Genomic DNA, 72,089 nt, shown 5'->3' with positions numbered 1-72,089 from the left:
TTCATTGATAAACATTTTGCTCCAGGGCTACGCTTGAATAAAGTTTTGTGCAATAAATAAAGCGGGCGTTTTGTATTATTAATTACTGTAGCTGCAGAAACACGGCCTTGGTATGATCTATTCATGGCAAAATTAACTCTTTTTCCACCAATTAATTTAGCGACAATACCGTTCAACGATTCGACGACATTTGTCAACATTGTGCATTAGACTGCGGCTGTGTCTGGCCAAATAACGAATAGGTTGCATTAAATTATAATAAAATAGTGAATCTGTAGCTTTAATTTTTTCTAAATAATTTATGGTATTTTCTTTGTTGCAAAAATAAGACGGGTATTTGTTATGTTGTCCAAAAATGTGATCAATTGAGTTCAAAATATAATTTCGTAAATCGTTATCGTTATCTTTATTTTTTCTTCTATATTGTATCGCGGAGACTATTCCTTTACGCAATCTTAAAATATTATTTTGTAGTAATTTTCTGTTTTCCAATTTCCCTGCTTGTTTTTTTGTAGCGATTTCTCTCATTTTCTTACAAAAATTCCTTAATAAATGATTTTTACATTCAATTTTTTCAACTGTACGATTTTTGTAAGGTCGTGCTTCTAAAATTTGTTTATAAACACTTTTATCGCCGTCAGCAATTAACTTGTGGTATCTAATCCCATACATACGTTCACTTTCTCTAAATCCGTTAACAATAACTGCAGCCTCCATTGCTGAGGATCCATCAGACGATTTCCAATTTTTATAGCACTCATGAATTTTAACTTTATCTCCAATTTTCATTCTAGCACAAGTTGCGTGAAATTTATTTTTTACACCCATATACAATACTTTTTTTGTACGATATCCAACGATTGCAGCCTAAAAATATACATGACGGAAAAATGTTATAATTGTTAATTATAATATTATAATATTCATATATATTATTATAATTATTTTATTTTTATTTTTATTTTTATTATCTGATATTATTAGGCATATTTTACTAAATTTCAATTAATATTAAATTATTAATTTTTAACATTTTAAATTCTGAGCAGAGCGATAAAGTGCAGGTATTAATTTTAAAATAAAGTGTATTTATTTTTTATTTTTTGTGTATGTAATATGTATACACGATACATTTCTACGTTTTTAATTTCATTAAATAAATGTAATATAGGTATTTACTATTCTCCTACCAGTTACATTAATTTCCATCGAATCATTTTTTTCTGTCCTAGTATAAACTTCATTGACAACTTTGATTGGTGATAAACTAGTTACTAATGATGAACTTGACGGTGTTTGGCCAATATTAGGGGATGACGTAACTAACATTTTTTTATTACTGCCTGTGTATGAATTGTCATCGATTACGCAAGTTAGTGGTAAAGCTAAATCCATATCACTCGAGGAAAGAGGATAAGGAATGTTCTCATGTGACCTACTGTCTTCGGTACTTTGAGTAATCAATGACTCAGAATGGATTCTATTTTTGTAAATAATAATAAAAAATAATTATAATAATTTAAATATTTATTTTTATATTTTAAAAACTTACTGTATTGCATCATTTGCATCTCTATTATTTTGTTGGTTCGTGTTAGTATAGCCTCTTACAGCGTTAATGAAACCTTTATGTTTTTTTCTTTTAGATAAAGGAATTTTAGTTTTTGCTTTATACTTGGAAATCATTTTTCTAATTACAATAAATATTTAAGCCTAAATATTTAGTCTTTACAGAAAGAAAGCTGAATAGTGACTAAATAATAAATTCAAAGCGATCCTAAATTATCAATTTATAAAATAAGTATTATAATTCAAGAAAATATAATAATAATATCTAATGTATATATATATTATTATCAGGGCACTGATTATATAGTTTTTGCTAATATTGTATTATACGTATCTAATTATTATATTACATTGTATATTATTATCATTATTAGATGTATGCTATAGTATGACAAACCTGTTAACATTTGATTTACAATAACAATTGCTGTGAATATGGAATATTATATTTTGAACTATAGGTACCTACTTCAAAATTCAAATACTCTGCAGGTAAATATATAATTATTGTGAATAATAAGAAAAACAACAACAATGGGTTCAATTTATAAGAACAAGAATTAAAGAATAGATATAATATATTATAATTTACATTACTCAAGTAATGACCAATTTTGTAGATTTTTTCTTTTTCAAATTTATTTATTTTTGATTTTTATTTTCTATATTTGCAAATTTTCTATTGCTGATATAATATTGTGAAAATGTTCATTTGGGTGAATCAGTTTTCCTCTAGATTTTAAATTAGTAAAAGCTGCTTCAGATTTACTTGAGTAAACTTTTCCTAAAAGTATAAACTTGTTATAATATTTAATTAAAAATTAATACCTTGTTGGGTAGAATATGAATTACCTTTTAATGCATTTATACATACATCACAATTTGTATGTTTTAATATATGCCGATTGCCGACACACAAAACCACTAATATAATAAATTACACAATCTGTAACTTCTGCCTTGTAAGGAGTACAATAATTATGAATATCGCTTTCAAATACGTCTTCTGTTTCCCATTTACCTTCTTTTACAATAAAATCCAACCTTTCTTGTAATTTTAAAAGTTTATTCTCTTTGTCTATTTTATCAATCACAAATATGTTCTTTAAATCGTTAATTATTATTTTTGGGGTATTTTTTTCAAGAATTTTGCAATTGCCTGTTTTTGGAGGCTTTAATATCGAGTAGACAGATAACATTTTATATATTTGTAAGAATGTTGGGGTGGTTGGAAGATCATTTGGACCAGTGGCTTGCCGTGCTGGATTAATGCAGCGGTTTAGTACCGATGCCCTTGCGATGGATATTGTGGATGATGGAAAATCAGTAATGAGCAAACCATACCGGGCCAGCGCAACAGAACGATAAACAATCAGCCAGATAGTACAAGAATGGAAGGAGGCGGGCATTGTCACTGAAACAAAATCAGCTTATGCATCACCTGTACTGTTAGTTACGAAAAAGGATGGTGACGCAAGACTTGTAGTTGATTATAGAAAACTAAATGCTCAAACGGTGAGAAAAGTGTTCCCTACTCCCAACCTGGATGAGCACCTGAAAACACTGCATGGAGCAACGTTGTTTACAACACTTGACCTTGCTTCCGGTTACCTACAGGTGCCTCTGACCGAAACGGCTAAAGAAAAAAACTGCGTTTGTCACACCTAGTGAGTCGGGGCAATTCGAGCGAATGGTTTTTGGTCTCATCAACACACCCTATGAATTTTCGAGATTAATGCAGCGAATATTACAACCACTGAAGAATAGAGTTGCTATGTGGTACTTAGACGACATTTTGGTACCATCAACGTCGTTCGGGGACATGATCAATCGGCTGAGCCAAGTATTCAATGCACTTAAAGAAGCAAAATTGACTCTTAAGTTGAATAAATGTAATTTTGGATACCCTGAGGTAGCATAACTAGGATTTATGCTGTTGGCAGATGGAGTGAGACCTGGTGATCAAAAGGCCATAGCCATACAACAATATTCAAAACCTAAAAACAAATACTAGGTGAGACGTTTTCTTGGTCTATGTGGGTTCTTCAGGAGGTTCATTCCACGTTATGCGGAGATAGCTCGACCAATCAGTGACCTACTTCGGGATAATGTGCAATTTGAGTGGACAGTGTCTCAGGAGGAAGCGTACAACAATCTGAAGGACAGGCTGGTCAGTAAACCAGTGCTCCAAGTCTTCAACCCTAATGCGGATACTGAACTACACTGTGACGCTAGTAGTGTGGGTCTGAGTGGCATGTTACTTCAACGAGATGAAGACAAGAGGCTACATCTGGTGCATGCTGTATCAAAAAAGACTACCTCAGCTGAAGGTCATTACCACTCGAGCAAACAGGAGCTCATGGCAGTGGTCTAGAGTATAAGTAGATTGCGACCATATTTAATCGGGATTAAGTTTATAGTTATTACAGATTGTCAAGCGATTGTACACCTTAATACCCAAAAGACTTTGAACCCTCAAGTAGCGCGTTGGGCAACGCTTCTAAGTGAGTACAATTTCGATATAAAACATCGCCCAGGCAGTAAGATGGACCATATCGATGCCCTAAGTCGTGCGCCGGCAAGCATGTCGAGGGACACTGAAACAGAACTACTGACGAACACATAGAAGTGTTTATTGCTATGACCGAGGAGGATCAGGTAATAGCAATGCAGCAAACAGATGTGAAGCTTAAGGCAATCATGGGGATCCTTAGTCAAGAAGAGTCAGGTCGTACAACAACCGAAGTTGAAAATGTGAAGGACTATCAACTTCACCGCGGAATGTTGTATAGGAAGGTGACGGTGGACGACGAAATTAGGTTATTGTGGGCAGTACCTGAATCAATGCGCAAGAGTATAGTGGTAAGGTTCCATGACTTGGCAGGTCATTTAGCAGTGGACAGGACAGTCAGTAAAATAAAAGAAAAGTATTATTTTCCAATGATGCGCAGATATGTGAAGATGCACATTAATTGCTGCCCTGAGTGCAAACTTATCAAAACCCCTCGAGGAAGACAGCTAGGTGAGCTTCATCCTATTACACCAGGTAAACGACCCTTTGAGGTGATCAACATTGATCACATTGGTCCATTCGTTAAATCAACAAAAGGTAACAGTTATATCATGGTGTTGATTGATAACTTAACCAAATATGTAAAGCTATTTCCAGTGAAGAGCTGTGGCACAGAGGGCGTAGTAACTAACTTACAAGCATTTGTTTTGGTATTTGGAACTCCAAAGCGGATTATCAGTGACCGAGGGACAGCTTTCACGTCCAAGGCATTTGAAGCATTCTGTGTCCAATATGGCATTCGACACACTTTGAACTCTGTAAGACACCCACAATCCAACGGACAGGTGGAACGTGTCAACAGCACCCTAGTTTCGATGATGCAGTCGATCATGGAGTCAGATCGGACCTGGAATAAGCATATATCAGACATTGAATGCCATTTGAACAATGCTTACAAGTTACAACAACACCATAGGTGATACCCCTTTTCATGTGTTATTTGGATATTATCCTAGCTTCAGGGACGGAGTACTGCATCATGTGACTAAAAACGAGGTATGGGACTCTGCAGCTCAGATTCTACACAAAATACGAGAACGCATATCTAGAGAACACCAGCAATGGAAGCAACGGTACGATTCCAAGCATGTCAAGCCAATACGTTATGAGGTTGGTGAAGTGGTGTTCATACGTAGACCACCTGAGGCAACAGAGGAGTCAACAAAGCTACAATTTAAATATCGAGGACCGCTGGTAGTGACGGAGGTACTACCTTATGATGTGTATCAAGTGGTTGGGCTACGTGTCGAAGCGGGTAAGCGTTATGTAACTGTTGTACATGTTTCACATATCAAAGGATATCATCTACCAGTGAATGAAGAACCGGTCGAAGGTTCAACAATAACAGAACAAGATGAAGAAGATAAACCAAGAGATCCACCCAACACTGAAAACATAGAATCGAAGCAGCCAGAAGTAAATGACACACAATCCAAGCGTGTAAGGAAAACACCAGCTTGGCATTCATCTTACCAGATGTAAATAAATAAATGTGAATTGTTTTAAAATTTTATTATGTGATATGTGCGAGTAAGCAGTAACTAATACTTGTGATTAAATGTTAACTATTAGATATTATTTAAATTATAGGTAGGATTTTATGTGCAAGTAAGCACTAATTAACACTTGTGATTAAATGTTAACTATTATGTATTATCATGCAGGTATTTATGTAATATTATTATAAGTGAGGACACTTAAATGTCAGGACGCCCGAATGTTATATATATTGTATATGTTATATATCCTGACATGCTGTTATAATGTTATTGTTATATTATATGTTAAGTATTTTATTAATTAAGCAGGGAAGGGTGTCAGCACTGCATTACTTATAAGGGGGTAACCACTGGGGTCGTCAGCGAGTCAGTCAGTAGGGATGGGAATTTCAACTCATTCTGATTTCTGGTGAACTGAATCATTCAACTCAGTTCACTATAATGAGTCGACTCACCGAGTCGACTCTCAACTCACCAACTCCCGATTTGTTAATTCTATTCAACTCGTGAGCATCGATTCCATAGATATGAATTGTTCATTCCGTGGCGAAGTTATGATTTGGTTCTAGGGGGGGATATTTAATTAATTGGATAAACATAAAAATTGTCTAAAAAGTAGAGAAATGTCCTTAAAACAGTAAAAATGTATAAAAATATACACAATAAGAATTATATTAGCTTTGCGCAGTGGTGATATCGTAACCAATTAGGTGCATCTAAGGTGCGATTATTGCTAGTTGAAAAAAACTACATTATAATGACATAGTATCAAAATCCCAGTCCTAATTATAACCGAAATCTTAAGTGGCTTACACACTAAGCAACTAATTGGGAGCCTCGCTATCTTCAGAAACATGGATTAATCGCGCAAATAAAATACGTTAGGTTAAATTTGGCGATGAATTTCATATTGAGTAAGCTACTAGATATCGGTTATTCCAGCTTCCATATATTATATATAATTAAATTTCTTTTATAAGTCATATCTGTATTTCTGATTTACAAAATATTGAACAGTTGCTTTTGAGACTTCTTACTTGTTATATTTTTGTCAACATTATTAATTAAAAATGAGTAAAATCAGTGTGGTTTGGGATTATTTTACATTGACCGGTGACCAAGTGAAATGCGGCTTGTGCCGTGATTCATTGTGTTACAATCGGTCGTCAACATCAAACATGATGAGACATTTACGTACTAAACATATGAGTGTTAATTTATCCAAAAGAAAAAGAATTGACGATGAAGAAGTTGATGATCCTAGAACTGAAACAACTGAACCAACATTGAGTTCAAATGTAGTGAGTATCTGTATGGTAATTACAAATATAAACAAAATAAGTGTAGGTTTACATCTTATAATCATACATTTTATATTTGATAGGTATAATACAATATAAAATTTCAATATTTAATATTAAAATAAAACAATAATTATTCTTAGGCTGTTAATTCACAAATTTGTGTTTCAAATCAAATACCCGGCACGTTAACTTCTTCTGATCCCGTAGCTCCACCAGTTCAAATTCAATCCAACATAACGCGATATATTCCCAAACCTGTAGGTGCAGTAAAAAGAAATATTATAGACCAACAAGTCTTAAAAATGATAGTAAAAGAATACTATCCTTTTAGCATTGTAGAGGATAGAGAATTTATCAAATTATTAAATATTTTAAACCCTGGGTATACTTTACCATCAAGAAAAACTTTAACTAAATCTCGCTTGCCAATTATGTACAGTGAAATATATGATAAAGTTAAAAAAGATATCCATGAAAATGCAAATTTTGTAAGTCTAACCACAGATAGCTGGACCTCTGTAAAAAATGAAAATTACACCGCTATAACTACCCACTTTATAAATCACAACTGTGAACTTAAAAGTTATTTACTTTCATGTTTTAAATATTCAGAGTCACATACTAGTGAAAATTTAAAAAATGAGTTGATACGTGTTGTCACTGAGTGGGGACTAGAAAATAAAGTTGCTGCATGTACCTCTGATAATGCTGCAAATATAGTTGGAGGCATTCTGTTGTGTAATTGGAGGCATATTGGATGTTTTGCACATTCATTAAATTTAGTGGTTCAACACGCCCTAAAAGAAATACAGGAAGTGAGGGATAAAATTAAGGGCATTGTAGGGCATTTTAAAAGGAGTTCTCAAGCCGCAGCTAAATTACAACTGAGACAAGAACAATTACTATTTAAACCAACACTTACTGTAATTCAAGATGTTGTAACACGGTGGAACTCCACATATGATATGTTTGATAGGATTTTATACCTAAAAAATCCACTGATGTCGGCCTTGGTAGATTCAAATTATGATGTTTATTTAAGTCCTTCCGATTGGCAATTGATTACAGACATATGTACTATTTTAAAAAGATTTAAAGAGATTACAAATGACATAAGTAGTGAAAAATCGGTCACTATTTCAAAAGTTGTTGTATTTTCTAAAGTTCTACTTAATTATTGTTCACAACTAAAACAAAAATACACAAACTCCAACACAGCAACGACAGCATTCATTAATGTTTTGATAAACCAAATAGAAAATAGGTTTGGCAATCTAGAAAAAAATATGTTGTATAGTGAGGCGAAAATATTAGATCCACGGTTTAAAAAACATGGTTTTTTTAATATTAATTCATTTACAGAAGCTAAAAGAACATTAATAAATAAAGCTACTAATATGAATGTAGATACTGGGCATCAATATAATACGCAAATTGTAATACCACCAACTTCAAGCAGTGATTCTATATGGGATGATTTTGATAGTGAAGTGCAGAGTCTTGTACAAACGACTAATTCTAAGTCTGCAGCTATCATAGAAATAGACAAATATTTATTAGAACTGTTAATTCCTAGAACGGCCGATGTATTAATGTGGTGGAAAGAAAATAAAAATGTTTACCCCAGACTTTTTACAATAATGAAAAAAAGATTATGTATAATGGCTACATCAGTGCCATGTGAAAGAATATTTTCAAAAGCTGGCCAAACAATCAGTGAAAAACGAAATAGGTTAAGTAGCAACAATTTTGAAAAAATGATATTTTTAAATTTTAATATGTAATATTATGTTGTACCTTTTTACTATTTTAATTAATTTTTATATTTTTGGACAGTTGAATTATTTACTTTATATTATTGCCTTTTTTGACTATTTAATTATTTATTTTATACCATTGCATTTTGACGATTTAATTGTTTAATTAGTTATTTTATATTATTGCCTTTTTTGGACTATTTAATTATTTATTTTATACCATTGCATTTTGACGATTTAATTGACAGTCTGTACATCGCGCTTGTGCCATCGACACCGCGTCAGTGTCGGATGCTGGGCACTTATATTGTTTTAATTAGTATACTCATGCCAGTTTAAAGTGTTTATACTATTGTTTGTTGTAATAAAGTGTTTCTTAAATTATATGAGTCTATGAGTTGCCATCCTTATGAGTACCTTTTAACAATACCAACTATATATTTTTACAATTAGTTTATTTACATTATTTAAATGGTCCTCATTTATTAGGTACACTATGCACCCAGTAAAATATTTAAAAAATTGAATTCAAACATAATGTAATAATAATAATACCTTATTTTATTATATTTTGTATTACCTATAACATTTTAGTGATGTGGATTTTACGTAAAACATTTTTTTGGTAATTGACTAAGTAAATTTACCAAATTTAAGGTAAAGTTGGTAAACTTTTATTAAAATTCAATTTATTTATAGTGTATCTAATGATTTTTTTCCAGAGGTTGAAAACGTTTTTAAAAAACGTTATTAAACATAAAACAATAACGAAATTAAAAATGAAAAAAAATATATTTTAGATAAATGGTGCTTATATAGAGAAGAACGGTTGTTTTTATCAGATGACAATGGTCCAGATGCAAATGTTAGAAAAACGACCAAGTATTTCGAAAGTTCTGAACAATGGTGGATAGTCTGGCTTTTCTTTCCTTGGATGAAGTTAAAAATACCATGGCGGATTTAAAACGAAATATATCACATGGAGTAGAAGATTTTTTTGATATATTTTGAAACAACCTATGTTAATGGTTCTTTTAAACGAATAGGTACTAACGAGTTAAAAATTCGTCTTCGAAGGATTCCTCCTATTTATTATTGTTATACCCATCACCAAGTATCTTTTTATAGTTATTCTATAAAAAAATAAATAAATAGGTAACTCAAATTCTCAAGATATACAATAATATAATATAATAGATTTACATTTTGTATAATTTTTTTTGATTTTGATTATTACAATCCCTTAATAATATATATCGACATATTAATACCTGAATAAATATATGTATTACTGTATTAGGTACTAATATTAAATTTGTGATCATAAATTTATTGCGTAGGATATACCAATAGTAAAATTGACCCTTATTACTACTAGCGCTGTACGTGTGTGGTGTAAATATGAACTACTGAACCGTAACACAAATCTGACCGAGTGATGGGTGGGCCGGCGATAGCTAACCTGTATAGTGTATATCTTAAATCGTGATAAACAGTCACCTCTTAGATAAAGATTTTCAGCCAATTTGTTAGAGACGTTATATTATACGTATGAGATATGGCAGTCGGCTATCTGTTATTTTTATATATCTGGTTTGGCTATTGGTCGGCGCGTTGTCGTGTTATATTATATAGCGCTTTCGATGGAAAGACGTTCAGGAAGCCATGACGTAAAACAAGAAGCACGTTTTTATTATTATTTTGCAATACTTGTTGTTACTGTTGCCGTTTTCTACTTTAAAAATTACCAGTTTGGGTACACATCGACTGCGTGATCAGCTCAGTTAGTTCTTTTGGTTATGACCACAGCGCTGATCCAGCTTTTAATACGACCAGCTACGGTCTCTTTGGTGCGAAACTCCTCCATATTCGATCCCGCTCCGTTATTATGAATCAGTAGATTGGCGAGAAAAGGTCAGTAATTTTCTTCCCCAATTCCTTACGGACTTACGGTGGTACCTTTTATGCATTATTTATTGTATGGTATAACACAGCTGTTATTGAAATTATTTGTTATATTGCATTTGTTGTTTTTTATATTATTTTATAACACTTGTATATTGTCAATTTCTGTGTTATTTTATTATTGTGGTAATCCCTTCTTTCTCATCAGTGCACGAGTCATCGCCACACAAGGTAAGTCCGGCGTTGGCAAAACACACGTGTATATACATGTATATGTTACGCCGAATTCATGAAATCAGCAACGTTGTCGCCGAATACGTGAAATCGGCAACTCAAAGTGCACAAGACCCTTCTTAAAAAATTATAAAACATAATTTTATATAAATAAATGTATAAAACGCCAGAAATATAATAAAACCAAATTGTAATAATAGATATTATATTATGTATATAAAAAATAAAAAAAGGCAAGACTTCTTAAAAAAAATATTAACATAATTTAATTTAAATAAATGTGTAAAACACCGGAAATAAATTAAAATAATAAATTCATTTTAATGTGTAAAAAAGTGAATAAAAAAAAAATTATATTATATTTAAAAATTTTGACAAGTTAGCCCCTCCCCCCACTTTAACCCAGGAACTTCAAACCTCTTAAGAAAAATTGCTATTAGCTTTTTGTTCTTATTAAAATTTTTATTTTTACAATAAAGATTTTTGTCCTCAACTAGACTTTTTTTAACCAAATAAGATTTTCATTTCGTGGTTGTGTTTTATTTCAGTTATTAGATTGTTTTATTTAATATGGAATCATTTTTTTAGATTCTAAACGGAGTGATGAATGTATTAATTTTACAATGATGTGTGTTTTTTTGTGTCTGTCATCACTTTTTGGAGTAGTAATAATACTTTGATTTTTGACTTCAGTCCCTCTTTGAAAAGAAAAATTCATCTAGTTCGTACTTTGGGAGGGGGGGGGGGGTCAAAAGTAATAAATTTTCAATAGTTTTCAAAAGCGTTGGGAAAATCCCTGAAAAATAACGGAAAAGCGTAAATTTTTACGCATAACCACTTTTCGACAAAATCGATTTTTTGATTTTGCTGTAACTCAAGAACGAATTATTGTAAATACTTGAAATTTACATAAAATGTTTATATTATGGTTATCTATTTACGATTAAATTTTCAAAATTTAATAATCGTTAGTCATAATTTTTGTTTATAAGCATTTAAAGTTCAAATATTTACGAAATATATCAAAATCGCGAAAATTTGCAAGGAATTTTGAAGTTGAAAGTTCATAAAATTGTTGTGATTTATACTTAAGGTTCAAAAATCCAATACAAGGTTATCTATAAGTTTTTCTTTAAATAATTGTAAAAAAAAATTCCAGTGTCAATATAGAAAACATTTTATGAGCGTATGAAATTTTATTTTTTACGAAATCGCGTAAAATAGGTAACGATATATTACAATTTAAATATAAGTAATAATAATATAATATATCCAACTAATTATCATTGACTGACAAATCATCTCCGTTCAGAATCATTTTCGTATACAATGATACCCGTCATTGCATTCAAATTTAACACATCCACACGACCAGTGACCTACTCTCCATCTCTACTATACAGCAGAGCGATACCCACTTGCCCACTTTTTATTTATTCATTTAAGATTAATTTATCAAACATTGATTATTATCTAATTGGAATAAAAAAACTGAATAAATCTAGAAAAGTTAAATAAAAAATCCCAAATTTAATAATAATTCTAAATTAATAAAATCTTTAATACATAAAAAAAATAACCTTTATGGATTAAAAAACCAAGGCTGGGGAAGGTAATGATTTTTTTTTAACTCAGTTAAGTTAAGTTAAATATGTTTTGATTCAATAAAATTTAAAGTTAAGTTAATAGACTTGTTAATAGATCAATTAAGTTAAAAGTTAAGTTAACAAATCTTGTTAAGTTAAGTTAATAAGTTAAAATTAACTTAACTTTTAACTTATTAACTCGTTAATGGTCATCCTTGTAATAAACCTAAATTAATAAAACTGAAATAGGTATTTATAAAAAAAACCCTCGCATTATAAAAATGATATAGGTATTTGTACAAAAAACTGAATAAGTAGATCAAAATAAAACATTTAATAAAAATGCTAAATTTAGTAAAAATGCTAAATTAATAAAAAAATCTAATTTATAAATAAATATAATTTTTATGAAATAATTAAAATATTCATTATTTAATAAAAAGTTCAAATTAATAAAAAATGTAATATTAATAGTGTATGAGAATATTCATAAAAAATAATATTCTTTATTGATTGAAAAATTCCAAATAAATAGAAAATACTAATTTCCATAAAAAATATAATATTTTAACCAAAAAATGTTGATATGAATCTCAGGTCGAAAATCGCAATATTTAGGTTCGGGGTGGTGCTGAAGACATGCGCGAATTGCGAAAAAGTTTTTTATCGGCGAAATATTGGTTTAACTAGCTTGGAAAACGTTGCTAATTGGCTGCTAAATGATGGTTCAAGAAAAATTTGAAAATATGATTTCAATGATATGGGTGGGGCTGGGGACATGTGCTCCAGCCCCACCCTAAGTGTTTTATTTTTTCGGATTAAAAAATAGGCTTGCATTAAATGCAAAATTTGCATTATTGTTGCTACATGACTGCAAAATATTGACTTGAAAAAAATGTCAAAATTTTGAATGGGTGAGGTTGGAGACATGTACGTCAAGATTAAATGCTTGTACGTATCATAGCGTCTATCATCATAGGTAATAAAGATTACGGCGTGGTAATGTCGATCAGTACGCGTGCAATTATTGTTTATTTGTAATTATGTTATAATAATATGTTACCGAATTCATGTAATCGGCAGAAAAAAGTCTACCTAATACACGAAATCGGCAATCAAAATTTGCTGATTTCGTGAATTTGGTAGCCAAATTGCCGATTTCATGTATTCGGCAAAAACGTTGTTGATTTCATGAAATCGGCAATTTCATAAATTTGGCGTAACATATACATATTCTTTGTGCCCCTTCCTCGCCAGCGATGGTGCCATAGGTCACTTATTCAGTGTCCAGCTCTCCTATGTCAACGGCGATTTGGGCATTTGGTACAACAGTTCTCCGTGCGACCTTCGTGGAAACACGACTTAGCTTGTTTGTCGCCTTATTTTCGCGTTCGCGATTGTTGTTGTTTAACATAACTAAATCGGTGTGCACCGTAGCCCGTCTTGTATCTATGAGCAGTTCGTGTCTATTTAACGTATATCCGCCACCTTTCAGTACAATACGTCTCAGTGTGACCAAAACACGCGTCACGTAGAATCTATTAAAAAAAAACCCCATAGATACATTATTCGTTTTTATTATGATTTACATAAGAACTCCTCTGGTCCGCCACTCCGGATCCGACCATAGTATTATTGATATGAATAATTTAAAAATACATTTGTATTTTCCAATTTATAAAAGATATATTAAATGAATTGCTAGTTATTAGTTTCCCTTATTAGGGTTTTGTATATTCTGATAATCCGACCTTTTTCGCGTTCAAACTACACCCCCAGTCCTGAAGGTGACGGATTAGAGAGGTTCTATTGTATTATAATACAAATTAACATAAGTTACTTATTATAAAATATACAAGTTTAGCTGAAATCTATATTTAACATTGTCATTTGTACCTACATAATTAAAAAAAAATATAAAATAATTGTCATTTGTATGTAATTAAAACAATTTTAAATAATTTTAAAAATGTACCTATGTGAACAAATTAAAAATAACCGAGTACCATTGCTTTCTAATGTTATGGCTAACTGCCATTTGAAAATCTAATTTACTTATCTCATAATTTTTAATTTGTACACATAAACTTTTTAAGCAGCTTTCAGTTATTGTTTTCAGTTGTTTGTACTTGCATATTAATCTCCTACTTATGTAACACCAATTGTCTTGGTCTGCAGCAACTTCCATTTTAATCTTTTTGATTAAATTCTAAATTGTAGGAGCACAGAACAGTAATAGTTATTGAGAATAGAACTTTGAAAAGCGGTTATTTCAACCCTCTGTGTTATTGTTGGTGCGATGTCCACCTTTTAATGTTAATTCATATACATTCCACGTAAACGATGGAAATATGGGAAGAATTTTACGCAAATGCAAATGCAAGGACGAAGCAGTTCTTACTCGGCACTCGACTATATGTTCCATTTACATAATAAAAATAAAAATGAAACAAAAGGTCTTCCACATGGAGATGGTATATTTTCTTTTAAGCACGTCATTCCATCTAGCACTTTATCCAGAGGCAGAAAAGCTAAACTGCCAATCATACCACAAAATTTTCTTAAGTCACCGTCTTGTTTGTAAATGGTTGCCAAACCAAGTTTTTGTAATTTTCAATGAACCGACTGACATAAATGATAAAAATACCCATTTATTATATTAATATGGTTTCCTAAAATATTTTTAACGGCATTTATTATAGCTAATTCAAAATCTAAATTGGAGCTGGATGGGTTTTACATTAATTTATTATAATATAATAAATTGACCAAATTGGCAAAACAACCAATATGTTAATAATTCATTTCACGTACTGCTGCTGTGATGTTTGGAGCTTTATCGAGAACTATAGCCACAATTTTATAGTTAATGTCCCTATCAACTGTAAATTTTTTAAGATAATTGGCTAGATTTATTGACGTATGGCTTTGGTAAAAATTTCCTCGCATGAGAGACAAATTGAACTAAGAGTACCAATGTAATCTATGAAGTGAGCTGTTACAGCTAAGTAGCTTTTATTGTTTATTTAGGTTAAACTATCAGTTGTCAAAGAAATAGCACGAAGCTCCCGGGTTTGAAATCTTCAGAAAAGCCTTGCGACAAATCGTCCGACTACAACTAGGTGCTAGTCAAGGGCCGTAGAGGCATATGACCGGCACCCGACAAACCTTCCAAAGAAAGTTGCCGGGCATAGACAGACGCACGTCGTCTAAGGACCACGAGCACCGGCGCACACGAAGACTAGCTCCGACGAGCCCGTACCATTCGGCTTGGGCATAACAGGTGCCATTCGCCACCTTGGTGAGGCCGCAATATATCCAAGTTGCTTTCCGTTTTTGGTCACGGACAACCTTCGTTGCATATAGCCCCAACGAAAAGCTGGGTGGGCGCTAAAGAGAGACCGCACTTCCTCGGCTGGCTGTCGCCGTACGAGTCCGCCCGGCTCCGTCACTCGGCAGCCTTCCCCTGATCAAGCGGTGCAATCTTTAACCACATAGTATGCTCCAGCAAACTGCCACTCTGAAACCAAACCGCCGTCGACCGAGGACGGTGTCCGCCACGATCGACGTGTGAGGGCTCGGTGCCAATCTCTCAACACCGAGGGGCCCCCCCACATCCCGAAGCACCATTATTGCCCCGCGTGAGGTGAAGCGCATTAATGGTGGGATGCTCGAACGAAGCTTCGTCGACGACGAGCCTCAGCTTCAAGTTCTCCCGAGATTTGGGCCTTGCGCCCGGGCTCACGGTGGGCCCATCCACGCCTTACAGAGGCATCACCAGGTGGTTAAGCCCAGTGATCGACCCGCTCTTCACGAGGTCGCGGTCAAAACCTCTCAACGCCCTAGTCCCCGAAAGTTTCGGTGCGTCCGCGCCCCGGGCGCCGGCCCCGCAGACCAATTACTTGTAGGTGTCAGGCTGGAATAACAAAAACTCACGTCGCGTTTCAATATAACATATATTTAATACCGGTTAATTACAATAGTATTATGACGTTCGACGACCGTGCATCTCACAAGACTACTTTGTGATCCCACAACTGGATCGGTCGCGGGTCGCGCTCTCGCGAACTTAGATAAGCAGTCACGGTCGTTCACTTCTACCGAACATTTCACCGGACACACCGGACAAATTACCGAAGCTTCGGACATTTCACCGGACACTCCGGACTAGTTACCGGAAGCTCCGGGCAAACTCCGACTTCGCGAGTTTTCTTCGGTCAATCTGCTTCGAATGTTCGCCCATCGGTTCTCAAAACTCACCTCTTGTGTTTTCACCGGACGATTCTGATTTTTGTCCGGGCAATTTTGATTTGCTCCGGATAAATCACTAGAGGATGGTAGGGGGGTGTTACCACCACATGCGCAGCTTGCTTGCGTCACCCGTTCGGTCGACTTATGTTTTTCTTCGGCTAATTCCCGCTCCAAGCGTTCCACGCTTTTGCTGAGAGTAGCGATAGTACAATGCTGCTTGTCAACCGTCACTTCTACTCTCTCCAGTCTATCTAACATCTGTTCCATGAAGTGGCTTATCAAATCTCCGTCGGTTTTGACCTCTTCACCACTGTTCTGGACCTCCGATGTACTATCTTCCGGTACCTGGGCTGACATTACGTCAGTAATGGTTATCATAGGCGTATCTAGGGGGGGGGCTTGGGGGGGGGGGGCTTAGCCCCCCAGTGCGAATATTAGCCCCCCCAGAATTATTTGTATTATTTTTGATTATTTCGTCGTAAATGATCACTCTTGTAATTATTTATCGGCGATAATACTTAACATAATATTTTGTGAGTTTATTGTTATCAAGAGTTATAAAATGATATCATTTTAATCATTTTTATAATATTTATCTTCACTTGTACAACCAGCCGTTTCGTATACAACATCACGTTATTAATTTCCCTCCAAATTGTATTATCAGTTATCACACACTAAAACCGTCGCAAATCGCATTGTCTGAAAAATATGGCTAAAAAAGTGTTCGGTATATTTAATATACCTAAAAAAACAGGACCAATCTTACCATCTCTACCTGATTTAAAGGAACATTTACAAAATGTACAGCTTGTTATTGTTCACAATACCTTGGATTTAGGTGATTTAGACTCTGGACCAGCAAAACCGATATTAGAAGTAAGCATTATATTTTTATTACATCTATAAAATTTAATAATTGTCTTTCGCTTTCTGCTTATTTCTATATAATTTATCTAGGCATATCCTAAAACTAGCTTTGGGTCTCAAAATCGTGCTTTTTCTTCAACATTATATAATCAGTTTGAGTGGCTTGAATACAGCATTCTAAAAGATAGTATATTTTGCTTTGTATGCCGTAATTTTGGTACTGGTACATCAGAAGTTATATTTATAACCAAAGGATTTAATAATTGGAAAAAAGTAAGTGCTTAATGCTTGTATTTATAAAATGTATTTATTTAGTCCATTATTACTTAAAATTTGTTTAATAACTATACATAAATACATATTTTACCTTTATTTTGTTAATGTTAAAATATAAACTAGTATTATTAACAAAATTATCTTACGATCACAGGTAAGTGGTTCAAAGGGAAAAGGAAAAAATTGTAAATCAAAATTGGAAGTTCATAGTAGTTCTCCTTATCATTTGACTTGTATGGCTAAGTGGTCGGCCCATAAAAAGTCTAAAATTACAGGTTCTGTTCACACTTTATTGACAATTGCTAATCGTGAAGATATAGTTAAGAACCGGAATTATATTAAGTGCATAATAGATATAATTTTGTATTTGAGTCGCCAAGGTATAGCATTTAGGGGTCACCTAGAAGACAAAAACGCACTAAACCAAGGTATAATTAAATGTTATATATTATAGGATTAGATTGGATTTATTTTTAAATAATATGAATACTCTGTCCCATATTAACGTTCAATCATTGTTATTTATTTTATTTATTTATATTTTTTTATTAGGTAATTTTAAAGAAGCTTGTAAATTATATTTTAAACATAACTCTGATTTCCAAAACCAATATGAGAAATTTATAAACTATACAAGTGCTACAACTCAAAACACTATTATTGAAATTTGTTCAAATTATGTTCTTGACTACATCATCAACGAAGTTAAAAGTGCAGATTTTTACTCTATTATGTGTGATGAAGCAAAGTATATTTTCTGAAGTTTTATCTTTTCAAATTAATGTAATTCAATTTGAATTATTCAAATAACTTAATATAATATTTTAGATGCCACAAACAAGAACAAATGTCAGTGTGTATTCGATATACCAAACATTTTGAAGTATATGAACGGTTTATTGGCTTCTTAAATGTATCTGAAAAACAAGATGCCGAGACCCTAGTAAATGCAATTCTCAATTTTTTAAAATTATGTAAGTTAGACCAAGTTCCTATTGTCGGGCAGTCCTATGATGGAGCCAATGTTATGTCAGGCAGACAAGGAGGCGTTCAAACTAAAATGAAAATACACTATCCATATGCAACTTACATTCATTGTATGGCTCATAAACTAAATTTGATTGTAGTTGATATGTGTAAGAATGTTAAAGTAAGTTCCAACTTTGAACTTACCTATTATCTTTATAATAAATCAACAGTTAATTTATAAAAATATGTGTATTTTTTAAAGTATTCAAAGCAGGTTTTTAATATGTTGGAGGCCATATATGTGCATTTCTCAATGCCATCTAAGAACAAAAAGTTGCATGATATGCAAAAACTTCTAAATATAAAAATATGTACTTTTTCACAAATCAGTGATACTAGGTGGGTTTGTCGCCATAAAAACTGCAAGGCAGTTATAGACAACTTTAAATCAATTATAAATATTTTAAATAAAGAAGTTGAAGATAATAACGACAGAGATGTCTCAAGAGCGATTGGTTTGTAAAAAGTTATTTAAGATATAGCAATATAATATGAAAAACTAGTTAAAAATAAAACAACAATTATTTATTATATTTTTTAGGTATTCTTTCATGTGTGCAAAAAGGATCATTTATTATACACCTTCATTTTATTAGCTATGTTTTAAATATAATCAATATTCTTAGCAAACAATTACAAAACGACAGTGGGACCCTTGGTCAAGCAGCCAGTTTAATAAATGCAGTCATAAAAACTTTTGAAGATAGTCGAAATCAGAGTAAAATATATATGACAATTTGGGAAACTATAGTAACATTTGCTCAACAACATAATATAGAATTGGAAGTCCCCAATAAAAGTAATAAATAGTTTAATTTTAGTAAGGTTATTAATTGATTATAACATATATCATATTTTCATTATTAATAGTATCTAAACGGAAAAGAACAGAGCCTGAATTTCTGAAAAATTTTGTTGTAACTACAACAACTGCAGCTGAACACGAGGACTCTAATAATGAAACTAATTTAATTGATTACTGGAAAGTACATGCTTACTATCCAATAATAGACGAGGTTTTAAATAATCTGAAGACAAGATTTTCTGCGGAGAGTTTGAATTTGGCAATTTCTATTGATCACTTTTTCAATCTGGACTATGAAAAAAGTTCATTTTTTATTCAACAATATAAGGTATGTTAAATGTAAATAAATAAATCAACTTAAGTGAAAACTTATAAAACTAATGTAACCCATAACTGAAGCATGAAAGTACTAACTAACTGTCTTATTACTTAAAGTTGTATTAATAATGTGTTCTAATTAATATAGGATTTACTGAAAGTTGATTTGAATTCACTTCAAGCTGAAATGATGGTTGTCAAAAACTGTATTCAAAACTATAATAATAAACCTGAACCGGGACCTGAACAAAAAAATCAAATAAATTTATTCAAAAAAAATATAACTATTTCAACTTTTCCTAATGTATATAAACTTTTAAATTTAGCTCTGACCTTACCAATTTCTTCAGCATCATGTGAGAGGTCATTTTCGACAATGAGACGTATCAACACATATATACGGTCAACTATGACTCAAGACCGTTTTTCCTCACTGGCAATACTAAATATTGAAAGAGATATTTCAAATAATATTGATTTTAATGATATATTAAATATCTATTCAAAAACTAATAGACGCTTGGAATTATAGTTGAAAACAAATAAATGTCTTATTTTCATTTAGTTTAGTGTTTTTTTTTTTCTTATTAAGTATTATTATTTTTGCAGCCCCCCCGATATATTTGATCACCCTACGCCTATGATGGTTATCGGCTTTTGACCCCCCGGTCTCAATACCACGTTTCGATAATTCCCGGTTAATATCGACAATATTTAACTCACCAATGCATTTGCTAGCCATTGCAGTGATTAAATTTACTTGCTATTATCTACCTAATTAAATTATGATAGATACGAGATTAACGTAAATCGGGCGAACGGTGGTAGAGATACGTACTTTCCAACCTATAAATAGCCTAAATCTAATTTAGCACTGTAGGAATTACACTAAATTACGCAAATTCTGCCAAAATTTAACACCTTAGTTTAAATACTGCGCCAAATGTAGGTGTCAGGCTGGAATAACTTGCTATTTGATTTGTTAATAAAATCAATTGGTTATATTTGGTTAAATGCGCATTGTTTGATATTACGTAATATTACCGGTCCCCCGCACCGCAGATCACTTCCCAGCCCTAAACCACCTTAAATAATGGTTTGCAATGAGCAGAAAAAATTTCAAAATTATCACAGCATCTAGCTCTATACGATGTGATGTTTAAAATGTATGAAATCTTTGGCCGAGATGTTGTGTAAAATGCACTCTGGGTCAGAGGTTGTGTGGTCTACCACATAAGGATTATCCGTGTACCTCTGACCCAGAGTGCATTTTACACAAGATCTCGGCCAAAGATTTCATACATTTTAAACTTCACATCGTAATATTACGTAATCTCAAACATTACGCATTTAGCCTGCTATAACCAATTGATTTTACTGACGTATCTTCTCGAACGGCACGATAACAGTATTTTTGGGAACCTAAGGCATGTCAAAAAGTGAATACAATCAGCGGTAAAAAACTTAGAGAATATTTTGAAATAAGAACGTTAAATTGCGAATAAACGTGTATTGATTGACTTTAACCATCAGCTGTCGCGGGGACTCTTCTAACCTGGGCGCGATAATGTTTAAAAAAAGAAAATGTATAAACACTAGTAATGTATGAGTCGGTGAATAACAATTGAGTTTATTATAAAGAAAATACCATACAATGTAGTCGATTACTTCTATGAAAAACGGAAATTGCGCTTATCAAATATAATAATGTATTATCATTGTTTATAGTAAACCCGGTCATCACATATGACCGCATTACCCTACGCCGCCGACCACGTCATATGCTGAGTAGTTTAATCGGCCGAATTTGACCGGTTTAAAATCTTTTATCAGCTGATTAACTCTTAATCACTGATTAATCATAGACTGTTTACATTTGCAATGTTCCTGTATCTTGATAGTATCTGTTAAGAAATATTGTGTAATTATTGTTGTTTGTGTGATTGTAAATATACTATTGTAATTGTTACAAGTTAGCGGTCCTAACTGATCATTAAATTAGTTATTACAATTTTTACTGTTAACTATTACGATTTACTATATCTATAAAATTATTTATACTAAATTGTGTTTTGATGATAGAAAGATCTAGTTTTATTATTAATAATTTGTACATATTCTCTGTTTATTTAAAATTGTTGTGGATATAATTTTGGAGTGGTGTCAGTGAATAACATTTTCTTTTTGCATTAAATGTTGGCCTTGTGGAAGTGGTAAATACATTTGGTGTTGTTGGTTCATCACTATTTGAAATTAATTGTATTATTTCATTGGTAGTGTAGCTGGAATTTTTAATTGTTTGATGTTTTTTTATTATATTAAATAGGTCCTGTAATGCTGTATTGTAGTTATTAAGTTGAAATTTGAAATCTTTTTGTAGGTCATGAATGGTGGTGGATATGGGTAATTGAGAAACAACTTTGGAAACGAATTGCCTAATAAAAATTGCCTTTTGAAGTAGATTTTGGTGCAATTGTACCTCAAAATTGTCATGACGCTTCGGTTTGTGACATATCCATAATGTTGATGGTAGCTAAAACAAAATATGAAATACAATATATTACGTTATTATTAGTCGCCTCGTACGACAAGCAGAGAAAACTGATTTGGAATTCTGAACGGCCCCCACAGCAGGGCCGAGCTCCTCGTCCCTGACGTATGGACACGAACCGGGCCAGATTGCGTTCGAGCGAATTCCCACGTTTCTGCCACTTACGTCTTACGTGTCCATCGACCAAGGGTTGGTGTTAAGTTCACCCGCAAAATTTTCCAAGCCAGGAGTTTCTGCTTTCGTATCGCAGTTAGAAATTCGTTCCGTAGCTGATTATACAGGGGGCGATCGGACGACCTGAGTCCTTGACGCCTTCTACGGATTAAGTTTTTTCGTAGCGCCGTGAGGTGTGGAGACCACCAAACATTTTTGCCTGCAGTCTTTAGGGTTTTTAGTTTTGGGATGGCAGCATCCGCTGCTATGGTGAGAACACGATCAATTCCCTCAGCTATCGAATTAATATCATAATTAGTAATTCTACCTACTTCCCCGAGTAAGGTAGTTTGGAAAAGATCCCAATTGGCCTTTTTGACGTTATAACGCCCTATGTTCTGATTATTAGGGGTTGACCTACATGCTAGGATATTAAAACTTATGACCCTATGATCGCTATCAACAAAGAAATAGCAGTCGAGAGAGAGTTGACCATGCCGGGTCGTTGATGCCCGTAGTGGCAGTTGATAAGGTGCAGATCGGCCACTGCGGTGGCTGTACTTTGTACTGGCGACTGTTGCGTACCGTGTCATACTCCCTCTCCAAACCGCCACACTCGGTGTACTTGTACCGGTGTCGTGGCATCGTTAGGTGCAGGTTTACACGCGATAGGATTGCGTCCCTAGTTCCGCGTTATGGCTAGTTGGGTGACGTGGCCGGAGTGAAAAACGGGTTGTTGTATGTCATCTCCGGCATTCCCTCCAACGACAGACCGGGAGCGGCTAGCCAGGCGTCTTCGGAAGGGTTTTCCGAGTTCACGTCCTGGCTGGTGGACGGTACTTGCTCCTCGAGTTTTTCACTCTTGGGCACAGATTGGTCCACCTCCATCGCCGCCGGTGGTGTTGGTCGAGATGGTGGTCCGCTTGTGGAAAGCCTCCTGGTCTTCCTGATCTTCCTCTTCTCCTTCAGCTTTTGGAACTTACCTCCGGTGTGGAGGCTCCCCGTGACGTCCCCGGCACCATTGTCGGCTCCATGGGCATCACGGGGCCGTGCACCCTCACCGTCCTGGTCGCGGTGTGTTGTGATGTCAGCGGCGTTGGGTGGTTGGATGGTCTCGGCGGGTGCGGCTGTAGTGGACAAGATGTTGAGTTCTAAGGGTCTACCGTCTTGTCCTCCCTTCCCTGGCGGTAGATGGTTGCTCTCACCGGATCCTGGAGGATTTGGGTAGAGGACATCCTCGCCACTTGTGCCGCCGTTCGTGGAGCTTCGGTGTCTCCGGCAACGAGCCCGAGTTGGAAAATCAGGTCAGCCACCTGTTGCAACTTTTCGGCGTTGCCCTGTCACTCATTCTAGATTTATGATATCTTGACTTTGAGTTAATGATTCCTCTGGGGGGAGCTAATTGATGCGGCTACGGCAGTTGTTGGTCTTACTCAGGTTCATGTTGAGTCGATCTCGTGAGGTGTGAGTGTTGAGGATATAGATATAAGAGAAAAAAAACTGACACAACACACGACGGGTTTTGGTATGAGCGATTTTTTATTATTCGGACGGCAGCGTATCAGCACGTGGAGTAACGTGTTAGTACATGTGGGAGAGTTGACTATGTTAGGTCGTCGTTGCTTAGTGGCGATTGATAAGGTCACTGCGGTGCCTGTACTTTGTACTGGCGACTGTTGTGTATCGTGTCAACTTTGTACTCTCGACGTATGATTCCTTAACTGTTGAACGAAAGTTTAACATGTCGCACGTGTGTAAGACAGAGACACATGCGGGTGCGAGTCCTCTTATGATATGGGCACCCGCAGGAAATTTTTCAGGGAGGAGCATGATGACATTAAACACCAAAAACTACATAAAAAAATGTTTATTCCTTGTAAACTATAAAATGTGTTAGAATTATATGAAATCAAATACCAACTCCACACACAAGTAAAAATATCGATGAAATGTTTATAAATCAAAATAAAAGTTAAAATGTTCAACATCCTATTTAAATTCCAGGGGGGGATTCCCCATCTTGCCACCCCATCTCCTGGCACTAATGTCTAAAGATATATTATGGTATATCTTAATATCTATAAGTCCAATATTTGTAATTATATTGATAAAATGTTGACTTCCTTATCTTCCCATGTTACTTACTCAATTAGTTTGAAATATCAATAATATATAAATAAATAAATAATATAATCATTTTAAACAAATAGTCAATATTTTCAATTACGGTAAATAATATATAAATAAAAAAAAGTGGGCAAGTGGGTATCGCTCTGCTGTATAGTAGAGATCGAGAGTATGACGAGTATCATTGTATACGAAGAACGATTCTGAACGGAGATGATTTGTCAGTTAATGATAATTAGTTGGATATATTATATTATTATTACTTATATTTAAATTGTAATATATCGTTACCTATTTTACGCGATTTCGTAAAAAATAAAATTTCATACGTTCATAAAATGTTTTCTATATTGACACTGGAATTTTTTTTTACAATTATTTAAAGGAAAACTTATAGATAACCTTGTATTGGATTTTTGAACCTTAAGTATAAATCACAACAATTTTATGAACTTTCAACTTCAAAATTCCTTGCAAATTTTCGCGATTTTGATATATTTCGTAAATATTTGAACTTTAAATGCTTGTAAACAAAAATTATGACTAACGATTATTAAATTTTGAAAATTTAATCGTAAATAGATAACCATAATATAAACATTTGATGTAAATTTCAAGTATTTACAATAATTCGTTCTTGAGTTACAGCAAAATCAAAAAATTGATTTTGTCGAAAAGTGGTTATGCGTAAAAATTTACGCTTTTCCGTTATTTTTCAGGGATTTTCCCAACGCTTTTGAAAACTATTGAAAATTTATTACTTTTGACCCCCCCCCTCCCAAAGTACGAACTAGATGAATTTTTCTTTTCAAAGAGGGACTGAAGTCAAAAATCAAAGTATTATTACTACTCCAAAAAGTGATGACAGACACAAAAAAACACACATCATTGTAAAATTAATACATTCATCACTCCGTTTAGAATCTAAAAAAATGATTCCATATTAAATAAAACAATCTAATAACTGAAATAAAACACAACCACGAAATGAAAATCTTATTTGGTTAAAAAAAGTCTAGTTGAGGACAAAAATCTTTATTTTAAAAATAAAAATTTTAATAAGAACAAAAAGCTAATAGCAATTTTTCTTAAGAGGTTTGAAGTTCCTGGGTTAAAGTGGGGGGAGGGGCTAACTTGTCAAAATTTTTAAATATAATACAATTTTTTTTTTATTCACTTTTTTACACATTAAAATGAATTTATTATTTTAATATATTTCCGGTGTTTTACACATTTATTTAAATTAAATTATGTTAATATTTTTTTTAAGAAGTCTTGCTTTTTTTTTTATTTTTTATATACTTAATATAATATTTATTATTACAATTTGGTTTTATTATATTTCTGGCGTTTTATACATTTATTTATATTAAATTATGTCTTATAATTTTTTAAGAAGGGTCTTTTGCACTTTGAGTTGCCGATTTCACGTATTCGGCGACAACGTTGCTGATTTTATGAATTCGGCGTAACATATATATATGTTACGGGCAAAGTATACAATTTGGGCGTTTTATACAATGCTCGGGCGTTGTATATAATGGCCTTCGTATATTGGGCAATGTATATAATATAATATTTAAAAGAAAAGTATTGCCAAAATATAACGAATACTATATATTTATACTATAATATTTTTTATTTGTGTTATTAGAAAATTTAATTTAATTTTTTATTTTTACATCACTTATTTTCGCAAGTACTGCTTTGGTGGCATTTAGATATGCATAGCCGCTCAGCTGCTTTACACTTGCACTCACCGGGACAGAATCGATTCTCAGAAGCTTGCTTCATTTTAGTGGCTTGAACTTTTAAATTTTTAAGCTATTCAGTTCTATTATCACGAATAGATTTTATTCTTAAAGGTATAGCTAAAATAAAACAAATATGTGGATTGCCCCATTGTAAGAAAACCGATAAGAACAAATGAAAAAATACACTAACTAATCCAAATTTACGGCATTGTATAAAACGCCCAAATTATTTACTTTGCCCGTAACATATATATGTATATATACACATTTTATATTATAAAAAAAAACACACATCATTGTAAAATCAATACATTCATCACTCCGTTCAGAATCTAAAATTATATATAATACCTATAACCTACTAATACCTATTTAATAGTCGTTTTCTCAAATTGAAGTAAATTTTTTTTTTAAATTGTATCCACTTGAACCTGATTGACATTTAACCGTTCATATAATGTTTTTAATCTTTTTTTACGTTTTTCGATTTTGAGCTTTTTGTTTTGGACTCATATATTAACATACCACAACATTTATTAAAATCATAATCTTCTTGATATCTTTTTTTTAATCCTTATTCTGCTAATTTTCTGTGAGTACTCTGGCATAGATGATAGAAACAACCATTTATTATTAAATGTTCCCCTAATCCTTTTTTGCTGCATTTATTATTGCTTTTTCAAAATTTATTTTTTTGTATAATGGATCTGGAAAAAGATTGTTCTTTTCACATACTGATAGGATAGTATTAAACATTATTTCATTAATACTTTGATTTTTTTTTTCAAGTAAACAGAAAAGAACAGTAAAAAATTCATTATATTTTTTAATTCTTAAAATGTAAAGTTGCGAAAAATATTTCGGGGCTAATCCAAAATGTCTATCTGCATACCAGGTATTTGTACATGCTAAACAGCTTGTTTTATTTTATTTTTATTTTTATCAGTGTTTATCTTTATTTTGTACTGACTACAACTGTATTAAAAGCATTTTAATTTGAAACTTGAAATTGTTATATAAATTATAATTAAAATTAAAATACCCATTAAGAACAATTAATTTTAATTATTTAATTTTTTTGTATCTACCTATTGATTTAATGAAACCTTCCTACCTTATGTTTTTAAATCTTTTAAATTATCAGGTACTTTTGGAAAACTCTTGAGTTCTTTTGGATTTTTATTGATTTTTTCTATGGAAAGTTCTTTAAGAATACTTTCTGAAAGACCCATTACAGCTTCTGAAAATAACTGTACAGGCGTATATTTTGATACTTTAGCTTGTTTTTTAATTTTTGCGGCATCAATTTCATTTTGCCATGGAGTATGATTATGTTCATAATCAATTTTAATTAAATGTTTTTTACCCTCGGAAGTTTTTAAAATGCATGGACATCTGTGGCTATGTTTTTGCAGCATTTCCACCGTATAAAATGCAAACACTCTTTGTGTACAACATACATATATCCTTTAAATGCTAATTTTTCTTTGCCCTTTTGGCTCTCAAAAATATCCAGACTATCCATAACTATTATAAAAATTATAACGAATACAAAACGAAAGCACACTGTATTACCGAATTCAGAATAATGAACACATACAGAACTTGACAAATTTTACAAATTACCACTTCTATAACATTATCAAAACATAACGATAACTTATTGCTACCTTTCTTAGGCATTCAGTAATATTACGAAAAGAACAAGACAAAATTGAGGATGAAATAAATTTCCTTTAACGTGGTAAAAAAGTAAAAAGAATTTACAACAAATAAATTAAACTTGAACAAAGAATTTGTAGTCTCAAAGAGAGAGTAAACGATCCTCCACAGACAGAATGGATTGATTTTTTAGACAATGTCTGTTTATTAATTAAACATAATGAATAATTTTAACTTTAATTTTCTAAAATAGTTTGCTTATCCCTTTCAGGACGGGCGGGACGTTTGAGTCCCAGCTCTAAAACGTCTAATATTAAATAAACAGTAAAGCCGATTGAGCCAATCGTACTGACGGGACATCTGAGTCCCATGGACATATGTTATAAAAAAAAAAATTAATAATATCTATTTATACAGCATTTATTATTGTATCCACATGAGGTGTAAAGCATTATACACTTTTCAATCTTATCGCTGTTTTGTTTTCATTTTATAAATACACTTATCGTTTTCTTCGTAAATACAATCAATAATACGATTCAGATTATAACGAGTGTATATTACGTGTTTATATTTGTGGGGAATAGACAATTTGGATGTACGTCGATCCATCGCACTTGGTCTTATGACATTACGCAGTTTACCATCAAGAAGATCAGTCAGTTTGAAAAGAGCAGCTCCTAAAACCCCAACAACTCGCAGAGGAAAACAGTTATCCAATACAAAGGATGTTAGATTAGGAAACAGGTACTTCAATAATAAAATAAAAATTAAAAATAGGTTATGATAAACACAAATATTTTGAATTTTTTTAGAGGAATTCATTGGGTGGTCTACGGTGCCAATAGAGGGAGGTGTGAACTGTGCAGTACACGGGGAATTGAGTCGAGACCAAAATCTAAGTGTTCACATTGTAGAGTATTCTTGTGCAGTAATGAAAATAAAAATTGTTTCAATGAGTATCATGAAGTAGAAACAGTTAACATTTGATTAAATTGTTTTTATATTATGTTTATTTCTATGATATATGTATTTTTTATAACTATAAAATATAAAGGTTATAAAAAGATAAGTTTTTTCTATAAGATATAATACATTGTTAATTTAATATTCAATAAAATAGTATACAAATACGAGTTTCACAAAAAAAAGTGTATTTTAATTTACATTCATAGAATCCTGTCGGGACATCTAAGTCCCGACCAAAAAAAGGGGGTGAGAGGTGGTTAAACATTTTTGACAAAAATATAACAAATATTTCATGCATATAAAAAAAGTCTATGAAAAAAAAATTCACTTTTTTAATTTTTTTTAGTCTCAGGAATGAAAGGGTTATATTATTTTATATGATTACTTTTATTATTTTTTTTATCATGAAATTATCAATTTCTTTATTTATACCTAATAATGGCGAATTCAATTTTACATAAATATTAAAATACATATTACATAAATATAATTAATTATTAGGTATATAATTTGTAATCCATAAGTTATTTTAAGTTGCTTGAAAAATAAATTCGGCAAAATGGGATCTGGCCTCCGAATTGTGCAATTTTTTAGAAGGAAGAAAAAACTATTTTAAAAATTAACAAAACGTTTTGAAAATAAATAAAAAATATATTCAAACTTCATTTTTATGTTTATAATTGAAATAAATCATTAACCAATAAAAATTCAATTTCCATTCTTTTTAAAACCAAAAAATAAAACTTGGATACGTCTGATTGTTGCACCATAAAATTAAATACTTATTTTAAGTTTATGAAAACAATTCATTTTGTATAGTAAAGGATTTGATTTATAAATTAAATTGTTTAAATTTGTTTTAGTAATTTTAAATTAATAGTTTTATACTATTAATACTAATGCTAATACTATAGCATTACTTCATTGGTCATTAGAAATAAGTCCAGATCTCCCAAACGATTTCCACATTGTTGAAGGTTTCGTGGATATACAAGAATTGGCAAGAAACACAGATGTATAATAGTACGTCTTGAAGATATTTTTGAATACATTCAAAATGTTTGGTTGGATATTATTCATCCAGATGGATTTTCCGTCTTTGGACTGACCAATAATTGTATTGAAAGTTTTCATAGCCTGTTGAAAAACTATATAGGCCAACATCCACCGGTTTGGACGTTTTGGGGTGATTTTTTTTTCATTAATTTAGTAACTTATTTAAACTTAAATTATAGTTTATATTTACCACATGTATAACTGAATTATTAGAGATAGGTTGCGTTCTGTAGGAAATTAAGTACGAAGTATCATCAAATGGTCAAAAGTAATGATTTTAAGTTACCTATCTTTTTGAAGTAGTGTCAATGGACGCCCCCTTCACTCAAGCCTCCAAACCTTGTAAAAAAAAAAAAAATATCAAATTTACTTATTGTTTTAATTTTATTACAGATTGTAAATATACTTATATTAAAAAAAAAAAAGAAAAAAAAAAAAAAAAGTTACCTATCTAAAGAAAATTTATTGTTCTTTCATACACGCTGTCAGTACATAGATAATAAAGAATGGATAGGCCATTTCTATACTTTTAACATAAAGTTCCGCGATTCTAGAGAGCAGATTTATCTCTGTCTCATTAAAGTGCTTTCTACTAAAATGGTTATCGTGGTTACCTGTGTGGTTAACAATAATTTTTATAATCAATGTGATAATATCTTTATTATCTAATATTTATATAACGACCAATTCGAATTTCAAAATCAAATACAGTTTACACAATTTCATTTTTAATGTGCTAAATTACCAATTAGTATTTAGATATTAATTTTGGTTGTTTATTTACAACATAATAATGGTTCACCGGTGTTTTGTGTAAAGCACATGACAATCCGAAAACGGGTGACATGACTTTGTCATTCCATATGTAAGTATCATAATGTAATTTGTGGACTTAATTATTTTTACCTATTATTTATATTATTATAGATTTCCAAAAGACGTTGCACTGCGACAGAAATGGATGGACAGTCTAGGACTCGCCGCTGTTTCTAATTGGCACCAGTTATGTTCAAAACAGTTTGATGTAAATTGTTTCAAAAATATAAATGGTTACAAATGTAAACTATGACGTACTGCTGTACCGAGCTTATGCACTATTCAATTTGAAGTAGTACATCATAATTATATACCTGTTACCATAGATCCAGAAGAAAGCATTGTAAATATTGAAAAACCAGAAGAAAATATAAATATTTTTTTAAATATGATATTATTACGCATGCACACCTATTGCATAGAAACATTGTTTATTAAAATTTGACTAATAATAAAGTATTACCTATATTATATATTATAGTTATTATAGTTTTGAATTTCCGTTTTTAAAAATGAGTGGAATACTAGAACTAAAGTTGGAAGTAAAAGTGTATTCATGGAATACAAAAAAAGGCACTTAAGGTTGATGCGTTCGGGAAGGTAATCGGTAAAAAATGACACGGAAAAAAACGACAAAGTTATAAGTTATAATAACTAATAATTAATATAGTATATAGTACTATTATTATACTATAGGTAACAACAATTACAGGCCGAGCGTCTTATCAAACCCATTCCAAATAACTGTCGTAGATAGGATATATATACACAAAAATATACGTAAAATCCTATTGAGTAGGGGTGACAGGGGTTAGTTGGCTCACTTTTTACATTAGAATTTTTAATTTATTCAGTTTTATGACTTTAAAGCTCAAAATACACCTAACTGTTCAGTAACTTTTAAGTTACATAATTAAATAAAATGCCATCTTAATTATTAATCCATAATTGACAAAAAAAATAAAACTAATAAAAAATAATCAGACCCACTTACCCCGTGTACGGGGCAAGTTGACATGACCACTGGGGCAAGTTGTCACACATATGAATATATTCAGTTTTTTCTAATTTGTTCATTTATTTAAATTTAGGTATTGTTAAAATATAAAAAACAAAATAATTAATGAAGCAATAGTATTTTTATTCTCTCCTTTGAAAATAAACATTTTAAATTATAATATAAATATATTAAAATTTCTTTATTAATTTTTTCAACAGTAGGTATTTTTAAAATATATCAAACATAATAATTATTGTAACAAGTAGTTTAAAAAAATAACAACTGTAAAACTTATCTCATCTTTGAGTTCAAATATTTAAATTAAATTTAATATCTCCTTTGAGATCAACAATTTTAAACATAATCGAGATCTAACATCTTAAACTTAAATCTAATCTCTTCTTTGAGATCAAATATTAAACATTATCACAGTTAATTAACAGGTAAAAGGTAGGTTAAATTACTTAAAATGTATTCATCTGAAAATGATTCATCATCCGATTCGCAATGATGGCAAGTATAACTATCTTATAATATAGGTTTAAAATTTATTACTTTGGTTAACAGTGGTAGGATTATCGATATAAACTGAAACTGTTGTGATATCATATCAACTGATAATGTTTTATTGGTTATGTTACAATTAATTTTATTATGGCCATGTGAAATATTAACAATGAATCTCATGTGTTGTTACTAATTTATATAAAATAAAAAGTGTTTGTTTTTAATAATTTTTAAAACTTTATATTATTCATTTAAATATAAAATGTTGTAAATATAATGAAACATGGCGCAGTCGTGAACCTTAATTAGTTATGAATTATGATTAAAGCGATAAAATAAGATAAAAATCTTTTTTTTTTTTTTTAAGTGAACTAAAGTGTTCCACATAAGATTGTTAATCAGTATCGCGCGAGCAGCCGTACCTAACGCACGCCTCTTTGTCGCTCCGTTAAATACCGCCGAGATCTCGATCATAGATGCTCAAATTTTTCCAAATTTATATATGTTTATATTATATTATGTAGCATACATATATATATATACATATACATAATACAAATGTAATATATTATATTATATTAGTAATTCTGTTATATAAGTGAATCAAGTTCGTTCGTAAATTTCCAGTGTCTTAATTACCGTACAACCGTCGCGTTATCGTGAACGCCGCACGGCCGCCGTTATCGCATACGTCGCGTAGCGGTGCGTGACCTTTGTCTCCGTGACAAACATGCCACAATCGCCGAATCCAAAAACTAAAACTAATATTAAAAATAAAAATATTAATAATAATAATACAAATAATAAAACCATTATACAGGATGCTCGCCTAAACTTATCGACAAATAATCCCAACGTGAGCCATTCACCCACACAAAATAACTTAAATAGTCCAAATAATGATGGCTGGACACATCAAGCCGAGAAAAGAAACCGCTCAAGTTCCTCAGAACCAAGCTCTCCAACTCAAAATACCAACAGACACAAAAAGCTATTTATTTCTAGAAATCGATTTGATGTTCTATCGCAAACTGAAGCAATCGAAGTTGACACAATAACACCAAACCCAGATCCTAATGTAAGCAACCCTGAAGAGCGCACCTCACAGGTAAAAAGTACAAATCTACCCCCTCCCATAATAGTAAAAGGAATTAAAGACTTTGTAAGTCTACGCTCGGAACTCATAGACCTTGTGGGTCCTGAAAACTTCACATTTAAGTCAAGCATTAACAACCTCAAAATCCTAACAAAAAACCCAGAAACCTACCGAGCAATCATCCGTTTCTTACAAGGTGCAGAAGCCGAATTCCACACCTACCAAATGCAAGAAGACAAAGCCTACCGCATAGTCATAAGAAATCTTCACCCAACAACGAACACAGCAGAAATTAGAACAGCTTTAGAAGAAATCGGTTTTCAAGTACGCCAAATCACAAATGTCCTACATAAAACAACAAAATTAAATCTTCCAATATTCTTTGTTGATCTCGAACCTTCAGAGTTAAATAAAGACATCTTCCACATAAACCACATACTTCATACTAAGGTAAAAATAGAAGAACCATATAAAAAACGTGACCTAGTACAATGTCAGAATTGCCAGGAATACGGTCATACAAAAACGTACTGTGCACATACACCAAGATGCGTTCGGTGTGCTGAACATCACATCACCTCAGAATGTTTAAAGCCTCGAAATCTACCCGCCAAATGCGCGCTATGTCAGGGCGAACACCCTGCAAACTATAAAGGATGCCAAATTCACAAGGAGCTTCAAAGACGTCGCAACCCAAACTCAAGAACCATCCAATCAACTTCAATCAACAACCAGTCCAATCCAAAAACCACAGTGAAGACTTCTTCGACTGAATCCAATCCCTCGCCCTCTCAAAATAGAACTTATGCAAATGTAACCTCGAATCAGGAACCTCCGAAATCTAACAACAGTAATCAATTAGACACAGGTACCTTATTATCTAAATTTATCAGTGACTTCCAAGCTATCATAAATCCATTGCTCTCCCTTCTTACAACAGTCCTTGCCAAACTTGCAGCCCAAAATGACAAATAATACCCAAACCTCCAAATCATTGCTCATACTCCTTTGGAATGCCAATGGTATTCATAATCATGTAGCCGAACTCTCACTTGTACTTCATGAAAAACGTATAGATATAGCTCTAATATCTGAAACACACCTCACTAACAGAACAAAAATACACATACCCGACTACACAATACTGAGATCAAACCACCCAGACGGTACCGCACACGGGGGAGCGGCGATAATCATTAGATCTACAATTCTCTTTCACAATGTCTCTCAAATTAGCGAACCCCACATACAATCTTTCACCATACAAATTACTCTAGACCATTCTCCTATCTCCATCTCGGCAGCATACTGTCCCCCTAACCAAATCATTACCACAATACTAGTTGAGCAATTTTTCAACTCTCTCGGAAATTACTTTATTGTTGGTGGCGACCTCAATGCCAAACACACCCAATGGGGATGTCACTCAAACTCACCAAGAGGTAACTCTCTTAGACAAGTTATTACTACCAAAAATTACTTAATCATTTCACCCCAAGACCCCACATATTGGCCAACATCACCCCGAAAGCGACCAGATATCCTTGACATATTCGTCTCTAAAATACCGAACAGATTTAACACCATCATAGATAATCTAACGAATCCTCACTCAGACCACTCGCCAGTACTTCTCACCCTTGACACCTCTCCTCAAAAAAGATTAATGAATCCATCATTAATCAATGGAATAATTAACTGGGAAAAATTCCAATCGATACTCACAAACGACATTAACCTGAACGTTAGTTTAAAATCTCCAAATCAACTTGAGGAATCAGTACAATATCTAACATCAACAATACAAAATGCAGCATGGTCCTCTTGTAAACCAAAAATAATTGATAATTACAATCAAAGTAATCTCTCTTTGCCTACCTATTTAAGATCTCTTATTGTCCAAAAACGTCGTGCCAGAGCAACCTGGCAGAGAACAAAATATCCCACCGATAAAACTAATTATAATCACCTATGCACATTACTCAAACGACAAATGGCGAAACAACGTTCAGAAGACTTCGCCAAACAAACTAGCCTCTTAACTGAAAAAGATGGCTCTCTGTGGAAAACCACTAGAAAAATCTTAAAAATCAAAACAATGTCATTTCCAATCAAAAAAATAGACGGCAGTCTCGCTATAAACGATAAAGAGAAAGCAGAAGTACACAGACATCATCTCTCCCAAGTCTTTAACCCAAACGATTCCACCATTCCTTCCATAGAAAACAAAGTACGCAATTTTCTAGATAGCCCACTCCCAATGACACTTCCACCCAAACCATTCACTCCAAATGGGATAAAATTATTCATACAAAAATTTCCACTAGGTAAATCACCTGGTCATGATTTGATAACAGCCGAAATAGCCCGCAGACTTCCAAACAAAGCTATAGTACACATCACTCATATTTTTAACGCAATACTCCGACTTTCATATTTCCCGATTCAATGGAAACTTGCCACAATTATTCTCTTCCCTAAACCAAATAAACCAATAGATAACCCCTCCTCATATAGGCCAATTAGTTTGTTACCTTTCTTTGCAAAACTTTTAGAAAAACTCATACTAAACAGAATCTACCCAATCATCAAAGAAAAGAAACTAATTCCTGACACGCAATTTGGATTTAGAGAACACCATTCAACCATCCATCAAATGCACCGACTAGCCGATACTATTGCCTATTCTCTGGAAAAGAAACTGTACACTTCTGCAGTATTTCTTGATGTTGCACAGGCCTTCGACAAGGTCTGGCATCCCGGTCTTCTTTATAAACTAAAATCGTTCCTACCCCCATCATACTACCTTTTTTTTAAATCATACCTCAACGAACGTTACTTCTTTGTCAGGTCAGGAACCGAATACTCCAGTATATCCCCAATAAAAGCTGGTGTTCCTCAAGGCGCTGTTGTATCTCCAACTCTTTTTAATCTATACTCTGCAGACCAACCCACCAATCCGAATACACAAATAGCTGAATATGCCGACGACAAAGCAATATATGCCACCCACACCGACTCTGACATGGTTTCAACTACTCTCCAAAGACACCTAAATGATCTATCACACTGGTACTCCCTCTGGCGCGTTAAAATTAATGAAAACAAATCTGTACACACCACCTTTGCTCTTCGCCACAGACAACCTCCTCCGGTACATATAAACGGCAAACCAATACCAAACTCCGAAACAGCCAAATATCTAGGTCTAACCTTCGACAAACGTCTAACATGGGCTAAACACATACACACAACAAAATTAAAATTAAATCAACGACTCTACTCTCTCAGACCTATTCTCGGTAAATTCTCAAAATTATCCCTCAAAACAAAAATTCATATATATAATCTTCTTCTTAAGCCTATCTGGCTCTATGGCATACAGCTCTGGGGCTCGGCAAAAATATCAAATACAAAAAAAATACAAGTGTTTCAATCAAAAATCCTCCGACTCATAACCAATGCTCCTCCTTATATTTCAAACCACACACTTCATACAGATCTTCACATTCCGAAAGTCACTGATACAGCCAAGCTATACTACTCAAAATTTAGGAATCGCCTTCAAAATCACCCTAATCCCCATATAAAAAAGCTATTATCCATCTCCATCCCAGGAAATCCCACCAGGAGACTTAAACGACAATGGCCCCGTGACCTTATAAAGTAAACATAATATGAATACACCTAAATAATTGTAAATTCAAGTCGAAGTATCTTCACTGGACGGTTTCTTCTCTCAAGACATTCAAGCTATTGCACTTAATTAAACATACATTATGCTTATTGTACTTTTTGTAGTATAGATTGTATAAATTCTAGATTAAAAATAAAAAAAAATAAAAAAAAAATAAAAGATTGTTAATCATTAGTCATGGAATTTAACAAGCCAGAATGTTTGAAACTAACAGGAAATGTTGCTGAAAATTTTAAATTGTTTAAAGAGGAAGTCTTGGTATTTTTCGAAGCAACGGAAACATCGTCAAAACCACAAAAAGTACAGGTAGCACGATTATTAAATTTAATTGGCAGTGATGGTGTTAAAATATATAGGACAACTTGAAAATTGTTTAAGTATTATAAAAATTATTTACGTATTACTATTTATTAAATATTTAATTTATTTTAATTTATTTAATTGCAAAAATTCTAACTTAAAAAAAAATTTATTTTAATTAATTTTATTACAATATTTATTTAATTATTTTTTTTTCTAATTTTATTAGAATTACACTTTTTAGAATCCATATTTTACTACACATATCAAATGAAAAAATTCCAAATTATTTTAGATTCTTTTTTGTGTATTTAAAATAATACAAACAAGACAACAAAATAATAAATTATACTGAAAGGTTAATATTTATGTAACTATTGAAAACTTTAATAATTAAAACTAATATTTGAATGAAATTATTCTCTTATATTACAGTGGATAATATTTAATAACCTAAGTATTTTTATTTTTTTTTGATAGAATTTTCTTTTATAAGTACCTTTGTTGTTGGTAATAATAATGGTAGTTTAGGACTATAATAATATCGCATTTACTTTTTTTTTTTTTTTTTTTTTTTTTTAACATAAGACTTTCCTAGCCTAAGGCAATCTAAATCTAGGGATATTGACAGTTCATAATTTTTAACATTATAACATGATAATTAAAATATTTTTAAGTACTAAGGATAATTACAATTAGTAATAAAAATATACATAAGTAAGGTGATTACAATAATATTCTGATATTTACATATTTACAATAGTATAAGTATAAGTAGCTGAAGTCGTAGAGTGATCTGGAAGAAGCGCAAGTGTAGGGTGAAGATTTGAATGTTGAGAGGTAGCTTAGTGTAGGAGGTCGTAGGGACGACCACGTTTTAATCGATGATGAGTTGGGTGGATGAGGAGGTTATAGTGAATTGCGCCTGATGAGTTTGGAAGAGAGCAGTGGACATTTTTTGCTTATGTTTTAATATGAGCTTGGATATCTTGGATTTGAAAGTCTTTGTGGAGGTTTGCATTTCTGACAAACCACGGAGCATTTGCAATTATTCTGAGGACTTTGTTTTGGACAATTTGCATTTTTTTGATGTGCGAGGATGCACAATTACCCATACCGGGCAAGCGTAGGTAAGAATTGGGCGTATAATTTGTTTAAAAATTAAGAGAGAGCATTTTTTTTGAATAGTTGAATTTTTGTACAGGATGAGATGCTCTGGTATGCTTGCTGGACTTTGGATGAAATGTGGGGCCGCCACGTGAGTCGTTTGTCAAGAGTTACACCGAGGTATTTAACCGTCGGTTGCCAGGGTATATTTTCACTGTCAAATTTTAGTTGTGGGGGAGTAATATAGCGACGTAGACTAAAAATAACACCTATGCTCTTCGAGGCGTTGATTTTGATCCTCCAGTTATGACACCAGTGTGAGAGGGTATTTAAGTGATCTTGCAGATTTGTGGATATTGCTTCGATGTTGCGTGATTCCGTGAAGATGGTTGTGTCATCAGCGAAGAGAGCAATTTGTGTGTGTGGTGATTGAGGGATGTCGGAAACGTAAAGGTTGAATAAAATAGGACCAAATTTAGAACCTTGGGGTACACCAGCAGAGATAGACTTAAGGTTAGAGGCACTGTCATTGATTCTGACTGAGTATTGTCTATTTTAGAGGAAAGAGCGAATTAAATTAAAAAGATATGTTGGAGTATTAATGTTACGTAGCTTAAAAAGGAGGCCTTCATGCCACACTTTGTCAAACGCCTTTGAAATGTCAATAAATATTGCGCCAGTGTGACAGTGCATTTCAAACGCAGAGTTGATGTGTTCCGTTGTTGAAGTTGTTGAACGGTAGAGTGGTTGGATTTGAAACCAAACTGGAATTTTGGAATAGCGTACATGATATTCAAATAATCAAGGAGCCTGGTGTGTATGACTTTTTCAAAAATTTTTAATAAGGATGTTAGGAGGCTAATAGGCCTGTAGCTATCAGGATTGTTCTTGTCTACCAGGTTTCTTTATAAGAATTATCGTTGCTATTTTCCATTTAACAGGAAAATAACCAAGACGTAACAGTGAATTAAATAAGGTAGAAAGCAGGACGAATCCTTTTGAAGGTAATTTTTTAAACATGAGATTCGAGATTTTGTCGTGACCCGGTGCTTTTTTATTAGGAAGATTCTTAATAATTTTCTTAACTTCGTTTGGAGTTACATAACCAATACATTTTTGAACTGAGTAGTCAGGTTGCTCCAGTGCATGCTTAACTCTAGAATCGTTGTTAAGATTACCTAAATGGTTATGCAAGAAAGTGAGGTGCAGAATATCTGAGAACACGTTGCATTTATCTATGTCAGATAAAACTAGATTTGAGTATGCGCGAAGAGGAAGAGAAATTCGAAAATGAACAAAAAAAATTTAAGAAAAACTTTTTGAAATTAAAAACATAATAATAAAAAAAAAACTTTCATAATAACTTTTTCAATATAACATTTATAACTGTAGGTAGTTATATTTTATGTATAATAATACCTATGTAATATGTATATATTTTATATACTCTAATAAGTAATAAGTAACTACATGTAATAGTAACTGTAATTGAAAAAAGAAATACATTTTTCTGACAAACCTTAAAAAAAAATCAAAATTCTTTACATTGGTTTAATATTGTTAATGCTGGAGGGATTGTTTGCAATCGTTTGCCACTCATTGCACGCATACTGGCCATCTTCAGTATACCAATTAACTGTGGGTATTTGTTCTGTCGCACTTGCCGAAGTCGATGTTAATGTTAATCTGTTTTGGCTTTGTAAAGAAGAAGGAGTAGATGAAAAACTTCGAGCTTCGTCTATTGGAGATAATATTTCATCTATTATTTCAATAACTTTTGTTCTGAAACGCCTCATTTGTCGATCATTCATTAACTCTAAATCCGGTAATAGACTTAAAAGAAATAATTTTTTTGAACTCTCTTCAGCTTTAGGTTGTCCTTTTTTTTAATGTATTCCATAACACATTTGTCAACATCATCAGTATTGGTAGTGTTTTTCTTCTTTTTTACTAACGAATCTGATGTAGGCTGTGGAATAATTAAATCATTATTTTCATTTATACCATCATCAACTACTTCTAAATTCTATTCTGATTGCATGACATCCTCTTCATCATCATTTTGTTGCTCTGGAGATGGCAATGGTGGTAAATTGCTCGGTAGGTCATGATTATTTTTTGCATTAACATACGGTCTTATAAAATCCATTTCTTTTATCATATTTTGAGTTTTTTAAGTTAACTTTTTCGCTGCAGATCCACTAGCAGGCAATTTTATTGATCTTGCATAGGTTATGCGTAATAATCTCCATGCTTCTTTGCATTCTTTAGCTACGAGAAAATAAAGTAAATAAAGGGGGAATTATTATGTCAAAAGGTAACAACTATTTTTTTTAATGCATTTTTATAGTGCTTATTGACTATGCTGATCTTAAGTTCAGTAAATTGATTAAATGTTTTAGTAAATTATAAACATATATGAAACTGCATTGAATGATGGTAGTTTAAAAAAGTAGCAAGGAGGTAAATGACATGTCTGTTAATAATAACATATGGAAAATGGCAATAATTTGATAAGAATGTTAGTAGAAGATTTTTTTTATTTTATTAAAGCCGCAACAACTAAGATTATTGGCATAGTAAACAATGTGAACATTAAGTTAGATCCTGACTAGCATTATGAATATTAAATACAATGTAGATAATTTATGTAGGTATAACGTTAAAAAATATGAGTACAACATAGGTAGTGAGAAAAATAATAAAATAAAAATGTTAGATAAGGTTATACAATTTAGTTATTTTGAGAAACTTTATGATTTTGATAGTGTTTTCGTGATCGGGTCCGAGTGCTTCGTAAAGATGCTCAGGTATACTTAAGGCTGTTCTGGTGTCTACGTAGTTTCGACAGTATAGGAGGATATGTTTAACAGTGAGGGCTTCCCCACAGGTTGTACATGGGTCTGGATCTTCTCGTTTCATGAGGTGGTGATGTGTAAGCCAAGTGTGTCCAATTCTTAGTCTATTAATTACAACTTCGTGACGTCTTTTGGTAAGGTAAGTTGGCCAGGGGTTGATGGATAGTTTAATTTCATTGAGTTTTGTTTGTGATGAAGTCCAGCGGTGTTGCCACTTTTGCAGTGTTAGGGACTGTATGACACCCTTGATGTCACTCAGAGAGCATGTTTGGACAGAAATGGCATCAGAAGAAGTTATGGCTCATTTGGCGTAGACGTCTGCTGTCTCGTTGCCAGGTATTCCAACGTGGCTGGGGATCCAAAGCAGTGTGGTGAATTGGTTATTACTATTCAGTAGAGAAATCTGATTTTGGATTATTCTGGATATAGTGTTGGGTTGTTTAATATTTAGGATGCTGTTTAGAGCACTAAGAGAGTCACTTAGTATTAGTGCATGGTCTATCTTTTGTTGTTTAACTATTTCAAGTGCATGTGAAATCGCAAGAGCTTCAGCTGTGTAGATAGAGCAGAAATCAGGGAATTTGATCATTTTTATTTCATTGTTGTAGTATACCGATGCCCCTACTCCTGCTTCAGTTTTGGAACCATCGGTATAAAATTTTGTGTGATCCTGGTAGTCTTCCAATATGGAATGTACCAGATTTCTAAATCTATTGTCCATGGTTTCACGTTTGATATGTTGTGAGAGATCGATGTTGGCGTGTAGTTTCATTGCCCTTGGAGGATAGATAGGATGCTCGTGTTTAAGTATTTCTGATCAGTTGAACTCGAAATTGTTAAGTTTTATTATGTTTTCCGAGTTTGGGGTGTTGTTGTTTTGTGCTCTTCTAGCTTTTTGGAGTATGGCGTTTTGCAGTATTTTTAGGTCAAGAGGAAGGGTGTTTGCAATAGTCAGAATGCTTGCGATTGGGCTGGAACGGAATGTGCCTGTGGAAAATCTCAGACCCGAGTTGTGGATAGTCTCTATCATTTTGAGTAACAACTGTTTAGCGTCAGTGAGGAGGAAGGCACCGTATTCTAATTTGGATAGAATAAGAGATTTATATATTTGTTTTAGAGAGGTTCCATTTGCTCCCCACGAGGTGTGTGATAGTAGCTTAATGATGTTCAATTTTATTAGAGTTGTTTTTCTGATTTCTTTCAAGTGGGCCTGCCACGTGTTCTTGTTGTCGAAGGTAATCCCAAGGATCTTTATAGTTTTGGAATATGGTATCGGGATGTTGTTTAAACTTAAGTCTAGTTTTTTGCATTTTCTGGACCTGGTGAAGAGGGTGCAGCGAGATTTTGGAGCAGAGAAGGTGAAACCGGTTTTAGAGGACCATTTAGTTAATGAGTTGATTGTATTCTGTAATGCTGGTTGGATGGAATTTAGGGTTTTTCCTCTACAGAGAATATTTAAATCATCTGCAAAGAGAGTGGATTGAACTGGAAATTTAATATTCTCGCATATGTCGTTTATGGCGATAAGGAATAGTGTAACTGAGATAGTAGAGCCCTGGGGGACACCGTTTTGTTGATTGAAGATGGAAGATAGATAGTTGTTGATTTTAAGTTGGAATGACCTATCCGATAGGAAGTCCTTTATGTAGTTTAGCATATTGCCCTTGCATAGGATGTTCTGTAGTTTTTTCAGTATACCTGGTCTCCAGGTTGTGTCATAGGCTTTGGCTATATCTAGGGAAACAAGACCTAAAACTTGTTTATTACAAAAAGTTTTTTCGATGTTCCCTTGGATGTCTTGTAGAGAGTTATAGATGCTCCTATGTTTTCGGAAGCCATTTTGTTGAGGAATTAGGTAATTTGATTTTTCTAGAAACCACCGTAGTCTGGTATCGATGATCTTTTCAAGTAGTTTACACATGATATTTAATAAGGAGATGGGTCTGTAACTGTTTGACTTGAATTTGTCGTTTCCTGGTTTTAATATCAGGATCACTATTGAATGTTTCCAAGCTTTGGGTAAAATACCATAGTTCCAGATTTTGTTGTAGATGTGGGTAATGTAAGCGTATGCTGAAGGGGGCAGATTCTGCAAGAAGATGTACAGGATATCGTCGGGGCCAGGGGATAAACTGGAACATTTGTTTAGTGACCAATTTAGTTCGTTTAAAGATATTGGAAGGTTAAGATGAATCTGGTCTTGTAACGAGGGAGAAATGTTAGAAATATACTGACTATTTCTATTTTGTATGTTGTTAGTGAGGAAGGTCTTATGATAGTTGTCGTCGGAACAATTGGTTTGAAAGGATGCTCCGAGAAGGTTGGCCACATCATTTGGTTTAGTGTATAATGTATTTTCAATGATTAGGTGTGTGTGTTTTTCTCTGCTACGTCCACATAGGGATCTAACTTTACTCCAGATTATGCTGGGGTTGGTTCTGGGTGCGATACTTGAAGTAAATATTTTCCATGATTTCTCTTTACTAATTTTAACAAGGTATTTGGTCTTCGCCCTTAGTTGCTTTAGTTTTATATGGTCTTCGGTTTTCCCCGAGATTTGGAAGGTTTTTAGTGCTTTGTTTTTGATTGTTTCTTTTATCAAAGAGTTCCACTAAGGGACATTAGGTTTTGCTGTTGAAGTTTTGGTTTTGCCTATTGATAGATTGGCAGCATTGATTATTGTTTCAGTTATGTGAGTGACATCGGTATAAATTGGACAGTCCATTGGTAGAGGGTTCGTAGATAAATTAGTTTCGATTAATTGAGTGAAGAGATTCCAGTTAGGGTTTTGAGTTTCCATTTGGGTGGATTTTTACAGGGGGAAGTTTTGTGCGTTAGTAGTTCCATTTTTATAGGAATGTGATCGCTGTCGTATATCCCGGCTAGGGTTGTCCATGAGATTCGATTAGCTAGTGATGGACTTGAGAGTGATAAATCAATAGTTGAAAAAAGCCCGTTAGCCGGGTTAAGTCTAGTATGTTCTCCATTATTAAGAAGGATTATATTCTCATTCTCTAGGATTTTGTTGATTTCTTTACCTCTGAGGTCGGTTCTCTCCGATCCCCAGTTTTCACTATGACTATTGAAGTCTCCTACTAGTATGAAGGGGTGAGGAAGTTGTTGGATTAAACTTTCTATCTCTGAGGACGAGAAAGGTTTTTGATATGGGATATACAGGTTGCAGATGGTGATGTTGGATTCAAGTTGAATAGTTATAGCGATTGCTTCGAGAGGGGATTGTACCGGTACTGGTGTAGTAGGGTAGTCAGAGCGAGCAAATATGGCCACTCCACCACTAGCTCTGTCACATATTATGCGGTTTGAGTAGTAGATATTATAGTTTTTCACTGATGGAATATATGTATCTCTGAGGTTGGTTTCTTGAAGACAGAGAAGTATAGTATTGTATTTGTGGTTTAGTATTTGGATGTTGCTTAGTTTTTTAACTAGTCCGTTTATGTTCCATTGTATAATATTTAAGCTCATGTTGATTAAAGCGATTATTATTTGGAAATGTATTTGGCAGTATAGGGAAAAAGATTTGTTATTATTGGTCTGGTTTGGTTTATATTGGGGGGAGTGTTTTGAACAATAGGTTAGATGCTGAAGTAAGTCTGGACTTCATTGCACGATCTGTGAATAATGGACGTATTTTTTCAACTAAATCTAACATTTCAGAGATGTTTGAACTAATCTCGTTACATAGTGTGTGGATGTTAATATTAGGGTTTCTAAAATTTTCCAAAAAATATTTAAATTGGTCAAGTGTAACTGAGGGGTTGTCACTACTTGCAAAGAATGCGACTGCTGGCTTTAGCCTGGAGTCAAATTTGTTATCATCAGTCGAGGTTGATGAGTTGGATCTGGAACGGATTTTGGCTTTTTTTTGTCAGGTTGATTGAGAGGCATTTGGCTACCAGATGCTACGGGGGAAGTGGGAGATTTTGGTGTGTTAGTATCAGATAGTGGTCTTTTGAAGTAAGCGGTGGTTGATGTTTCCATTGTTTTTTGAGTTGTTATATCGATTGCGCTGGTTAGAGGTGCAGGTAGAGATTCATCTTGTATTTCCACATTCCAGTCCATGATGTTTTGTGGGGGGGTTGTGTCTATTGGGGGGAGTTCGGGGAGCTGGATATCTTTTAGAAGTTCTACTGGGTGATCATTGTTGGTTTTAGTTATGTTTTGTGAAGTTTGAGAATTATTGGTGATATGTGTATCTGGTATGCAGCTAGGTATAGTTTGTTTTTTACATGACGCAGACGTGTGTCCTACTTCCTTGCATAAGAAACAAGTAATTCTGTCATCGGTAAAAAAAATTCTAAATTGAGTTTGATTGAAGTTGATAACTAACGATCCTGGTAGTTTTGTAATGTCTTCTTGATTGATGAACATTTGACGGGGAAAGCTAAGTTTATGTTCGTATCCCTCGATGTTGATACCAGCTTTTATGTGGGTTAGATGTGAGACTGGGATTATGTTAATATGTTTAAGTGCATTAAGAATAGTATGATTTGGTATAGAAGGACACACATTTGATATAGTGATTTTTTTTGCTGGGTTAATCAGTCTGCGGATGGGAATTAAATGATCGTTTATTGAGATTATTTTAGATTTTTCTAGAAGTGTTTCGAGAACCTCTTTGCTAGAAAGAAATATGCAGAAACGGTTGTTTGATATCCTTGACGTGAATATTATTTCTCGTGGAGAAATCAGTTTTCCAATGGCTAGTATGTATTCTAATTGCCGGACACCTTCTATAGAGTTAAAGACGATTGATTGCTCCCTAGACGGAGTTTTTTCGTTTGCCGTAATTGTAACGAAACTGGAAGGTGGTTTTATGCTGCTTACTGAGTGAGATTGGGTGTTGTGGCCGGTGGGTACGATTACGTTAGGGTTATCAGAGGCGGAGGTGTTATCGCGGTGATTAGCTGCGGTGGTAATCTGGAGAGCATTGGAGGTGGCGGAGGTGGAAGTGTTGGGGGACTCGGCTGTGAAACATTCTTATCTGTAGTGGTATATGAGTTCGACTTATTTGAGCCTGGACTTGTGTTTGGGTTGATTGATTTGGTGTAAATAGGAATTTGTTTGGTGTTGTTTGTGGGTATGTTTTTTACTAAAAGTGTCTTTGGTGAGGTGTTAGTGTTGTTTTTGATAGGCGGTTTGCCTATTTTATATCTGTCGCCCATTGTGTCGTATGTTTCACGTTAGATAATTAAAATAATAATCATATTACCTGTACGCTGAACAACGACGTAATTAACGGACTACGGAGTGCTATCGGAAGCTATAAAAGCGCACGGTCGCGAAAGATATACACGTGTTGTTCTATCGGAGGTCAAACACGTACTGAGTAGAAGATTTGCTTGCGAGTGAAGTGATTTTTTTTTATTTTAAAATAGGTGTCTATTGGCTATTAAGTGAGCATGATTAAAAAAACAGCTTGTATACAATCAAGATTAATGTATATATGTTTTTCAGATTTTTAGCTACCGGTATAAACTTCAAACAGCTTGCGTTTAATTTTATGAGAGGTGCATCAACTATTGGATTAATAGTATTTGAAACGTGTAACGCAATATGGACAATTCTTCAGCCGATTTTTATGGCTACAGAAGACGCCTGGAGGACTATAGCTGTTCGTTATAACTCACTGTGGAATTTTCCACATTGCGTTGGATCTATAGATGGCAAACATTTTCTAGTCCAGAAGTTTGCTAATACAGGTTCAAGAAATATAAACTATAAAGGTTTTTTTCTGTCCAACTGCTAGCTTGCGCAGATGCTGATGGCTGTTTTACCACCATAGATGTTGGAGATTTAGGTCGAAATAGTGATGTCGGAGTTTTTCGATCATCAAGTCTAGGTAGTTGGTTACAAAGAGGAGAATTAGGTTTGCCAGAGTCAGAATCTCTTCCGTTTGATGATGATGAAGTAAAAATACCATATATTTTTTTGCGGAGATGAAGCATTCCCATTAAAATTATATCTAATGAGACCTTTTCCACAGAGAAATTTAACGAACAAAAGACGTATATTTAATTATAGATTAAGTAGAGCTCGAAAATCGGTAGAATGCGCATTTGGTATGTTGGTGTCAAAGTTTAAATTATTTCAAGGCCCAATGGTATGCTCAGAAAAAACAGCCATATCAATTATAAAATGTGCTTGTGTACTTCATAACTTTATTAGAAAAACCGAGGGCCAACATTCTGAGCCAATGGCCTTTCTAGAAACTAGTGAAGTAATTACTACTGAGCTGAATCTGACAGATAATGAAGATATACCAAGAAATCTCAATACTGCTACAGGATTAAGGGACTATCTTTCAGATTACTTTGTTAAACCAAATGCCTCATTACCTTGGCAAAATAATTACACAGTTACTTAATATAAAAAAAGTGCAATACAATTTTGTTAGAATTAAAATAATAACTAATAAATACTAACCAGTTGTATTCATTTCCTTTCCAACATTTTCCCATGCTTTACTTAAAGCATCTCGCTTACTGTATGCTGGTAAATTAAAATTACACAGCATTGGATACTGTTCAACAACTTTAGAAAGTTTCATATTAAAATTATAGGTTGCCTTTGACATTTTGAAGGATATCTGTTTAAAATTTAAGGAACTATATTAGCAAATGTATTTTGCTAATAAAATTACATTGAATATTCTATATACCAAAATAGTGTTTTAATTTTTTTGATAAATTAAATACAATTAATAATATCAGTCAATAGAATTTAAGTATATTGTATAGTTTATAGTCGGAGAGCATTTTAGGATTTCGTTCGTTTTTTTTTTTATTTATTAAATTATTTAAAATGATTGGTGAGTACTATCAAAAAATTTAAAACCGGACGACACAGAAAATATTCTTTTCTATATGTTGTAGAATTTTGGTAATTCTAATAAAAATACAGAGAAAGTACGATTGTTTTGCGCAAAACCGTTCTGTTCTGTGTTGTACATTAGTGAGACGGAGAAAACACATGTGGATGGACGATGACAAATAATTTAAATAATAATAATAAAAAATAAATATAATAATAAAAATAATATTACAATATAAATAGGCAATAACACACATACATAATGCATTTTACTGCCTTTAATATTATTTACAGATTTTAATTTTCGCTTTCCGCCGTATCGGAGTTTAAAAATAGATTCAACTATAGTTAAATTTAAAACACACGATAAAGACAATATAATATTATCAGTTACCCCACGATGTCAAGTTCTGAACAATCAGAATCATTACCATTTCGCAGTATTGAATATTAAATAATTTATGACAAGGTTTTTTTTTAGTATTATAATAATATAATAATGATTGTATCTAAATTTAAATCCTAAATTATTTAATTTTTGAGCTATGAATATTTGACCAAAACCAATAGGTATTAAACTTTTGCATTATTTTTTTTACATTTTTATTATTACCTATTGATATTTGTACTTTTTCTGATCCTATATAATATAGAAGATAGTTTAAAAAGGTAGTTAATACTATCACAATCAATAACAATATAAATTATTAAAAATTATCATATTTGTACAATGTACATACCTATTTATGTCGTAACTGCGCGGGAGTTGATAGTGAAATGACGAAACAATTACACATGAAACCAAACACGTTTGGTTTCATAAAACTTGTTTACAAAATATTTTTGCGATAACGTTTCGGAAACAACAGTGTGTGTTGCTCCATTTAAATACACGCGTTTTCAAGTAACGAAATAAATTTCTTGTTTCACGAAACAAATTTCTCATGTGTGTCACCGGCCTAAGACTGTATGACTGGTATTTTTTGAGTTTTCGGGGGGTGGTCGTTTTTCATGTATACATATTTAATTTAATTTTAATTTTAATTATAGAAATCTGTGTTGTTTTATATAATTTTTACGAAATAGATTCAAAACGTTATGTGAGTAATTAAATTTTTTTTTACTTTTAACCTCAGATGTTGTTGGTGTTTACTAATTAAATTTACTTTTAAAATTTTTATTTAGATCAACCAACCCAGCACGTCGTCTGTTCCACTCTATGAACTGTCCGTGTCTGACGATGACATGGCAACCCCAAACGTTGTAAGTTAATTTATTTTTCGGTTTTTTTAAATCTAATGTAATGTTTAATTGTTGAATAAATTTTATTTTGTTTTATTTTATTTCTCCAGTCTATTGGAACTTGCAGCAATGCGGTTGACGTTGACCAATATATGGATGTGAATACCGTGGTTGCCGATGTAAGTCTATCGTACATATCTAATATATATACATATTTTATTTTTGTTAAAAATCTGTTTTATAATTCTTATATCAGTGTATACCGAGTACAAGCGGTGGTGCTGGTACCAGTACTTCCACTGCCGCAGCCGACCCGCAACCTGAAGTAAGTGGCATTTTGAAATAAATTGTTTTGTCTATTACCGGATTCCACATCACCATAGTTAGGTTAAGCAAATTTATTTGTAGCATGTTTTTAAAATTTTTTTGGTATGTTTTGGGGATTGTTTAGATGTTTTTAGATGATGTTTTCAAGGTCATCATTTATAGTTAGGGGATGTTAACCTAATCCCATATAGCAAAGATATATCCTTTATATATTTATCACATATTTGTTTTTAGATATCTTTAACTATATTGTATGTTGGAGGCTTCATTATACAAAATTGTTTAATATCTTAATGATATGTGATAGATGTCTTATAAACCAAAAAGTTATATCTCTTGAATATATTTAATAAAATATTTGTCAAATTTATGATTCTCAATATACGAGGCTTGTCCCAAAAGTAAGGTCTCCATTAATATAAAAAATCGAAAAAGTACTTTATTAAAAAAATGTTTACATGGTCATATTATACTACTCATACACTATTTTTCGACATAATCACCGTTCATATCGAGACATTTTTGTAGTCGATCTGGAAGGTTTTGTATGCCAGCGTCATAGAACTCTCCGTCCACCTCTTTTTCCAAGTACCCCATCACTACAGTCTTCACTTCTTCGTCTAAATTCAGCCTTTTCCTTCCCAAATGCTTCTTTAGGTTAGTGAACAAGTGATAGTCTGATGGGGCAAGGTCTGGGCTGTAGGGGGGGTGCGGGAGAATGTCCCAACCATACTTACCCAAGAGCGCTTTTGTGTTGCGTGCCACGTGAGGTCGAGCGTTATCGTGCAAAAGACGCACTCCCTTCGTTAGCATTCCAGGTCGTCGGTTTTTATGGCTTTACGCAATTTTTCAAGCGTTTCACAATACGATGCCGAATTAATGGTGGTCCCTGTTGGCATAAATTCGATGAGAAGGACGCCTTTCCTGTCCCAGAAGACAGTTACCATAATTTTTCTGGCAGATTGCGTCACTTTAAATTTCCTTTTTTGGGGGGAAAATGAATGCCTCCACTCCATTGACTGTTGTTTTGACTCTGGCGTGAAGTGGTAGACCCACGTTTCATCTCCTGTCACTATTGAGTCCAAAAATACAGCTCCTTCTTCAGCGTACAGCTCCAAAACCTCGCGGGAACTTTCGATGCGTTGGCGTTTGTGATCCTCTGTAAGCATCTTTGGCACCCATCTTGCACTACACTTTCGGTATCCCAAATCACTTATGATTCTGTGAATCGAGGACTTGGGTATCTGCAACTTTTCTTCAAGTTCTCGAACAGTCACTCGTCGATCTTCACGAAGTTCAGACTCAACTTGTTCTTGGAGATTGTCTGAAACAGATGGCCTTCCACTTCTGGTTTCATCATGGATATTCGTCCTCCCATTTGAAAATTCTCTGCACCACTTCCTCACATTTTTAATTGACATAGACGTCGATCCATAAGAGGTACAAAGTTGTCAATGGATGGCCGCCGGCGTCTCGCCACGCGAGTGAAGAAAACGGATTACCGCGCGAAGCTCACACTGAGCATGGACAGATAAGGAGGCGGACGCTGACGAGGTTGACGCGCTCTTCTCGTTCACGTGTTACGAAGGTACTAAACGTCCGATTCATCTAGTTCAAAATTTCATAGACAGATAAGAAGTTAATGGTTATATCAGTGGTACTAACTTATAAAAATAAAATTTTCCTTGGCCGCTAGAAAATTGGAGACCTTACTTTTGGGACAAGCCTCGTACAATAGATATTTACGAAATTATCTCAGAAATATGATTTAGATTTCAAATAGATATACAAATTGTAATATCCAGTGCATACATGTTCTATAATTTCCTATAAATATCTTTCATTGTCCATGTGATTTTTTATTTCAGAAAATAAATTTATTTAGATATTTTAAAAATATCCAGTGAATATTATTATTGCTTTAATATATTGAATATATTATAATATATAATATAAGTATATAAGTACATAAAATATGATTATTATAAATAATATAATATAATATAATATATATATATACTTTAAATAAGCATAATATTTTATGTACTTATATACATAAAATATTTAATAAGATCTGAGATGGATATGTCAGGTTTGTACCATCCTTGGTATGACAAGGACTTAAATTACCAAATGTTAAAAATACAAATTTACTCAAATACAATTACAACCTTTTAATATACTGTAGCATAATATAGTTTTTGGAAAAATAAAACTAACCAATTTGTAAATCTAATTTTAATGGTACAAAACTCCAAAGTCTAAGGCCTTCTACACACGGAGCTATTAAAAAAAAACTAAACTGTTTTGTGATTGAAATTACTAATCGGTTAGTGGTTACTAACGTATTGGTGACTCAGATCCATACACGAGGCTACTCATAACATACCTACTCGTGATCGAAACCTGTAGTTTGTTCTGGGTGACTATGGATGAAGGACGTTTTTCGTTATCTTTTTGCTACACCATGGATGTTGACAGTGATTCTAGTGATGAAGAAGTAATAACAGCATACTACTATTACAGGAGAAATAAAAAAAATAGAAGGTTTTGGGTTCATCCATACATCGAAAAAAATTTTCATCACCGATTATTCATTGCTGCAAGAGAATTGAACCTTTCCGATACTAAATTTTTATGTTTTTATCGGATGTCAAAAGAAAGTTACTTATATTTGGTGAACCTGATTTACCCTGCCATAAACAAGCGAGATACAAACATGAGAGAGTGTGTGAATGCCGAGAAACGGATATTAATTACACTCAGGTAAGTAACTTACTTTTTATCTACTTAATGCAAATTTAAACACTCTATTGAAATTAGTAACATTTACCTATATAATTAGCATATTAGTAATATTTTTATAACAATAAACATATCATTTTTTTATCTAATATATGAAAACATTTTAATAATTTTAAAAAGAACCTAAAACAAAATATTATACTTATTTATTCCTGTTGGTTTAATTCGTACAAGGCTTCATTAACTGCTTCATAGTACTTTTCAGAACTATTTTGGTTTATAGTTTGTAATGTGTTAGGTTGAGAGGTTTTATGAGCATTATCATTCTGAGATATCAGTAGAATTTGTTGATCTATTGGCGGCGTTGTAGATGAAGACGAGAATGAATGAATAGGTGTGAATGCCGAATTGTTTGACAAAATGTCATCAACTATCTGAAGTGATTTGCGCTTGAACTGCCGTACTTCTTCATCAGACATTTTCAAAACATCAGGTAGCATACTAAGAAGAAACATTTTTAAAGATTCTGCTTTTGGATCCTGATTAGCATTGACTGAAGAGTTCTCTGTTCTGGCTTTTTTTTTTGCCTGGAAATATTCTAGAAATGCTTTGTCCACTGCTTCGTTTTTTAATCCGCGTTTTTTGTTTGACACGTATGATGGCGAAGACTCGGATTGACTCAGAGTAATGTTATTCTTCTTTTGGGGCATGTCAGTAGCTGAAGGTGTGTATAATGATGTAGAAGGCGATGGCGAAGTTGGCGTAAGATGTGGTTGAAATGTCGAAGATTGCTGTGGGTCAAGTTCGGAGTTGTTAAAGTCAATTTCTTCAGATTGTTCAAAACTTTCCTTCTGTTCTGGGGGATTAGGAAGATTTCCCGAAGGCACACCTAACGCCTTAATATATGGAACTGTAAACTGCATAGCTTCTAATAAATAATATGCTTTCTTTGGTTTTGCTCTAGAACCACTTGGTGCTGGTTTCATGTTACGCACAAAAACAGCACGAAGGTTCTTCCACTTATCTTTGCATTCAGATACTAAAAAAAAGATAACATTCAGAGTATACATAATTTGTAATAACAATCTAGTGTTATACCGCTATTTTTACGCAAACCCGATTAACTACAACCCCTCCTTGTAATCTACTGTACAGCAGAGTGACACACACTTGACTACCTTTTTATGATTGTTTATTTCATTTTGCAGATACTTGGGTACAGGTGGGACATTTGCGTCAATTGCTGTTTATTTTGGTAGAGGAGAATCTACAGTTGGTGGAATTGTGATGGAAACAGTAAAAGTGATTTGGGAAGTGTTGGAAAAAACATTCATGCCAATACCAAGTACAGAGCAGTGGAAAGGAATAGCAAAACGTTTGGAAACACTCTGGAATCTTCCAAACTGTATAGGGGCCATCGATGGCAAACATGTAAGAATTGAAAAATTTCCAAATAGTGGTTCTTCTAATTTCAATTACAAGTCGTATCATTCTATGGTGTTAATGGCTTGTTGTGACACTGACGGGTTATTCACTATTATCGAAACGGGTTTTCCCGGAAGAAACAACGATGGGGGTATATTCAGTGCCTCAGCAATGAAATATTGGATCCAAAATGCAGGACTTAATATCCCTCCTCCCACACCATTAACATACGATGAAAATTATAGTCCGTTTCCTTATTACTTTGTGGCCGATGAGGCATTTCCGTTGTTGAAATATGTGATGAGACCATACCCAAAAAGAATTTTAGATAATGTGAAAAGAATATGCAACTATAGATTTAGCAGAGGGAGAAAAACCATTGAGTGTACGTTTGGGATGGCTTGTGAAAAATTTGCTGTTTTGAATGGTCCTATTCGTATCAGAGATCCAGAAAATGTGAATTTGGTCATAAAAGCAGCTTGTATACTTCACAACTACGTACGAAAAAAAGAAGGACTTCAGTATACACCTACTTATTCCACAAGTTGTGAAGCAAATAACCACATTGACATAATACCTTTACCACAAAATTTGACTATAAATATAACCTCTTCTGCAGCTGCTCTTAGAAATTATATAGCAAACTATTTTCTTACACCTCAAGCATCTTTGCCTTGGTAATGGAAATATGCTATTAACTAGTTTTTGAAAATAATTATTTTATTGTCTAATATTGTTTAACTATTTAATCATTTATCATCTACAAATTATCTAACACTTATTATTATACCTATTTAATCATGTTGATCATTATTTTCTAGTTTGAAGTTAAAAATAAATTTTTTTAAGATTTTAACTGTAATGTAGCTATTTGTGATCAATAGTATGTCTATATTTAAATAATTAAAAACTGTAAAATCATAATAAAAAATAAGTTTCAATCGTAAAATATGCTTATTTTTTTTGAAATAATTTATAATTAAAATGCATAGGTGGTGATTTGATTAAATTTAAATTTAAACTTAAATTTAATTTGGAGGCTTAAATCTTTTTTTGCAAAATAAGCCAAAATAATAATTACAACAGTGAACAATACAACACGAAAGACGAAACGGAAATCGACACTATGCAGTCGGCACATTAATAATGTTTATCAGTCTGATCATCAGAAATTTCTATTTTTGTCATTGCGATAATGCGATAACAATCCGTCGCGACGGTCGCAGATCGCCCGGTGTGCACCGATTACGAGTATAATATTATTATAGTATTATATTAACAAAATTTCGGGAATAACTAATAATATAATATATAGTTTAAAAATCCACGTATATTTATTTTTAATTAAATGTATTTATTAAATTTATAATTATATTACTACATATTATTATTTACCTGACATGTTTACTAATCTTCCTACTTCATTCCAAGCTTTTTCTGTTTCATCCTTTCTGGAATATCCCGAAAGCGTGAAGTTATATAGAACGGGATATTTTTCTACTTCTTCCAACAACTTTAAATTAATTTTTTGTTCGTTCATTTTTACACAAATAACAAATTTTTGCAATAAGTAAAACAAAAAAAGCTTCGTTGAGCAACAAAATATTGAAGTGATAAAACTCAAAAGTGACTCGACAGTTAAATCACTCGGAACTTATCACTAACGCGTTAGTAACTGATTAGTAACTAGTAGCGTCGTCTGTTATGTTCCATTGAATAACATTGGTAGTGACTCTACGGGGACTAGTTAGTGATTTGCGTCAGTATTTAGTTTCAAATGAGTAGCTCCGTGTGTAGAAGGCCTAAGTCTTAGTAAAGTGGTTTATTTTTATATTTTATAAAGTAATCACTTTTTTCAAAATATTATTTTTTGAATAAAAAATGTAAATAAAACTTAAATTATTTAATATCCAGCATAATATTATGTTAATAATTTTTGTTATACGTTAATCCTATCGGTACGCCACTGGACTAGAGTAATGTCACAGAATTGAAAACAATAAACATTTGTAAAAATACATTTGTAAACAGAAGGGAATCTTAAGGCTTGACCAAAACAGGTCCACCATATCTAGAATTTAAACGTGCTACCAGGACATAGATATTTCCCTTTTTTTAAAAGTTTTATGTGGTTAATGGGTACACTGTTAAACTGTAATTTTCAATATGATGACTCACGTAACCAAGACCACAACAACAACACCCGACTTCCAGGGATTACACGATTGTCGATTATTGTACTCCATCCCGGTTACACCTAGACTTTTCACTCTCCAGTCTCCATTAAACTTGTGTTTTATTTGCTGTTCTACAGTTGACATTTTATTTTATTTGTTGTGGTTTTTTATACATTATTTACGAAATGTCTTTCGTTGTTAAAAATGCCTCGGGTAGTAGATGGTCGTTGGCGTATTGTACCAGCCTTTGGTCGAGTAACAATGATGAAGTACGGATATCATTTTTTAAATTTCCAAAAGATCATCAAAGGTAAGAACCGTTTGTATTACAGTATTTACTTATGTTATGTCCTATTTTTAATACAATTTGTGTTATTCTAGGTTTGGATTTGTCATCTTCACATTCTGTTTCTGTGTCTACGTCTACGGAGATTTGCGAATCAACTACTAGTTCACAAACTCCCGGATATTTGTCAAGCACGGGTCACATTATGCTGGTTGCCAGCCGCGAGTTGAAGAAGCCGCTTCTGCCAGCCGTCGATCAGCTTGGTGTGACAACAAAATTCAGCGCTGGCGTCACCAGCCGGCGAGTATTTGTCAGCTGCTGACGAAGTTGGACATGTTTAACTTTTGGTAGCAGGCAGCGGCGAATAATCAATCACGTGACCGTTGGCACCAGCCGGCAGCGCAATCTGACCACTATTGCGTCTATCAGCAACGAGAAAGCACGTGTTTTTTTTGTGAAGTTGTTTTAGTTGTGACTTTTTTATAATTTTTAATTAATATAATTAAAGTTATTAATAATGTCTGAGTTAAAGTGGACTACAAAACAAATAATAACATTTTTAAACGTTTTTCAAAATTATCCTTGTTTGTGGGGCGTTACGTCGAAAGACTATTTAAATAGAAATTTTAAAGAGGTGTCGTACAACAAACTATTAGACAACTTACACATGTTAGATTTGCCAGGATGACTTGATTCTTTGAAAAAAAAAATAAAAAGTTTACGTGATACCTACCGCAAGGAATTGCAAAAGGTTCAAAAATCAAAAAAAAGTGGTGCCGGTGCAAATTATGTATACAAGCCAAAGCTTGCATGGTTTTCTTTAGCTGAAGTATTCTGACAACAATCTATCATAGGAAGAGAATCGTCTTCAAATTTGGTAAGTAAATAGATAAATAATAAAGAATCAATTACCTATCAATAAATAAATATTAAGAATAATATATAAATACCGAAATAATATTATAAATTGTATAATTACAAACCTTAAGAATGCCTCAAAGTGAATGTATCTATTAACTGTATGTTGGCATGTATTTATTAAAGTTTCATATTTAACCTTACCAATTGATATTTATTATATATATAATATTAATAATTATAGGTATTGTACATAAAATAGTTTATAATAGTTCTTTTTTAAAAACAAATATCAGAAATCGTTTGCGGCTAAATCGTTGTTTTACGTGATTTCATAAAAGTTTAAATTTCAAACGCACGTAAATAAATATTAGTTTAGTGTGGTAGTTTTTTTTACAGATGTTTGAAGAAAAACTTATGGAGAACTATGTATCAGTTTCAAACCTTAGGTATTTATACTTAAAATTAAATGCATTTTCAACTACAAAATAACTTAAAATGTTCGCGATTTTATCAATTTCGTAAAAATTTGATCCTTATACGCTTATAAAAAAAAGTTGTGACATACGATTTTTGATTTTTTTTAATGGCTATTAGTAGAACTTATGATGAACATTACATTACATTTTAAACAATTTTTGGCCAGCCAAATTATTTTTATAGACATTTAAAAAAAAAACCAAGAAAAATAAAAAATGTCAACTGCTCAAAATAGCTCAAAAAAAGTCAATAATAATTTTACAAATGCTAGTTTCAGAAATGTATTATTTTATTATAATAAATAAGAAAACATGGGTCAATTAATGTAATACTTTGATGTATATTTGGTTATATTACCTTTTATTACATTATCTTTAATATTGATGAAATAGTGAAATACATACACTTATACGTTTTAAAAAAGTTATTCATTTTCGACCGTTAGTGTTGGTTCTATACCAATTGACGTCATTTGCCATGGAACTGATAATTGTGTCATAAATTGATGCATGTACCACTGCCGAACCTCTTCTCCATTTCGACCATAATTATTTGAAGAATAGAGGCGGTCTATTGAGAGCATTAAGCTCGGCATGTTTCGCCACGCCCCTGGTGCTATAACCCCCGTGTTTAAGTCTTCATCGTCCACAGATCCTGAAGGAAAATATGTTCTGGGAGAAGTTTGTCGTAGCCAGTTGTGTAGAGAGCAAGCCGTTTTCACTAAAATTTCTACGGTATTTACATTTAATGATATAGGTATGTTAAAAACACGAAACCTACTAGCCAAAATACCAAACGCATTTTTAACAACGCGCCTGGCCCTCGATAGCCGATAATTGAAGACTCTCTCTTCTACTGTTAGACCTCTGTGTGAAAAAGGTTTCAAACAGTATGTTGTCAGGCAAAAAGCATCATCTCCTACGCAAAGTCCTCCTCTTGGCCAATTGAGGAGGTTTTGTTCAAGTGCTATTTTTAAAGTTGAGTTCCTGAGTACAGTGCTGTCTTTGGCTCTACCATCTTGTCCAACATCTATATATCTAAAACAATAGTCTGCATCTACCATAGCAAATAACACAATACTATAGGTTCCCTTGTAGTTGAAAAACATTGATGTCGAATTAGGAGGGCGTTTAATTCGAATATGTTTCCCATCCAGAGCCCCACAGAGGTTAGGGAAATTCCATTTATACTCAAATCCTTTCTGGATCTCCTCCCACTGGATCGTTGTCTCTGGTACCTAAGAATAATTAAATAAAAAAATTATAAACTCTAATAAAATCTTAAATTTAAATGTTTACAAAATCGAGTAAAATAACGAATTATCCCCCATCGATTTAAAATTTTTGTAAAAATTCAAAAAGTATAAGTCGTGGAAACTAAACTGCTATGATAGTTACGAGATAGTATAAGATACTTTTTTTTCAGAATATAAAGCAATGTTCGGTGTCTGAAGACGAACTAGACTCATCATCATGTATTGCTGATAATGAAAGTGACACTGAGCACACGTCTGAAGTATCACAAGTGTTAACGCCAGAGTCACAAAGTTTTGTTAAACCCTCAACATCTGCTTCTTGTAAACCTAAGTTATTAGGAAAGCGTGCGTCATTAGGAAAGTTACCACCGAAACGTATAAAATTAGGATCACCGTGTACTAAACAAATTCCGAATAGATTTGAAAATTCAATCAACAAATTACAAAATATAGCAGAAATGGCTACCGCAGACACAGAAGACCAATATGACAAATTTGGCAAACATCTTGCTTCTCAAATGCGAGAGCTCCCTTTGAAAAGTTTCATTATACTTCAAAGCAAGTTTCAAAACCTAATAACTGAAGAGAGACTCGCAAATTTATATGGAAATTACAATGAACCACAATCACAAAGTGGTGTCATAAGTCGTCCAAACAGCATTAGTCCAACTTCACATCACGAATTTATTGGGACTACTATGTATAGTGAACCTGAAAACACATATAGTGAATCATCTGGCTCGTGCTTCACGGAGAGAGAGTCTCAACAAGACATGGATATTCTGAACGAAGCATTAATAAGTATTTGTAAATACCCCGAAGACTTGTTGCATGATGGCGACGACAATATATAAAATGTATTGTATGTATTTATTGTATTGTATATATGTATTATGATGTACATATATACAATATATATATTCTCCGTCCTTACGGTAATAATCTTGGGCATACATATCTCTTGCTAATCCAAAAACGCCAATTTTTATAATTTGATTACAAGGACCAGAAAATGATACTAAACAATTGCGACTAGCAATGTCACGGTGCACAAGGTTCATTTCTTCAAGATAACTGCAACCTTCGGCTACATCGATACACATTCTCATATAGTTAATACAATTGAATACCTGCATTCTGGATTTCCTTAAAAAACTCAATAAATCGCCTCCCTCCATAAGTTCCATAATAATAAAAATATGTTCATTATCTAAACATACTCCCAAAACTTGCAAAATATTTTTATGTTTTAATTTTTTCATAAATTTAGCTTCTTTTAAAAATGCATTTAATTTGTATTCATTGGCACCTTCTTTTATTGATTTCAATGCAACACGATATTCAGGTTTTCCATTTATTAAATCTTTGACATTTCCTTCAAAAACTTCTCCAAAAGCCCCTGATCCCAATAGTTTTGTAATTGTTATTTGATTACGTTTAATTCTGATCAATTCATTATTGTCACTTTTTTTAAACACCATGGCTCTTTGATAATTCGGATTATTAGTAAGTACAAATGTTGGTCGCTGTACAATTTCTTTGAAATCCACTAAAACATCAGGCTCTTTAGCACTACCTGAAATGATAAAATATGTAAAGGTTAATTAATTAAAAATAATACGCACAATTTCATACAAAATTACATACAATTTTTTATTGACATTGCTACTAAAAACAACATCAACAAAAGTCCAAATGGTAATATTAAAACTAATATTATAACCCCTGGTTGTTCTGATTTTCTGAATTCATCCCACAAATTATGATGATTTATTATATATAATATACGTATATATGTACATCAACATGTTCAGAAATAGTTCAAATTATGTTTGGCGATGATGCAAAAAAAGAAATTATGAAAATTCCGCATTCAGACGATACAATAAAAAACAGAATTATACACATGTCAGATGATATTGAGAAAACTGTCACTAACAAGCTTACTACTAATAAACTATATTTCGCTTTGCAAATTGACGAGTCTACTGATATCAGTGTTATAGCTCACGTATTAGGATTTGTTCGTTTCATTGATGAAAATAAAATAGTGAATCAATTTTTATTCTGTAAACAACTTACTGAACGTACAACAGGACATAATGTTTTTGATTCAATTTCGTCATATTTAGATAAATTTAACATAACATGGGACCAATATGTAGGAATCTGCACCGATGGAGCTCCTTCAATGGTTGGTTCTATTAAAGGATTTACAACATTAGCGAAGAAAAAAAATCCTAATATCATATCTACACATTGTTTTTTACACCGAGAATCACTTATTTCGAAAACATTACCTATTACATTAAAGTCTGTATTGGATAAAATTGTAAGCATGGTTAACTACATAAAATCGCGTCCATTACAATCACGCCTATTTAAAAAACTGTGTGAATCAATGGAAGCTCAGCACGTATGTTTACTTTTACATTGTGAAGTAAGATGGTTATCGCGAGGTAAAGTTCTAAATCGAATTCTGGAACTTAAGAATGAATTGTTAATGTTTTTTCAAAACGAAGGTAACACTGTTTTTATATCTTTTCTTACAGACGATATTTGGTGTGTTAAAATGGCATATTTAGTTGATATTTTTAATTATTTAAATAGCGTAAATGCTGGTATGCAAGGTAAAAACGAAAATATTCTTACATCTACGGATAAACTATTAACATTTTAAAAAAAAATATCTTTTTGGAGAACGCGTAAAATTCAAAAAAATACGGTAGACATGTTTCCTTCAATTAAAAATAATAATGAAATAATTCCTATTATAACAGAACATTTAGCATTATTAGAAGAAAAAATCACGAAATACTTTCCTGAATTGAATATTGAAAAGTATGATTGGATACGAAATCCATTTTCTACCATCAACACGTCAAGTTATGAATTTACGTTAGAAGAAGAGGAAGAATTCATAACGCTAACAACAGATCGAACTCTAAAAATAAAATTTTCCTAAATAATAGTAGAAGAATTTTGGATTTCAGTTCAAACCAAATTTAAAAAAATTTCTGAAAAAGCAATTCCGGAAAAACGAAAATTCCGGGTACTTTTTGAACACGCCTCGTATTATATTACGCGGCATTATTACCACTCGCTCCGGTAATCGCGAATTATACATCGCAGCAGTACCTTCAACCCACGTGTTCCAGCTCCGAACTTCAGCAGATCAGCTTACATTCGTCATCAGTTCCGGTGTTCAGAGCGGTGGTCCCCGTCTCCCCCTTTTTATATATTTATATGTGCATATTGCATTTGTTATATATTGTATTGTATATGCGTTGTTATAATATAATTTGTTCATGTCATTTATATTTATTTAGCTATTATTTAAATTGTCCCTCTCACTACGGTCCGGAGGACTAGGCGAACGGCGTACGCCTTAGTAAAGTCCGTCGGCGCAACATAAATTTTAATTCAAAATAGCTTGTTTTTGAAATATTAATATTTTTTGTATACATACATACGTAATTTTGTTACTTTTTGATTAATTGTACTTATTAAGTTAGAAAAACACATGGTATTTTTTATTATTTTTAAAGTTTTAACAAGTTTTTTCATGTTGTATAAAGATAATTTTTTAATTATATAGATAAAGATAAAAGATAATTGCTGGAATAGTTATCTAGATAAAGATAAATAAGAATTTAATTATCTAGATAAAGATAGACAATAGGCAATAGGTAACTAATAAATAAATAAACTCTATGCTAATATAATTTTTTTTTCTCAAATATAATAACAAATATAAGCATAATATAATAACATTTATGTATTGCAATAAGTAAAAAAATTCTTATAAAATAAAAATAATAAGCAATTTTTGTTTTGAAAATAAAAATCTAATACTTTAGTCTTTAGTAATAGTATTACTATATTATAATAATATAGTTATGTTTCACAGAACTTAACAAAAACAAAATACATATATAACTATACATTTTAATAAACCAAATCATAAACTTATTATAATACAAGAAGAATATCAAAGAGTTGAAACATTATTGTAGTCGATCATTATTATTTAAAAGGAAACACCTACAACATAAAAGCATTTCAAATGTTTTGTCGCTTAGTCTGTTACGCCTGGGAGTTAAAATTTGAGACCCACAACTAAACAAGCGTTCCACAGGAGCAGAAGATGGTAATGTTGTATTATATTTAAGAAATACATGTTTTACAATAGGATAAGAGTTTAAAATGTTCAGTTCTTTTTCTTTTGAATCTAAGTAAGACAAAGCTTGCACATTAGCAATGTTTGTTGATGCAGAAGTAGATGGTTCAGAATTATTTTCATTAAGAATATTATAAAAATCATCATCATCATTATCAACTGTTTCCAAGTCTGTGTTTGAATCTAAATTGTTAAATGATGAATTGCATTCAGATAAAAATAATTTTTTACAAACTGACATAAATCTTACAGGTATACAATTTAATTTAAATTTTGGATGACTTATTGATGACAATATATAAGCTTTGCTTTTGACATGTTCAAGATTAAATACGAATGGAAATCTTTTTTCTAGACTAATAACTATCGACAATGATAATGGCCTACAATACACCAAACTTGTTAAATTAAGTAACTTTAATCTCAGTGCAATTATTGTGGGAATAACATAACCCAAAAAACATGTTTTTTCACCCTGTAATTTGTCAAGGGAAACAGCTAATGGCTCCATTACACAACAATATTCCTCTAAAAATGACCATTCGCTTAACGTAAGTTTACTTAATTTCAAATCATCAAATATAGATATAAGTTTATCTTTATAAGAAACTACTTTTTTAGCAGCAAAGAACATCTAGTTCCATCTAGTTAGTATGGGAACGGGAAATTTACAATTGCATACATATTCTATTTTATCAGAAGCGACAGTGCTTCTACTCAATAGATTCCAAAACGAATTTATCTTTTTGAAAGTTGAAGTTGATATTTTATTATAGGACGAGTGAGAAATTTTAGAAGTATCTACAGTTGCTTAAGATTCAGTGTATGAGCAGTACATGTCATGTGCTCTGGTAATTCATATTCATTGCTATAACTTTCAGAACTAAGTATTGAATCAATTGTAATGATTTCAACTTCTTCCTCATTATCTGAATTATCAGAACATGAATCACCGCTTCCAAACCAATTTACTTCTAAATTATCATACTTTGAAGAATTTGAATCTGTATGAACTACAGATTGAGAAGAAAATATTCTAAATGCTTTTCCGAAGTTACTAGCATTGTCGGTAACGGTGTACGAGATTTTAGAGTTATTTATTTTATAGGATTTAGTAATTTCATTGATAATCTCAGCAATATTATCATAAGTATGACTACCTTTTATGCGTCTACATCCTAGAACATAAGATGACCTATTATAAGTATTTTCATTTATAAAATGACATGTCATGCCTAAATAACTCTTATTGTTGCAGCTCCAAATATCGGCAGTAGTACATATAAAGTTATGCTCAGAAATAAGTTTAGTTAACATAGAACTATATGACAAATATTTAAGTTTTAACTCTTTTAACATCACTTGTCTATCAGGAAGAGAAATATTTTCTGAGATTCCAGTAAGACCTTTGATTAAACGCCGAAAAGCTGGTTTTTCACAAGTTACCATGGGTCGCATTTCTTCAACAATATATTCAAAAACCAATGAAGTTACCTAAAACAAAATTAAACAGTTTCAAATGTGAAAACAATTAGGTACTTTAAGAAAATATCTGTAGCGATTAAAGTGTAATCTGAATGTTTTATTGCTTAAAAAAGTAAATAAACTACTACATAGCTCTTTTAAAACCTATTTAAAAATGATATACAAGATATCCACTTTTTGTAGTAGAACTTAACCAGGTCTAGTTCAGGAGAAGTACTTACTTTAGATTTTGAAACTTTATTTGACTGTGCGAATGGCAATGTTGACTGAGTAGAAGGCAATGTTGAATCATTTGTTGATTTTTTTGATTTGTAACAATCTTTTATTGCCTTAACTTTTGAAAGACTTCCTGGATGTTTATACTATAAAAATATACATTCAAATAGGATCTACAATGTTATTATAAAATATATAGGTAAACATTTTAGAAACACAACACTGATGAATAATGATTAAATATAGGCACAATCCAATTAGGCATTTCAAATATTTTTCGACATAGATAACCTAACCAAACGAAAAAATACATAGGTACACATTTTTTATTAGAAAATATACATTACTTATCAATTCAATACAACCAAGAAATTTTAATGGTAAAGCGGGTGGTAAAGTAAACTAGCCCATTACAAATCTAAAAAAGAAATGTTAATTTTTTTTTATTATTTAATATTTTGGTTAGCCAATAGTATTTTGATAGAGCTTTCTTTTAAAATTTAAATGGTATATATAGATTATAAATAATGTATGCTTTTATTAAAAATCAAAAAATATATTGAACATAATATTATTAAAATAATAGCTTTAGGTCGTAGCGCAGGTTTATTAAAGATAATTATTTATGATTAAAGTATAAGGCACTTAGGTAAAAAAAAAAAAGAAAATCATAATGAAAACAGTGTTGTTTTCGCCGATGCCGATCCTACGATTACGGCGGTTGTCGGCAACGACTCGCGAATTATGTTGAGGACGGGAGCGGGAGGGGTTACCCACACAAGTGTACAAAAGTATAAGATTGTAATTTTTAAGATATTACGATCGGTGACCGTTTGGTATAATATAAATATATATAAATTATTATAATATGCGGGCGCCCAAAACATTAACAAAATGTGAAATATAAATATAATTTAATCAAGAGTACAACGACCTCACTTGCCGTAACGTATAAAAAAAAATATATAATAATAAAGTTTGAAATATTTGAATACAAAGGTCGCAACAACAATTACAACTAAGTTGACAGTTGCCAATTATTTGGCCACTGACAACGAGTGGGCAAAATATAAAAAAAATGTATGAAATAACCTGAAGGCGACAGCAATGATGGCCAAGGTGACAATGTGGAAGGACAGCCGCGGGTAATGTAGATCCTCTTGAATATGTCAAGGTTTAGTAGATGAGTCAACCCGATCACGGTGACATCAATCACACCTCGTGTTCACACGAGGGTTTTTTTTTGCAACACGCAAAGACGGTGAACGAGCACGACGTTGTGCTCAGTTCGACCATTGGCAAAAGACAAAATAGAATCGTGGAAGCCTGACTGGCCGTCGGCTGGCGAAAAATGTCACCGGATAGTGGAGAGGGTAGCTTTGTCGGACACTTTATCTCCTTGCCGGACATCTTATCTCTACCACATCTGTGCTAACCCGAGCATATAAAAATAGGTGACCAGAAAAACCGTTCCGCGATCGAACAAGTGTACTACCTATGTGGCTATGTATACAGAAAATAGGTAGCCTATCGGCTATCATCATAGAATAATATAATTGATAAAAATGGATTATTATTGTATTTTGTTAATTAGATACCTAATTAATATTAACTATTAAGTACCTACCCACTAGTTTGTCTATACTCTATATAAATCTTCTTAACATTTAAAATTAATAGGTAGGTACTACACTATTTAATCAATGTTCATGTTTCAAAATTCCTTATTTATTAAATAAAGTTAATACATACCTTGATGTGACTAAGAAAATTTCCAGTAGAACCTTTTTGCCCTTGAATAACTTTAGTACACATTTGGCACTGGGCTGATATATTTTTATCATCATCTTTTATGACACTGAACAGTTGTCCATCAAGAATATAGCAATTGGTACTTTTAATACTATTTTCATTTGATGGTTTGAGATCATCGAGGTCGTTGGATTGCGTTTGAAGCTTTTGCTTTTTATTTGAAGTGCAGTTTGACTCAGAAATTACAAATTTGTCCATATTGTGTAAAACAGATAGGTAACAAATAACAATGGTTTATTCGAATATTCGAATATTGTGAGGTTGGCGGAATATCGGATAACTGTATAAATGACTACTATTAGAGACTAGAGCACTGGACAGTGAATAACAGTAAACAGTGTGAGTGTGTGACAGTCGACAGTATGTTCCCGTGTTTGGTTAAACTATTAAATTAATTATTGCATTTATGATTGGTCAATGGTATACCGAAATAAATTCCATGTTTATCTAATTATAGAACTTAATGATACAGAATACAGATTGTTATCGGTACAATATAAATATAAACATTATTAAAATATAGATATACACTATTCATGTATATAATATTATTGCAATGCTAAAATTAGTATTGTAGATATTTTATTTTATACTACGTAATATTGAATACTGATTATAATACCTATTAGTTATTACTTATTAGTAATATTTATTATTAATCAATAATAATTTTTTTTTATGATAGTTTCAAATTTTAAGTGTAGAATGCGGGTATCACTATATTGTGTAATTGTGTGTAGACAGACTAGACAGCATGGCTATATAAGATACTATACTATCTATAGCCATGGTAGACAGTCGGCAAATACGATACGAATATGCCGATACGTAATTAAACCAAAACGTTAACTATTTTTTTATAGTTTATTATTGAGAATATGAAGAAAAAAATCATTGACTATAGTCTATAGAGTATAAAATATACTATTATATTATTTATATTCTATTATATTTATATATTCAATGCTAATACAGTAATACATAGTAATATAGTATTCATATAATAAATAATAATATAACTGAATACAGAATAGGTAATAGTTACAATAATAATTTTTAGTTATGATGTATAAATGTATATTTAAAAAATATAAAAAAATAAATAAAATAAACTAAATATAAATTTACAATTTTTTAATCGGAAAATATAAAATACCTGAATAACATTACTTATTATATAAATATTTAAAAATTAAATGTTATCTAGATATTTTAGTTATTTATCTTAGATAACAGCATAGATAAAATATTTCACATTCATCTGTATAAGATAAAAGATAAAAATAAAACTATCTAGATAAAACACAACACTGCCTGTGGGTGTCACGAGTGTAAAGTGTAATGACCAATCTATAATGTATTGTTCTTAAAAGTATCTTCTGTACCGTAATAATAATAATAATATTAAACAATTAAACGTATTGATATTTAATATAGGTTAAAGTAATACTGTTGCATAATATATTATTATAATATAGGTAATAGGTATTATATGCCGAGTTGGCGTGTTCACTGTTCACCGAGAATACGGAAAAAAATCATATAATATCATAAAAAATGTTAATTACTTACTTAAATCACATATTAAAATTTAATTTAATTTAATTTAATTTAAATCTAATAATGTAATGTTATAATTAGGTACACCTTTTTCTTATATTTTGACTTATGGCTGTTAAAAAAATCTAAAACACCGATATTGCCCGCTTGTATTTGTATACATACATTTTGCAGCCGTTTTTCTACTGTCCGAGTTTGCCCTAGTTTTTTAACAGTTTTCGAATCTCCAACAGCATCTAAAGCTAATTTCGCTTTATCTGTGGAAATTTCCATTTTTATTTTCCTAATTAATTTTCAAATAGTTGGATGTCCACATAGCTTTGAAAATCGGTTATACCATCCTTCAGTCATATTGTTTGTTCGATGCCCCCTACTAAAGTGGCATTATGTACATTCCACGAGGAAGGTGAAAATATAGGTGGAATTTTTCTAAAATGCAAGGTAGAACCTGAACCTACACGCCTATAGGTACCATTCACATAATAAGAATCAAAATAAGTTAAAAGGTCATCTGCATTTGGAGGCATTATTTCTTTTAGACATGTCATTCCGTCCAGTACTTTATCCTGTGGTAGGAAAGCTAATCCATTAGCAGAATGCAACATACTGATGTCACAAATACGGAATTTATTTGTACACGGATGACATATAATTGCTTGAAAAATTCGGGAGCGAGGCCAAAATTAACGTCGACAAACCAGGTATTAGATTTGGCCAATAACGACAGTTATCAGTGGCGAACATTAAAATTCTATCATAAGAATTTGGGCCATTATCATACAGCAAAAATCTTTCATTTCCATATTCCCGATACTCTCCTAGTAAATTAAAAAAATATGTGTAAAAAATAAAATTTATTTTTAATAATTTAAAATTATGTGAAAAATATTAATATTAATAAAATAATCAACTGAAGAGTACCTAGTTTAAGGCGTTAAGCTACGTTTAGTATAATAATTTATTAAATGTAGGTAGGTACTTAATTTAAATAAAAATTACTTTTAAAAATTTACAATATTATTTACCTTCAATAATTATTTCGTTTCCACAAGTAGGTTTAGGTGGATAATTACATGCTCTGTGGTTTCTAATTATTCTTTTTAGATATTCTTCTTTTAGCAATTCAGCGAGTATACTTCGGGGTACGTTCGCGAAAATTTGAGCAGGTAAATCGTTTGTTAGTTTAGCTTTTTCCACCATTAGATTTTTTATTTTAGTCGCAGAAATAAGATTTTCATTTGATTCATGCACATGATCGTTATTTACAGAAATAAAAGTTGGCTTAGTTATGTTCAAATCAGTTTTTAAAAAATATAGACACTTCATAGAGCTGTTTTATTGATACCTCCAACGAAGAAAATTAGAGCATTCTTTGTGGAAATTGTACAAAAATCCCTTATGCCTAATACCTGAGGGTATTTTTTGTTAGAATTTATTAATTTCAACTCCATTTTTTTAATTTTAACTGCGAAAAAATATAAAATTTAAAAACAAACGTATAGACGAAATTACGAAACGATACGATTATACGATGTCATCCAAAAGTCTCATTACCTATATTATGACTGTGTGTGATATTCGGAAATGGGGAATTTTCTAGTGTACCCATTAATATAGGATCAAAATATAATATAGCTTATGATAGTTATTATGGTAGATAAAAAATATATTTTATACCTACCTATACATTTCACACTAAAATAAGAACAAAGTACAACTGTACAACTGCAGTATAAGAATAAGTATTTTGGTAAATTTTCCAGTAAACTTTTTTTTCTATTATTTATTAGTTTATTACTTATTATGGTAGATGAATATATGTACAAGCATTTTATTCCTTACACTTATACACTAAAATACAAAGCACAACTTACTATAGAACTGTACAAGTACTTACAAGAATAATGTTTTTTTTCGGGACTTTTTTTCCTATTACTGTTTTCCGAATCGTGATATTATTCTAATATTTATGTTGTACATGATGAATCGTTGGATGTTCGATGCAAGTTTATATGTTTGTCATTATGGATTACCTGTTTCAATACGTGACAAACCAAATGCTTTTTTAGAAAATAGTACAACACAATTTGTTGTATGCCAAAAAAATTACACGGACCCCTCAAGATGTAGGTACTTTAAATACATGGCAGAAGATTACCAATTATGTGACTATCATACACAGGCATCATTGCGTGTCACCAAATCAGGTACCTCGTATAGGTAAACCATATTATACGTGTGCAAAATCATATACTGACCCGAATAGATGCAGATATTTTATGTTGTATCAAATAGAATATTATATTTTTTTTTTCCTGTTTTAACCGACGACGCCTTCGGCCTACTAGACATGGATATTGAGAAGATGTTGGTTGGGGCAGACCCGTCTTACAGGAGGATATTACTGGCCCATATAAAGGGAGCGAACAAAGACTGGAGGGACGACAACGACTCCGACGCCCTCCATTACCACCCATCTGACACCCGACCCGAAGTTGAGAGGACTCGACCCGTCATGCCATCGAAAGAACAGGGCGCTGTAGCAGCAGTCCTCTCCCCCCCCATTACTGAACGGGAGGGCTACGGCTCCAACGGTGGGCAGACCTTCAGTTATGTGTGATAATCCGCACATCAGGGAGCCATATCGTCCAGAGGTTGATGATCCGTTAGCCAGCACTCGCGGTGTCGACCCCCGCCTTTTCAACCCTAGGGGCGGAGAGCAAAGAATGCCACAGGTTTACAGCGCTCCCACTCTGGATACGGTGGAGGAAGAAGAACCTATCCGGCGGCTTGCAGGGCATGAAGATATTGGGCCAGAACCGGGTATGATGACTCAGGAACAGCCATACTTTACCGGTGACGTGGCATCAGCAATAAACGATATGTGGCTGGCATGCAACAGGGCGCCGGAGGGTACTAGGCTAGACGAGATGGAGGCCGCGTTACTATGGTCTACACTCACAGCACCCGCCAATCCACCGGCAAGCATCCTAAACCGGAGAGTGGACACGTCATTTATCGCAACCATAGAAGGGGATATACCAGACGATAGGGTAAAGGACAAGACGGACAGTAAGCTCTTAAAACACCGACACCAGGAAAGGGATCATGACCAAAAGACCAGCAGGACCATCGTGTCTACTGAAAGAAAAACGTCAAGGACATACCGGCGAGGGCAGCAACCTTCGGAAGTAAGATAATGGGTGACTATCGGAGAGTCATCGGTGTGATGGAGAGTGGAGGCAGGAATAGGAAATGGGCAGTAGCCGTGGCCCGATGGATCATTACACACAAAGGTTTCCGTGCTGCTAAGAATAAGTGGATAACGATGCTCACCAACGACAAGCAGCTACCACCAGGCAAGGCGAAAGTTACGGCAGATAGGTTACAACAGACTCTTAACCTATGGGCATTCCAGAAGGATGAATTGATAGAGTTTGAGCCGGACCAGGATACCAAAAGAGTACCGTCCACCGAGACAACGGTTATTGACACACCACCGCATAGTGATATGGATTTGGGGGCTTCCTTTGTAGAATATTATATTTATGAATAAAATACATTACCTGTACATTTTGA

The 72,089-nt window shown here is 32.6% G+C and overlaps 6 protein-coding genes, 1 long non-coding RNA gene, 1 other non-coding gene and 1 pseudogene across 9 annotated transcripts; 5 read left to right on the top strand and 4 right to left on the bottom strand.

The window, feature by feature from the left end:
- The first annotated feature begins 6,316 nt into the window (after window positions 1-6,316).
- LOC132928114 (U4 spliceosomal RNA) lies at window positions 6,317-6,461 on the top strand. Its single transcript, XR_009661987.1, has one exon. It is a non-coding gene; the product is annotated as a U4 spliceosomal RNA (small nuclear RNA).
- Window positions 6,462-6,996: 535 nt separating this feature from the next.
- Window positions 6,997-8,214, bottom strand: LOC132926706 (uncharacterized). Of its 2 annotated transcripts, XR_009661501.1 has the most exons (4): window positions 8,080-8,214; window positions 7,536-7,641; window positions 7,338-7,460; window positions 6,997-7,199 (listed from the first exon to the last, which is right to left on the bottom strand). It is a non-coding gene; the product is annotated as an uncharacterized LOC132926706 (long non-coding RNA). The 2 variants fall into 2 exon arrangements; XR_009661500.1 differs by having other exon boundaries at window positions 7,338-7,641.
- Window positions 8,215-17,388: 9,174 nt separating this feature from the next.
- LOC132925073 (uncharacterized) lies at window positions 17,389-20,574 on the top strand. Its single transcript, XM_060989499.1, has 3 exons — window positions 17,389-17,518; window positions 19,723-19,985; window positions 20,124-20,574. Exons 1-3 carry the CDS (start codon window positions 17,389-17,391, stop codon window positions 20,505-20,507), a joined length of 777 nt encoding a protein of 258 aa, XP_060845482.1. The 3' UTR covers window positions 20,508-20,574.
- Window positions 18,555-19,190, top strand: LOC132924214 (zinc finger MYM-type protein 1-like). Its single transcript, XM_060988385.1, has 2 exons — window positions 18,555-18,571; window positions 18,652-19,190. Exons 1-2 carry the CDS (start codon window positions 18,555-18,557, stop codon window positions 19,031-19,033), a joined length of 399 nt encoding a protein of 132 aa, XP_060844368.1. The 3' UTR covers window positions 19,034-19,190.
- Window positions 20,575-23,378: 2,804 nt separating the features above from the next.
- LOC132925072 (uncharacterized) lies at window positions 23,379-24,027 on the bottom strand. The gene is made up of 2 exons (XM_060989498.1): window positions 23,993-24,027; window positions 23,379-23,943 (listed from the first exon to the last, which is right to left on the bottom strand). The coding sequence occupies exons 1-2, from the start codon at window positions 24,025-24,027 to the stop codon at window positions 23,379-23,381; spliced, it is 600 nt and encodes a 199-aa protein (XP_060845481.1).
- Window positions 24,028-47,095: 23,068 nt separating this feature from the next.
- Window positions 47,096-48,016, top strand: LOC132925071 (uncharacterized). The gene is given in 3 exon segments (XM_060989497.1): window positions 47,096-47,381; window positions 47,384-47,574; window positions 47,576-48,016. Coding segments are annotated over 3 exon segments (918 nt in total).
- Window positions 48,017-50,837: 2,821 nt separating this feature from the next.
- Window positions 50,838-51,452, bottom strand: LOC132925070 (histone-lysine N-methyltransferase SETMAR-like). The gene has a single exon (XM_060989496.1). The coding sequence runs from the start codon at window positions 51,450-51,452 to the stop codon at window positions 50,838-50,840; it is 615 nt and encodes a 204-aa protein (XP_060845479.1).
- A 9,633-nt stretch (window positions 51,453-61,085) lies between these two features.
- On the top strand, window positions 61,086-62,222 carry LOC132925069 (zinc finger BED domain-containing protein 5-like). The gene is made up of 2 exons (XM_060989495.1): window positions 61,086-61,887; window positions 62,038-62,222. The coding sequence occupies exons 1-2, from the start codon at window positions 61,086-61,088 to the stop codon at window positions 62,220-62,222; spliced, it is 987 nt and encodes a 328-aa protein (XP_060845478.1).
- A 6,365-nt stretch (window positions 62,223-68,587) lies between these two features.
- On the bottom strand, window positions 68,588-69,961 carry LOC132924138 (uncharacterized; annotated as a pseudogene).
- Window positions 69,962-72,089: the final 2,128 nt, after the last annotated feature.

This window comes from Rhopalosiphum padi, chromosome 3 (genome assembly GCF_020882245.1).
Source record: "Rhopalosiphum padi isolate XX-2018 chromosome 3, ASM2088224v1, whole genome shotgun sequence".
In the NCBI taxonomy this organism is placed as follows: Eukaryota; Metazoa; Arthropoda; class Insecta; order Hemiptera; family Aphididae; genus Rhopalosiphum; species Rhopalosiphum padi.
Note: the sequence above shows the minus strand (reverse complement) of the source record. Positions and strands in the feature narration are given on the sequence as shown.

Excerpts from the sequence above, each read along its gene's own strand:
- LOC132925070 (XM_060989496.1), bottom strand. The coding sequence starts at position 51,452 with ATGTCAATTAAAAATGTGAGGAAGTGGTGCAGAGAATTTTCAAATGGG.
- LOC132925073 (XM_060989499.1), top strand. The coding sequence starts at position 17,389 with ATGGCTAAAAAAGTGTTCGGTATATTTAATATACCTAAAAAAACAGGA. Across the intron at positions 17,519-19,722 it reads TCACAATACCTTGGATTTAG|TATCTAAACGGAAAAGAACA; the intron begins GTGATTTAGACT and ends CATTATTAATAG. Across the intron at positions 19,986-20,123 it reads TTTTTATTCAACAATATAAG|GATTTACTGAAAGTTGATTT; the intron begins GTATGTTAAATG and ends TAATTAATATAG.
- LOC132925069 (XM_060989495.1), top strand. The coding sequence starts at position 61,086 with ATGTTTGGCGATGATGCAAAAAAAGAAATTATGAAAATTCCGCATTCA. Across the intron at positions 61,888-62,037 it reads CGTAAATGCTGGTATGCAAG|AACATTTAGCATTATTAGAA; the intron begins GTAAAAACGAAA and ends CTATTATAACAG.
- LOC132925072 (XM_060989498.1), bottom strand. The coding sequence starts at position 24,027 with ATGAGTGACAGGGCAACGCCGAAAAGTTGCAACAG. Across the intron at positions 23,944-23,992 it reads ACGCCGAAAAGTTGCAACAG|CTCCACGAACGGCGGCACAA; the intron begins GTGGCTGACCTG and ends GAGACACCGAAG.